The sequence below is a fragment of the Syngnathus typhle genome, linkage group LG8, assembly GCF_033458585.1.
Source record: "Syngnathus typhle isolate RoL2023-S1 ecotype Sweden linkage group LG8, RoL_Styp_1.0, whole genome shotgun sequence".
Lineage (NCBI taxonomy): Eukaryota > Metazoa > Chordata > Actinopteri > Syngnathiformes > Syngnathidae > Syngnathus > Syngnathus typhle.
In genome coordinates, this window is record NC_083745.1 from 1228419 (window position 1) to 1300507 (window position 72089).

The window sequence follows — 72089 nt, forward strand, 5'->3', positions numbered from 1 at the left end:
GATATATAGACCTAAAATAGACGCCTAGATTAGGTTGATTTATAGACCCTTAGTTTGATTTATAGACCTAACGTAGACGTTTAAAATAGGTTTATTTATAGATCTAAAATAGGTTGATTTATAGACCAGAAATAGACGTCTAAAATAGGTTGATTTTTAGATCTAAAATAGGTTGATATATAGACCTAAAATAGACGCCTAAATTAGGTTGATTTATAGACCCTTAGGTTGATTTATAGACCTAAAGTAGACGTTTAAAATAGGTTGATTTTTAGATCTAAAATAGGTTGATATATAGACCTAAAATAGACGCCTAAATTAGGTTGATTTATAGACCCTTAGGTTGATTTATAGACCTAAAGTAGACGTTTAAAATAGGTTTATTTATAGATCTAAAATAGGTTGATTTATAGACCTAAAATAAGTTGATTTATAGACCTAAAATAGTCAAAACTAAACTGTCGAGGTAGGGTCATTCAACAAAGTTTCCCAACCCTTATTAATTTGCAAAATCTTGATCTTGGCTCAATTTACTAGACGTTTAAAATAGGTTTATTTATAGATCTAAAATAGACCAGAAATAGACGTCTAAAATAGGTTGATTGTTAGATCTAAAATAGGTTGATATATAGACCTAAAATAGACACCTAAATTAGGTTGATTTATAGACCCTTAGGTTGATTTATAGACCTAAAGTAGACGTTTAAAATAGGTTTTTTTATAGATCTAAAATAGGTTGATTTATAGACCAGAAATAGACGTCTAAAATAGGTTGATTTTTAGATCTAAAATAGGTTGATATATAGACCTAAAATAGACGCCTAAATTAGGTTGATTTATAGACCCTTAGGTTGATTTATAGACCTAAAGTAGACGTTTAAACTAGATATAAAATAGGTTGATTTATAGACCAGAAATAGACGTCTAAAATACGTTGATTTTTTAGATCTAAAATAGGTTGATATATAGACCTAAAATAGACGCCTAGATTAGGTTGATTTATAGACCCTTAGGTTGATTTATAGACCTAACGTAGACGTTTAAAATAGGTTTATTTATAGATCTAAAATAGGTTGATTTATAGACCAGAAATAGACGTCTAAAATAGGTTGATTTTTAGATCTAAAATAGGTTGATATATAGACCTAAAATAGACGCCTAAATTAGGTTGATTTATAGACCCTTAGGTTGATTTATAGACCTAAAGTAGACGTTTAAAATAGGTTGATTTTTAGATCTAAAATAGGTTGATATATAGACCTAAAATAGACGCCTAAATTAGGTTGATTTATAGACCCTTAGGTTGATTTATAGACCTAAAGTAGACGTTTAAAATAGGTTTATTTATAGATCTAAAATAGGTTGATTTACAGACCTAAAATAAGTTGATTTATAGACCTAAAATAGTCAAAACTAAACTGTCGAGGTAGGGTCATTCAACAAAGTTTCCCAACCCTTATTAATTTGCAAAATCTTGATCTTGGCTCAATTTACTAGACGTTTAAAATAGGTTTATTTATAGATCTAAAATAGACCAGAAATAGACGTCTAAAATAGGTTGATTTTTAGATCTAAAATAGGTTGATATATAGACCTAAAATAGACACCTAAATTAGGTTGATTTATAGACCCTTAGGTTGATTTATAGACCTAAAGTAGACGTTTAAAATAGGTTTATTTATAGATCTAAAATAGGTTGATTTATAGACCAGAAATAGACGTCTAAAATAGGTTGATTTTTTAGATCTAAAATAGGTTGATATATAGACCTAAAATAGACCCCTAGATTAGGTTGATTTATAGACCCTTAGGTTGATTTATAGACCTAACGTAGACGTTTAAAATAGGTTTATTTATAGATCTAAAATAGGTTGATTTATAGACCAGAAATAGACGTCTAAAATAGGTTGATTTTTAGATCTAAAATAGGTTGATATATAGACCTAAAATAGACGCCTAAATTAGGTTGATTTATAGACCCTTAGGTTGATTTATAGACCTAAAGTAGACGTTTAAAATAGGTTGATTTTTAGATCTAAAATAGGTTGATATATAGACCTAAAATAGACGCCTAAATTAGGTTGATTTATAGACCCTTAGGTTGATTTATAGACCTAAAGTAGACGTTTAAAATAGGTTTATTTATAGATCTAAAATAGGTTGATTTATAGACCTAAAATAAGTTGATTTATAGACCTAAAATAGTCAAAACTAAACTGTCGAGGTAGGGTCATTCAACAAAGTTTCCCAACCCTTATTAATTTGCAAAATCTTGATCTTGGCTCAATTTACTAGACGTTTAAAATAGGTTTATTTATAGATCTAAAATAGACCAGAAATAGACGTCTAAAATAGGTTGATTGTTAGATCTAAAATAGGTTGATATATAGACCTAAAATAGACACCTAAATTAGGTTGATTTATAGACCCTTAGGTTGATTTATAGACCTAAAGTAGACGTTTAAAATAGGTTTATTTATAGATCTAAAATAGGTTGATTTATAGACCAGAAATAGACGTCTAAAATAGGTTGATTTTTAGATCTAAAATAGGTTGATATATAGACCTAAAATAGACGCCTAAATTAGGTTGATTTATAGACCTAACGTAGACGTTTAAAATAGGTTTATCTATAGATCTAAAATAGGTTGATTTATAGACCAGAAATAGACGTCTAAAATAGGTTGATTTTTAGATCTAAAATAGGTTGATATATAGACCTAAAATAGACGCCTAAATTAGGTTGATTTATAGACCCTTAGGTTGATTTATAGACCTAAAGTAGACGTTTAAACTAGATCTAAAATAGGTTGATTTATAGACCAGAAATAGACGTCTAAAATAGGTTGATTTTTTAGATCTAAAATAGGTTGATATATAGACCTAAAATAGACGCCTAGATTAGGTTGATTTATAGACCCTTAGGTTGATTTATAGACCTAACGTAGACGTTTAAAATAGGTTTATTTATAGATCTAAAATAGGTTGATTTATAGACCAGAAATAGACGTCTAAAATAGGTTGATTTTTAGATCTAAAATAGGTTGATATATAGACCTAAAATAGACGCCTAAATTAGGTTGATTTATAGACCCTTAGGTTGATTTATAGACCTAAAGTAGACGTTTAAAATAGGTTGATTTTTAGATCTAAAATAGGTTGATATATAGACCTAAAATAGACGCCTAAATTAGGTTGATTTATAGACCCTTAGGTTGATTTATAGACCTAAAGTAGACGTTTAAAATAGGTTTATTTATAGATCTAAAATAGGTTGATTTACAGACCTAAAATAAGTTGATTTATAGACCTAAAATAGTCAAAACTAAACTGTCGAGGTAGGGTCATTCAACAAAGTTTCCCAACCCTTATTAATTTGCAAAATCTTGATCTTGGCTCAATTTACTAGACGTTTAAAATAGGTTTATTTATAGATCTAAAATAGACCAGAAATAGACGTCTAAAATAGGTTGATTTTTAGATCTAAAATAGGTTGATATATAGACCTAAAATAGACACCTAAATTAGGTTGATTTATAGACCCTTAGGTTGATTTATAGACCTAAAGTAGACGTTTAAAATAGGTTTATTTATAGATCTAAAATAGGTTGATTTATAGACCAGAAATAGACGTCTAAAATAGGTTGATTTTTTAGATCTAAAATAGGTTGATATATAGACCTAAAATAGACCCCTAGATTAGGTTGATTTATAGACCCTTAGGTTGATTTATAGACCTAACGTAGACGTTTAAAATAGGTTTATTTATAGATCTAAAATAGGTTGATTTATAGACCAGAAATAGACGTCTAAAATAGGTTGATTTTTAGATCTAAAATAGGTTGATATATAGACCTAAAATAGACGCCTAAATTAGGTTGATTTATAGACCCTTAGGTTGATTTATAGACCTAAAGTAGACGTTTAAAATAGGTTGATTTTTAGATCTAAAATAGGTTGATATATAGACCTAAAATAGACGCCTAAATTAGGTTGATTTATAGACCCTTAGGTTGATTTATAGACCTAAAGTAGACGTTTAAAATAGGTTTATTTATAGATCTAAAATAGGTTGATTTATAGACCTAAAATAAGTTGATTTATAGACCTAAAATAGTCAAAACTAAACTGTCGAGGTAGGGTCATTCAACAAAGTTTCCCAACCCTTATTAATTTGCAAAATCTTGATCTTGGCTCAATTTACTAGACGTTTAAAATAGGTTTATTTATAGATCTAAAATAGACCAGAAATAGACGTCTAAAATAGGTTGATTGTTAGATCTAAAATAGGTTGATATATAGACCTAAAATAGACACCTAAATTAGGTTGATTTATAGACCCTTAGGTTGATTTATAGACCTAAAGTAGACGTTTAAAATAGGTTTATTTATAGATCTAAAATAGGTTGATTTATAGACCAGAAATAGACGTCTAAAATAGGTTGATTTTTTAGATCTAAAATAGGTTGATATATAGACCTAAAATAGACGCCTAGATTAGGTTGATTTATAAACCCTTAGGTTGATTTATAGACCTAACGTAGACGTTTAAAATAGGTTTATCTATAGATCTAAAATAGGTTGATTTATAGACCAGAAATAGACGTCTAAAATAGGTTGATTTTTAGATCTAAAATAGGTTGATATATAGACCTAAAATAGACGCCTAAATTAGGTTGATTTATAGACCCTTAGGTTGATTTATAGACCTAAAGTAGACGTTTAAAATAGGTTGATTTTTAGATCTAAAATAGGTTGATATATAGACCTAAAATAGACGCCTAAATTAGGTTGATTTATAGACCCTTAGGTTGATTTATAGACCTAAAGTAGACGTTTAAAATAGGTTCATTTATAGATCTAAAATAGGTTGATTTATAGACCTAAAATAAGTTGATTTATAGACCTAAAATAGTCAAAACTAAACTGTCGAGGTAGGGTCATTCAAAAAAGTTTCCCAACCCTTATTAATTTGCAAAATCTTGATCTTGGCTCAATTTACTAGACGTTTAAAATAGGTTTATTTATAGATCTAAAATAGACCAGAAATAGACGTCTAAAATAGGTTGATTGTTAGATCTAAAATAGGTTGATATATAGACCTAAAATAGACTCCTAAATTAGGTTGATTTATAGACCCTTAGGTTGATTTATAGACCTAAAGTAGACGTTTAAAATAGGTTTATTTATAGATCTAAAATAGGTTGATTTATAGACCAGAAATAGACGTCTAAAATAGGTTGATTTTTTAGATCTAAAATAGGTTTATATATAGACCTAAAATAGACGGCTAGATTAGGTTGATTTATAGACCCTTAGGTTGATTTATAGACCTAACGTAGACGTTTAAAATAGGTTTATTTATAGATCTAAAATAGGTTGATTTATAGACCAGAAATAGACGTCTAAAATAGGTTGATTTTTAGATCTAAAATAGGTTGATATATAGACCTAAAATAGACGCCTAAATTAGGTTGATTTATAGACCCTTAGGTTGATTTATAGACCTAAAGTAGACGTTTAAAATAGGTTGATTTTTAGATCTAAAATAGGTTGATATATAGACCTAAAATAGACGCCTAAATTAGGTTGATTTATAGACCCTTAGGTTGATTTATAGACCTAAAGTAGACGTTTAAAATAGGTTTATTTATAGATCTAAAATAGGTTGATTTATAGACCTAAAATAAGTCGATTTATAGACCTAAAATAGTCAAAACTAAACTGTCGAAGTAGGGTCATTCAACAAAGTTTCCCAACCCTTATTAATTTGCAAAATCTTGATCTTGGCTCAATTTACTAGACGTTTAAAATAGGTTTATTTATAGATCTAAAATAGACCAGAAATAGACGTCTAAAATAGGTTGATTGTTAGATCTAAAATAGGTTGATATATAGACCTAAAAAAGACACCTAAATTAGGTTGATTTATAGACCCTTAGGTTGATTTATAGACCTAAAGTAGACGTTTAAAATAGGTTTATTTATAGATCTAAAATAGGTTGATTTATAGACCAGAAATAGACGTCTAAAATAGGTTGATTTTTTAGATCTAAAATAGGTTGATATATAGACCTAAAATAGACGCCTAGATTAGGTTGATTTATAGACCCTTAGGTTGATTTATAGACCTAACGTAGACGTTTAAAATAGGTTTATTTATAGATCTAAAATAGGTTGATTTATAGACCAGAAATAGACGTCTAAAATAGGTTGATTTTTAGATCTAAAATAGGTTGATATATAGACCTAAAATAGACGCCTAAATTAGGTTGATTTATAGACCCTTAGGTTGATTTATAGACCTAAAGTAGACGTTTAAAATAGATCTAAAATAGGTTGATTTATAGACCAGAAATAGACGTCTAAAATAGGTTGATTTTTAGATCTAAAATAGGTTGATATATAGACCTAAAATAGACGCCTAAATTAGGTTGATTTATAGACCCTTAGGTTGATTTATAGACCTAAAGTAGACGTTTAAATAGGTTGATTTTTTAGATCTAAAATAGGTTGATATATAGACTTAAAATAGACGCCTAAATTAGGTTGATTTATAGACCCTTAGGTTGATTTATAGACCTAACGTAGACGTCTAAAATAGGTTGATTTTTAAACCAAAAATAGACGTCTAAAATAGGTTGATTTTTAAACCAAATCTAGACGTCTAAAATAGGTTGATTTTTAAACCAGAAATAGACGTCTAAAATAGGTTGATTTTTAGATCTAAAATAGGTTGATATATAGACCTAAAATGGACACCTGAATTAGGTTGATTTATAGACCCTTAGGTTGATTTATAGACCTAAAGTAGACGTTTAAAATAGGTTTATTTATAGATCTAAAATAGGTTGATTTTTTTAGATCTAAAATAGGTTGATATATAGACCTAAAATAGACGCCTAGATTAGGTTGATTTATAGACCCTTAGGTTGATTTATAGACCTAACGTAGACGTTTAAAATAGGTTTATTTATAGATCTAAAATAGGTTGATTTATAGACCAGAAATAGACGTCTAAAATAGGTTGATTTTTAGATCTAAAATAGGTTGATATATAGACCTAAAATAGACGCCTAAATTAGGTTGATTTATAGACCCTTAGGTTGATTTATAGACCTAAAGTAGACGTTTAAAATAGGTTTAAAATAGTTAAACATTAAACATGATCATATTTTGGAATTTTGAAGTCTGAACAAGCCGTAAGTTGTATAAATAATGCACAGAAGTTGTTTGGGTTTAACAAGCATATTGATCCGTACATGTGTATTGGTTATTCCTGTACCACTGATAAAGATAAAATTAAGTTGATTTTCAGACCAAAAATAGACGTTTAAAAAAGGTTGATTGTTAAACCAAAAATTGACTAAACAAGGTTGATTTTTAAACCAAAAATTGACTAAACAAGGTTGATTTTTAAACCAAAAATAGACGTCTGAAAAAGGTTGATTTTTAAACCAAAAATAGACGTCTAAAATAGGTTGATTTTTAAACCAAAAATAGACGTCTAAAATAGGTTGATTTTTAGACCAAAAATAGACGTCTAAAATAGGTTGATTTTTAAACCAAAAATAGACGTGTAAAAAAGGTTGATTTTTAAACCAAAACTAGACGTCTAAAATAGGTTAATTTTTTTAACCAGAAATAGACGTCTAAAATAGGTTAATTTTTTTAACCAGAAATAGACGTCTAAAATAGGTTGATTTTTAGATCTAAAATAGGTTGATATATAGACCTAAAATAGACACCTAAATTAGCTTGATTTATAGACCTTTAGGTTGATTTATAGACCTATAGTAGACGTTTAAAATAGGTTTATTTATAGATCTAAAATAGGTTGATTTATAGACCAGAAATAGACGTCTAAAATAGGTTGATTTTTTAGATCTAAAATAGGTTGATATATAGACCTAAAATAGACGCCTAGATTAGGTTGATTTATAGACCCTTAGGTTGATTTATAGACCTAACGTAGACGTCTAAAATAGGTTGATTTTTAGATCTAAAATAGGTTGATTTATAGACCAGAAATAGACGTCTAAAATAGGTTGATTTTAGATCTAAAATAGGTTGATATATAGACCTAAAATAGACGCCTAAATTAGGTTGATTTATAGACCCTTAGGTTGATTTATAGACCTAAAGTAGACGTTTAAACTAGATATAAAATAGGTTGATTTATAGACCAGAAATAGACGTCTAAAATAGGTTGATTTTTTAGATCTAAAATAGGTTGATATATAGACCTAAAATAGACGCCTAGATTAGGTTGATTTATAGACCCTTAGGTTGATTTATAGACCTAACGTAGACGTTTAAAATAGGTTTATTTATAGATCTAAAATAGGTTGATTTATAGACCAGAAATAGACGTCTAAAATAGGTTGATTTTTAGATCTAAAATAGGTTGATATATAGACCTAAAATAGACGCCTAAATTAGGTTGATTTATAGACCCTTAGGTTGATTTATAGACCTAAAGTAGACGTTTAAAATAGGTTTATTTATAGATCTAAAATAGGTTGATTTATAGACCTAAAATAAGTTGATTTATAGACCTAAAATAGTCAAAACTAAACTGTCGAGGTAGGGTCATTCAACAAAGTTTCCCAACCCTTATTAATTTGCAAAATCTTGATCTTGGCTCAATTTACTAGACGTTTAAAATAGGTTTATTTATAGATCTAAAATAGACCAGAAATAGACGTCTAAAATAGGTTGATTGTTAGATCTAAAATAGGTTGATATATAGACCTAAAATAGACACCTAAATTAGGTTGATTTATAGACCCTTAGGTTGATTTATAGACCTAAAGTAGACGTTTAAAATAGGTTTATTTATAGATCTAAAATAGGTTGATTTATAGACCAGAAATAGACGTCTAAAATAGGTTGATTTTTAGATCTAAAATAGGTTGATATATAGACCTAAATAGACGCCTAAATTAGGTTGATTTATAGACCTAACGTAGACGTTTAAAATAGGTTTATCTATAGATCTAAAATAGGTTGATTTATAGACCAGAAATAGACGTCTAAAATAGGTTGATTTTTAGATCTAAAATAGGTTGATATATAGACCTAAAATAGACGCCTAAATTAGGTTGATTTATAGACCCTTAGGTTGATTTATAGACCTAAAGTAGACGTTTAAACTAGATCTAAAATAGGTTGATTTATAGACCAGAAATAGACGTCTAAAATAGGTTGATTTTTTAGATCTAAAATAGGTTGATATATAGACCTAAAATAGACGCCTAGATTAGGTTGATTTATAGACCCTTAGGTTGATTTATAGACCTAACGTAGACGTTTAAAATAGGTTTATTTATAGATCTAAAATAGGTTGATTTATAGACCAGAAATAGACGTCTAAAATAGGTTGATTTTTAGATCTAAAATAGGTTGATATATAGACCTAAAATAGACGCCTAAATTAGGTTGATTTATAGACCCTTAGGTTGATTTATAGACCTAAAGTAGACGTTTAAAATAGGTTGATTTTTAGATCTAAAATAGGTTGATATATAGACCTAAAATAGACGCCTAAATTAGGTTGATTTATAGACCCTTAGGTTGATTTATAGACCTAAAGTAGACGTTTAAAATAGGTTCATTTATAGATCTAAAATAGGTTGATTTATAGACCTAAAATAAGTTGATTTATAGACCTAAAATAGTCAAAACTAAACTGTCGCGGGTAGGGTCATTGAACAAAGTTTCCCAACCCTTATTAATTTGCAAATCTTGATCTTGGCTCAATTTACCAAACGTTTAAAATAGGTTTATTTATAGATCTAAAATAGACCAGAAATAGACGTCTAAAATAGGTTGATTGTTAGATCTAAAATAGGTTGATATATAGACCTAAAATAGACACCTAAATTAGGTTGATTTATAGACCCTTAGGTTGATTTATAGACCTAAAGTAGACGTTTAAAATAGGTTTATTTATAGATCTAAAATAGGTTGATTTATAGACCAGAAATAGACGTCTAAAATAGGTTGATTTTTTAGATCTAAAATAGGTTGATATACAGACCTAAAATAGACGCCTAGATTAGGTTGATTTATAGACCCTTAGGTTGATTTATAGACCTAACGTAGACGTTTAAAATAGGTTTATTTATAGATCTAAAATAGGTTGATTTATAGACCAGAAATAGACGTCTAAAATAGGTTGATTTTTAGATCTAAAATAGGTTGATATATAGACCTAAAATAGACGCCTAAATTAGGTTGATTTATAGACCCTTAGGTTGATTTATAGACCTAAAGTAGACGTTTAAAATAGGTTGATTTTTAGATCTAAAATAGGTTGATATATAGACCTAAAATAGACGCCTAAATTAGGTTGATTTATAGACCCTTAGGTTGATTTATAGACCTAAAGTAGACGTTTAAAATAGGTTCATTTATAGATCTAAAATAGGTTGATTTATAGACCTAAAATAAGTTGATTTATAGACCTAAAATAGTCAAAACTAAACTGTCGCGGTAGGGTCATTGAACAAAGTTTCCCAACCCTTATTAATTTGCAAAATCTTGATCTTGGCTCAATTTACCAAACGTTTAAAATAGGTTTATTTATAGATCTAAAATAGACCAGAAATAGACGTCTAAAATAGGTTGATTGTTAGATCTAAAATAGGTTGATATATAGACCTAAAATAGACACCTAAATTAGGTTGATTTATAGACCCTTAGGTTGATTTATAGACCTAAAGTAGACGTTTAAAATAGGTTTATTTATAGATCTAAAATAGGTTGATTTATAGACCAGAAATAGACGTCTAAAATAGGTTGATTTTTTAGATCTAAAATAGGTTGATATATAGACCTAAAATAGACGCCTAGATTAGGTTGATTTATAGACCCTTAGGTTGATTTATAGACCTAACGTAGACGTTTAAAATAGGTTTATTTATAGATCTAAAATAGATTGATTTATAGACCAGAAATAGACGTCTAAAATAGGTTGATTTTTAGATCTAAAATAGGTTGATATATAGACCTAAAATAGACGCCTAAATTAGGTTGATTTATAGACCCTTAGGTTGATTTATAGACCTAAAGTAGACGTTTAAAATAGGTTGATTTTTAGATCTAAAATAGGTTGATATATAGACCTAAAATAGACGCCTAAATTAGGTTGATTTATAGACCCTTAGGTTGATTTATAGACCTAAAGTAGACGTTTAAAATAGGTTTATTTATAGATCTAAAATAGGTTGATTTATAGACCTAAAATAAGTTGATTTATAGACCTAAAATAGTCAAAACTAAACTGTCGAGGTAGGGTCATTCAACAAAGTTTCCCAACCCTTATTAATTTGCAAAATCTTGATCTTGGCTCAATTTACTAGACGTTTAAAATAGGTTTATTTATAGATCTAAAATAGACCAGAAATAGACGTCTAAAATAGGTTGATTGTTAGATCTAAAATAGGTTGATATATAGACCTAAAATAGACACCTAAATTAGGTTGATTTATAGACCCTTAGGTTGATTTATAGACCTAAAGTAGACGTTTAAAATAGGTTTATTTATAGATCTAAAATAGGTTGATTTATAGACCAGAAATAGACGTCTAAAATAGGTTGATTTTTTAGATCTAAAATAGGTTGATATATAGACCTAAAATAGACGCCTAGATTAGGTTGATTTATAAACCCTTAGGTTGATTTATAGACCTAACGTAGACGTTTAAAATAGGTTTATCTATAGATCTAAAATAGGTTGATTTATAGACCAGAAATAGACGTCTAAAATAGGTTGATTTTTAGATCTAAAATAGGTTGATATATAGACCTAAAATAGACGCCTAAATTAGGTTGATTTATAGACCCTTAGGTTGATTTATAGACCTAAAGTAGACGTTTAAACTAGATCTAAAATAGGTTGATTTATAGACCAGAAATAGACGTCTAAAATAGGTTGATTTTTTAGATCTAAAATAGGTTGATATATAGACCTAAAATAGACGCCTAGATTAGGTTGATTTATAGACCCTTAGGTTGATTTATAGACCTAACGTAGACGTTTAAAATAGGTTTATTTATAGATCTAAAATAGGTTGATTTATAGACCAGAAATAGACGTCTAAAATAGGTTGATTTTTAGATCTAAAATAGGTTGATATATAGACCTAAAATAGACGCCTAAATTAGGTTGATTTATAGACCCTTAGGTTGATTTATAGACCTAAAGTAGACGTTTAAAATAGGTTGATTTTTAGATCTAAAATAGGTTGATATATAGACCTAAAATAGACGCCTAAATTAGGTTGATTTATAGACCCTTAGGTTGATTTATAGACCTAAAGTAGACGTTTAAAATAGGTTTATTTATAGATCTAAAATAGGTTGATTTATAGACCTAAAATAAGTTGATTTATAGACCTAAAATAGTCAAAACTAAACTGTCGAGGTGGGGTCATTCAACAAAGTTTCCCAACCCTTATTAATTTGCAAAATCTTGATCTTGGCTCAATTTACTAGACGTTTAAAATAGGTTTATTTATAGATCTAAAATAGACCAGAAATAGACGTCTAAAATAGGTTGATTTTTAGATCTAAAATAGGTTGATATATAGACCTAAAATAGACACCTAAATTAGGTTGATTTATAGACCCTTAGGTTGATTTATAGACCTAAAGTAGACGTTTAAAATAGGTTTATTTATAGATCTAAAATAGGTTGATTTATAGACCAGAAATAGACGTCTAAAATAGGTTGATTTTTTAGATCTAAAATAGGTTGATATATAGACCTAAAATAGACCCCTAGATTAGGTTGATTTATAGACCCTTAGGTTGATTTATAGACCTAACGTAGACGTTTAAAATAGGTTTATTTATAGATCTAAAATAGGTTGATTTATAGACCGGAAATAGACGTCTAAAATAGGTTGATTTTTAGATCTAAAATAGGTTGATATATAGACCTAAAATAGACGCCTAAATTAGGTTGATTTATAGACCCTTAGGTTGATTTATAGACCTAAAGTAGACGTTTAAAATAGGTTGATTTTTAGATCTAAAATAGGTTGATATATAGACCTAAAATAGACGCCTAAATTAGGTTGATTTATAGACCCTTAGGTTGATTTATAGACCTAAAGTAGACGTTTAAAATAGGTTTATTTATAGATCTAAAATAGGTTGATTTATAGACCTAAAATAAGTTGATTTATAGACCTAAAATAGTCAAAACTAAACTGTCGAGGTAGGGTCATTCAACAAAGTTTCCCAACCCTTATTAATTTGCAAAATCTTGATCTTGGCTCAATTTACTAGACGTTTAAAATAGGTTTATTTATAGATCTAAAATAGACCAGAAATAGACGTCTAAAATAGGTTGATTGTTAGATCTAAAATAGGTTGATATATAGACCTAAAATAGACACCTAAATTAGGTTGATTTATAGACCCTTAGGTTGATTTATAGACCTAAAGTAGACGTTTAAAATAGGTTTATTTATAGATCTAAAATAGGTTGATTTATAGACCAGAAATAGACGTCTAAAATAGGTTGATTTTTTAGATCTAAAATAGGTTGATATATAGACCTAAAATAGACGCCTAGATTAGGTTGATTTATAAACCCTTAGGTTGATTTATAGACCTAACGTAGACGTTTAAAATAGGTTTATCTATAGATCTAAAATAGGTTGATTTATAGACCAGAAATAGACGTCTAAAATAGGTTGATTTTTAGATCTAAAATAGGTTGATATATAGACCTAAAATAGACGCCTAAATTAGGTTGATTTATAGACCCTTAGGTTGATTTATAGACCTAAAGTAGACGTTTAAACAAGATCTAAAATAGGTTGATTTATAGACCAGAAATAGACGTCTAAAATAGGTTGATTTTTTAGATCTAAAATAGGTTGATATGTAGACCTAAAATAGACGCCTAGATTAGGTTGATTTATAGACCCTTAGGTTGATTTATAGACCTAACGTAGACGTTTAAAATAGGTTTATTTATAGATCTAAAATAGGTTGATTTATAGACCAGAAATAGACGTCTAAAATAGGTTGATTTTTAGATCTAAAATAGGTTGATATATAGACCTAAAATAGACGCCTAAATTAGGTTGATTTATAGACCCTTAGGTTGATTTATAGACCTAAAGTAGACGTTTAAAATAGGTTGATTTTTAGATCTAAAATAGGTTGATATATAGACCTAAAATAGACGCCTAAATTAGGTTGATTTATAGACCCTTAGGTTGATTTATAGACCTAAAGTAGACGTTTAAAATAGGTTTATTTATAGATCTAAAATAGGTTGATTTACAGACCTAAAATAAGTTGATTTATAGACCTAAAACAGTCAAAACTAAACTGTCGAGGTAGGGTCATTCAACAAAGTTTCCCAACCCTTATTAATTTGCAAAATCTTGATCTTGGCTCAATTTACTAGACGTTTAAAATAGGTTTATTTATAGATCTAAAATAGACCAGAAATAGAAGTCTAAAATAGGTTGATTTTTAGATCTAAAATAGGTTGATATATAGACCTAAAATAGACACCTAAATTAGGTTGATTTATAGACCCTTAGGTTGATTTATAGACCTAAAGTAGACGTTTAAAATAGGTTTATTTATAGATCTAAAATAGGTTGATTTATAGACCAGAAATAGACGTCTAAAATAGGTTGATTTTTTAGATCTAAAATAGGTTGATATATAGACCTAAAATAGACCCCTAGATTAGGTTGATTTATAGACCCTTAGGTTGATTTATAGACCTAACGTAGACGTTTAAAATAGGTTTATTTATAGATCTAAAATAGGTTGATTTATAGACCGGAAATAGACGTCTAAAATAGGTTGATTTTTAGATCTAAAATAGGTTGATATATAGACCTAAAATAGACGCCTAAATTAGGTTGATTTATAGACCCTTAGGTTGATTTATAGACCTAAAGTAGACGTTTAAAATAGGTTGATTTTTAGATCTAAAATAGGTTGATATATAGACCTAAAATAGACGCCTAAATTAGGTTGATTTATAGACCCTTAGGTTGATTTATAGACCTAAAGTAGACGTTTAAACTAGATCTAAAATAGGTTGATTTATAGACCAGAAATAGACGTCTAAAATAGGTTGATTTTTTAGATCTAAAATAGGTTGATATATAGACCTAAAATAGACGCCTAGATTAGGTTGATTTATAGACCCTTAGGTTGATTTATAGACCTAACGTAGACGTTTAAAATAGGTTTATTTATAGATCTAAAATAGGTTGATTTATAGACCAGAAATAGACGTCTAAAATAGGTTGATTTTTAGATCTAAAATAGGTTGATATATAGACCTAAAATAGACGCCTAAATTAGGTTGATTTATAGACCCTTAGGTTGATTTATAGACCTAAAGTAGACGTTTAAAATAGGTTGATTTTTAGATCTAAAATAGGTTGATATATAGACCTAAAATAGACGCCTAAATTAGGTTGATTTATAGACCCTTAGGTTGATTTATAGACCTAAAGTAGACGTTTAAAATAGGTTTATTTATAGATCTAAAATAGGTTGATTTACAGACCTAAAATAAGTTGATTTATAGACCTAAAATAGTCAAAACTAAACTGTCGAGGTAGGGTCATTCAACAAAGTTTCCCAACCCTTATTAATTTGCAAAATCTTGATCTTGGCTCAATTTACTAGACGTTTAAAATAGGTTTATTTATAGATCTAAAATAGACCAGAAATAGAAGTCTAAAATAGGTTGATTTTTAGATCTAAAATAGGTTGATATATAGACCTAAAATAGACACCTAAATTAGGTTGATTTATAGACCCTTAGGTTGATTTATAGACCTAAAGTAGACGTTTAAAATAGGTTTATTTATAGATCTAAAATAGGTTGATTTATAGACCAGAAATAGACGTCTAAAATAGGTTGATTTTTTAGATCTAAAATAGGTTGATATATAGACCTAAAATAGACCCCTAGATTAGGTTGATTTATAGACCCTTAGGTTGATTTATAGACCTAACGTAGACGTTTAAAATAGGTTTATTTATAGATCTAAAATAGGTTGATTTATAGACCGGAAATAGACGTCTAAAATAGGTTGATTTTTAGATCTAAAATAGGTTGATATATAGACCTAAAATAGACGCCTAAATTAGGTTGATTTATAGACCCTTAGGTTGATTTATAGACCTAAAGTAGACGTTTAAAATAGGTTGATTTTTAGATCTAAAATAGGTTGATATATAGACCTAAAATAGACGCCTAAATTAGGTTGATTTATAGACCCTTAGGTTGATTTATAGACCTAAAGTAGACGTTTAAAATAGGTTTATTTATAGATCTAAAATAAGTTGATTTATAGACCTAAAATAGTCAAAACTAAACTGTCGAGGTAGGGTCATTCAACAAAGTTTCCCAACCCTTATTAATTTGCAAAATCTTGATCTTGGCTCAATTTACTAGACGTTTAAAATAGGTTTATTTATAGATCTAAAATAGACCAGAAATAGACGTCTAAAATAGGTTGATTGTTAGATCTAAAATAGGTTGATATATAGACCTAAAATAGACACCTAAATTAGGTTGATTTATAGACCCTTAGGTTGATTTATAGACCTAAAGTAGACGTTTAAAATAGGTTTATTTATAGATCTAAAATAGGTTGATTTATAGACCAGAAATAGACGTCTAAAATAGGTTGATTTTTTAGATCTAAAATAGGTTGATATATAGACCTAAAATAGACGCCTAGATTAGGTTGATTTATAAACCCTTAGGTTGATTTATAGACCTAACGTAGACGTTTAAAATAGGTTTATCTATAGATCTAAAATAGGTTGATTTATAGACCAGAAATAGACGTCTAAAATAGGTTGATTTTTAGATCTAAAATAGGTTGATATATAGACCTAAAATAGACGCCTAAATTAGGTTGATTTATAGACCCTTAGGTTGATTTATAGACCTAAAGTAGACGTTTAAACTAGATCTAAAATAGGTTGATTTATAGACCAGAAATAGACGTCTAAAATAGGTTGATTTTTTAGATCTAAAATAGGTTGATATATAGACCTAAAATAGACGCCTAGATTAGGTTGATTTATAGACCCTTAGGTTGATTTATAGACCTAACGTAGACGTTTAAAATAGGTTTATTTATAGATCTAAAATAGGTTGATTTATAGACCAGAAATAGACGTCTAAAATAGGTTGATTTTTAGATCTAAAATAGGTTGATATATAGACCTAAAATAGACGCCTAAATTAGGTTGATTTATAGACCCTTAGGTTGATTTATAGACCTAAAGTAGACGTTTAAAATAGGTTGATTTTTAGATATAAAATAGGTTGATATATAGACCTAAAATAGACGCCTAAATTAGGTTGATTTATAGACCCTTAGGTTGATTTATAGACCTAAAGTAGACGTTTAAAATAGGTTTATTTATAGATCTAAAATAGGTTGATTTACAGACCTAAAATAAGTTGATTTATAGACCTAAAATAGTCAAAACTAAACTGTCGAGGTAGGGTCATTCAACAAAGTTTCCCAACCCTTATTAATTTGCAAAATCTTGATCTTGGCTCAATTTACTAGACGTTTAAAATAGGTTTATTTATAGATCTAAAATAGACCAGAAATAGACGTCTAAAATAGGTTGATTTTTAGATCTAAAATAGGTTGATATATAGACCTAAAATAGACACCTAAATTAGGTTGATTTATAGACCCTTAGGTTGATTTATAGACCTAAAGTAGACGTTTAAAATAGGTTTATTTATAGATCTAAAATAGGTTGATTTATAGACCAGAAATAGACGTCTAAAATAGGTTGATTTTTTAGATCTAAAATAGGTTGATATATAGACCTAAAATAGACCCCTAGATTAGGTTGATTTATAGACCCTTAGGTTGATTTATAGACCTAACGTAGACGTTTAAAATAGGTGTATTTATAGATCTAAAATAGGTTGATTTATAGACCAGAAATAGACGTCTAAAATAGGTTGATTTTTAGATCTAAAATAGGTTGATATATAGACCTAAAATAGACGCCTAAATTAGGTTGATTTATAGACCATTAGGTTGATTTATAGACCTAAAGTAGACGTTTAAAATAGGTTTATTTTTAGATCTAAAATAGGTTGATATATAGACCTAAAATAGACGATTTATAGACCAGAAATAGACGTCTAAAATAGGTTGATTTTTAGATCTAAAATAGGTTGATATATAGACCTAAAATAGACGCCTAAATTAGGTTGATTTATAGACCCTTGGGTTGATTTATAGACCTAAAGTAGACGTTTAAAATAGGTTTATTTATAGATCTAAAATAGACCAGAAATAGACGTCTAAAATAGGTTGATTTTTAGATCTAAAATAGGTTGATATATAGACCTAAAATAGACGCCTAAATTAGGTTGATTTATAGACCCTTAGGTTGATTTATAGACCTAAAGTAGACGTTTAAAATAGATCTAAAATAGGTTGATTTATAGACCAGAAATAGACGTCTAAAATAGGTTGATTTTTTAGATCTAAAATAGGTTGATATATAGACCTAAAATAGACGCCTAGATTAGGTTGATTTATAGACCCTTAGGTTGATTTATAGACCTAACGTAGACGTTTAAAATAGGTTTATTTATAGATCTAAAATAGGTTGATTTATAGACCAGAAATAGACGTCTAAAATAGGTTGATTTTTAGATCTAAAATAGGTTGATATATAGACCTAAAATAGACGCCTAAATTAGGTTGATTTATAGACCCTTAGGTTGATTTATAGACCTAAAGTAGACGTTTAAAATAGGTTGATTTTTAGATCTAAAATAGGTTGATATATAGACCTAAAATAGACGCCTAAATTAGGTTGATTTATAGACCCTTAGGTTGATTTATAGACCTAAAGTAGACGTTTAAAATAGGTTCATTTATAGATCTAAAATAGGTTGATTTATAGACCTAAAATAAGTTGATTTAAAGACCTAAAATAGTCAAAACTAAACTGTCGCGGTAGGGTCATTGAACAAAGTTTCCCAACCCTTATTAATTTGCAAAATCTTGATCTTGGCTCAATTTACCAAACGTTTAAAATAGGTTTATTTATAGATCTAAAATAGACCAGAAATAGACGTCTAAAATAGGTTGATTGTTAGATCTAAAATAGGTTGATATATAGACCTAAAATAGACACCTAAATTAGGTTGATTTATAGACCCTTAGGTTGATTTATAGACCTAAAGTAGACGTTTAAAATAGGTTTATTTATAGATCTAAAATAGGTTGATTTATAGACCAGAAATAGACGTCTAAAATAGGTTGATTTTTTAGATCTAAAATAGGTTGATATATAGACCTAAAATAGACGCCTAGATTAGGTTGATTTATAGACCCTTAGGTTGATTTATAGACCTAACGTAGACGTTTAAAATAGGTTTATTTATAGATCTAAAATAGGTTGATTTATAGACCAGAAATAGACGTCTAAAATAGGTTGATTTTTAGATCTAAAATAGGTTGATATATAGACCTAAAATAGACGCCTAAATTAGGTTGATTTATAGACCCTTAGGTTGATTTATAGACCTAAAGTAGACGTTTAAAATAGGTTGATTTTTAGATCTAAAATAGGTTGATATATAGACCTAAAATAGACGCCTAAATTAGGTTGATTTATAGACCCTTAGGTTGATTTATAGACCTAAAGTAGACGTTTAAAATAGGTTTATTTATAGATCTAAAATAGGTTGATTTACAGACCTAAAATAAGTTGATTTATAGACCTAAAATAGTCAAAACTAAACTGTCGAGGTAGGGTCATTCAACAAAGTTTCCCAACCCTTATTAATTTGCAAAATCTTGATCTTGGCTCAATTTACTAGACGTTTAAAATAGGTTTATTTATAGATCTAAAATAGACCAGAAATAGACGTCTAAAATAGGTTGATTTTTAGATCTAAAATAGGTTGATATATAGACCTAAAATAGACACCTAAATTAGGTTGATTTATAGACCCTTAGGTTGATTTATAGACCTAAAGTAGACGTTTAAAATAGGTTTATTTATAGATCTAAAATAGGTTGATTTATAGACCAGAAATAGACGTCTAAAATAGGTTGATTTTTTAGATCTAAAATAGGTTGATATATAGACCTAAAATAGACCCCTAGATTAGGTTGATTTATAGACCCTTAGGTTGATTTATAGACCTAACGTAGACGTTTAAAATAGGTTTATTTATAGATCTAAAATAGGTTGATTTATAGACCAGAAATAGACGTCTAAAATAGGTTGATTTTTAGATCTAAAATAGGTTGATATATAGACCTAAAATAGACGCCTAAATTAGGTTGATTTATAGACCCTTAGGTTGATTTATAGACCTAAAGTAGACGTTTAAAATAGGTTGATTTTTAGATCTAAAATAGGTTGATATATAGACCTAAAATAGACGCCTAAATTAGGTTGATTTATAGACCCTTAGGTTGATTTATAGACCTAAAGTAGACGTTTAAAATAGGTTTATTTATAGATCTAAAATAGGTTGATTTATAGACCTAAAATAAGTTGATTTATAGACCTAAAATAGTCAAAACTAAACTGTCGAGGTAGGGTCATTCAACAAAGTTTCCCAACCCTTATTAATTTGCAAAATCTTGATCTTGGCTCAATTTACTAGACGTTTAAAATAGGTTTATTTATAGATCTAAAATAGACCAGAAATAGACGTCTAAAATAAGTTGATTGTTAGATCTAAAATAGGTTGATATATAGACCTAAAATAGACACCTAAATTAGGTTGATTTATAGACCCTTAGGTTGATTTATAGACCTAAAGTAGACGTTTAAAATAGGTTTATTTATAGATCTAAAATAGGTTGATTTATAGACCAGAAATAGACGTCTAAAATAGGTTGATTTTTTAGATCTAAAATAGGTTGATATATAGACCTAAAATAGACGCCTAGATTAGGTTGATTTATAAACCCTTAGGTTGATTTATAGACCTAACGTAGACGTTTAAAATAGGTTTATCTATAGATCTAAAATAGGTTGATTTATAGACCAGAAATAGACGTCTAAAATAGGTTGATTTTTAGATCTAAAATAGGTTGATATATAGACCTAAAATAGACGCCTAAATTAGGTTGATTTATAGACCCTTAGGTTGATTTATAGACCTAAAGTAGACGTTTAAACTAGATCTAAAATAGGTTGATTTATAGACCAGAAATAGACGTCTAAAATAGGTTGATTTTTTAGATCTAAAATAGGTTGATATATAGACCTAAAATAGACGCCTAGATTAGGTTGATTTATAGACCCTTAGGTTGATTTATAGACCTAACGTAGACGTTTAAAATAGGTTTATTTATAGATCTAAAATAGGTTGATTTATAGACCAGAAATAGACGTCTAAAATAGGTTGATTTTTAGATCTAAAATAGGTTGATATATAGACCTAAAATAGACGCCTAAATTAGGTTGATTTATAGACCCTTAGGTTGATTTATAGACCTAAAGTAGACGTTTAAAATAGGTTGATTTTTAGATCTAAAATAGGTTGATATATAGACCTAAAATAGACGCCTAAATTAGGTTGATTTATAGACCCTTAGGTTGATTTATAGACCTAAAGTAGACGTTTAAAATAGGTTTATTTATAGATCTAAAATAGGTTGATTTACAGACCTAAAATAAGTTGATTTATAGACCTAAAATAGTCAAAACTAAACTGTCGAGGTAGGGTCATTCAACAAAGTTTCCCAACCCTTATTAATTTGCAAAATCTTGATCTTGGCTCAATTTACTAGACGTTTAAAATAGGTTTATTTATAGATCTAAAATAGACCAGAAATAGACGTCTAAAATAGGTTGATTTTTAGATCTAAAATAGGTTGATATATAGACCTAAAATAGACACCTAAATTAGGTTGATTTATAGACCCTTAGGTTGATTTATAGACCTAAAGTAGACGTTTAAAATAGGTTTATTTATAGATCTAAAATAGGTTGATTTATAGACCAGAAATAGACGTCTAAAATAGGTTGATTTTTTAGATCTAAAATAGGTTGATATATAGACCTAAAATAGACCCCTAGATTAGGTTGATTTATAGACCCTTAGGTTGATTTATAGACCTAACGTAGACGTTTAAAATAGGTTTATTTATAGATCTAAAATAGGTTGATTTATAGACCGGAAATAGACGTCTAAAATAGGTTGATTTTTAGATCTAAAATAGGTTGATATATAGACCTAAAATAGACGCCTAAATTAGGTTGATTTATAGACCCTTAGGTTAATTTATAGACCTAAAGTAGACGTTTAAAATAGGTTGATTTTTAGATCTAAAATAGGTTGATATATAGACCTAGAATAGACGCCTAAATTAGGTTGATTTATAGACCCTTAGGTTGATTTATAGACCTAAAGTAGACGTTTAAAATAGGTTTATTTATAGATCTAAAATAGGTTGATTTATAGACCTAAAATAAGTTGATTTATAGACCTAAAATAGTCAAAACTAAACTGTCGAGGTAGGGTCATTCAACAAAGTTTCCCAACCCTTATTAATTTGCAAAATCTTGATCTTGGCTCAATTTACTAGACGTTTAAAATAGGTTTATTTATAGATCTAAAATAGACCAGAAATAGACGTCTAAAATAGGTTGATTGTTAGATCTAAAATAGGTTGATATATAGACCTAAAATAGACACCTAAATTAGGTTGATTTATAGACCCTTAGGTTGATTTATAGACCTAAAGTAGACGTTTAAAATAGGTTTATTTATAGATCTAAAATAGGTTGATTTATAGACCAGAAATAGACGTCTAAAATAGGTTGATTTTTTAGATCTAAAATAGGTTGATATATAGACCTAAAATAGACGCCTAGATTAGGTTGATTTATAAACCCTTAGGTTGATTTATAGACCTAACGTAGACGTTTAAAATAGGTTTATCTATAGATCTAAAATAGGTTGATTTATAGACCAGAAATAGACGTCTAAAATAGGTTGATTTTTAGATCTAAAATAGGTTGATATATAGACCTAAAATAGACGCCTAAATTAGGTTGATTTATAGACCCTTAGGTTGATTTATAGACCTAAAGTAGACGTTTAAACTAGATCTAAAATAGGTTGATTTATAGACCAGAAATAGACGTCTAAAATAGGTTGATTTTTTAGATCTAAAATAGGTTGATATATAGACCTAAAATAGACGCCTAGATTAGGTTGATTTATAGACCCTTAGGTTGATTTATAGACCTAACGTAGACGTTTAAAATAGGTTTATTTATAGATCTAAAATAGGTTGATTTATAGACCAGAAATAGACGTCTAAAATAGGTTGATTTTTAGATCTAAAATAGGTTGATATATAGACCTAAAATAGACGCCTAAATTAGGTTGATTTATAGACCCTTAGGTTGATTTATAGACCTAAAGTAGACGTTTAAAATAGGTTGATTTTTAGATCTAAAATAGGTTGATATATAGACCTAAAATAGACGCCTAAATTAGGTTGATTTATAGACCCTTAGGTTGATTTATAGACCTAAAGTAGACGTTTAAAATAGGTTTATTTATAGATCTAAAATAGGTTGATTTACAGACCTAAAATAAGTTGATTTATAGACCTAAAATAGTCAAAACTAAACTGTCGAGGTAGGGTCATTCAACAAAGTTTCCCAACCCTTATTAATTTGCAAAATCTTGATCTTGGCTCAATTTACTAGACGTTTAAAATAGGTTTATTTATAGATCTAAAATAGGTTGATATATAGACCTAAAATAGACGCCTAAATTAGGTTGATTTATAGACCCTTAGGTTGATTTATAGACCTAAAGTAGACGTTTAAAATAGGTTTATTTATAGATCTAAAATAGGTTGATTTATAGACCTAAAATAAGTTGATTTATAGACCTAAAATAGTCAAAACTAAACTGTCGAGGTAGGGTCATTCAACAAAGTTTCCCAACCCTTATTAATTTGCAAAATCTTGATCTTGGCTCAATTTACTAGACGTTTAAAATAGGTTTATTTATAGATCTAAAATAGACCAGAAATAGACGTCTAAAATAGGTTGATTGTTAGATCTAAAATAGGTTGATATATAGACCTAAAATAGACACCTAAATTAGGTTGATTTATAGACCCTTAGGTTGATTTATAGACCTAAAGTAGACGTTTAAAATAGGTTTATTTATAGATCTAAAATAGGTTGATTTATAGACCAGAAATAGACGTCTAAAATAGGTTGATTTTTTAGATCTAAAATAGGTTGATATATAGACCTAAAATAGACGCCTAGATTAGGTTGATTTATAAACCCTTAGGTTGATTTATAGACCTAACGTAGACGTTTAAAATAGGTTTATCTATAGATCTAAAATAGGTTGATTTATAGACCAGAAATAGACGTCTAAAATAGGTTGATTTTTAGATCTAAAATAGGTTGATATATAGACCTAAAATAGACGCCTAAATTAGGTTGATTTATAGACCCTTAGGTTGATTTATAGACCTAAAGTAGACGTTTAAACTAGATATAAAATAGGTTGATTTATAGACCAGAAATAGACGTCTAAAATAGGTTGATTTTTTAGATCTAAAATAGGTTGATATATAGACCTAAAATAGACGCCTAGATTAGGTTGATTTATAGACCCTTAGGTTGATTTATAGACCTAACGTAGACGTTTAAAATAGGTTTATTTATAGATCTAAAATAGGTTGATTTATAGACCAGAAATAGACGTCTAAAATAGGTTGATTTTTAGATCTAAAATAGGTTGATATATAGACCTAAAATAGACGCCTAAATTAGGTTGATTTATAGACCCTTAGGTTGATTTATAGACCTAAAGTAGACGTTTAAAATAGGTTGATTTTTAGATCTAAAATAGGTTGATATATAGACCTAAAATAGACGCCTAAATTAGGTTGATTTATAGACCCTTAGGTTGATTTATAGACCTAAAGTAGACGTTTAAAATAGGTTTATTTATAGATCTAAAATAGGTTGATATATAGACCTAAAATAGACACCTAAATTAGGTTGATTTATAGACCCTTAGGTTGATTTATAGACCTAAAGTAGACGTTTAAAATAGGTTTATTTATAGATCTAAAATAGGTTGATTTATAGACCAGAAATAGACGTCTAAAATAGGTTGATTTTTTAGATCTAAAATAGGTTGATATATAGACCTAAAATAGACGCCTAGATTAGGTTGATTTATAAACCCTTAGGTTGATTTATAGACCTAACGTAGACGTTTAAAATAGGTTTATCTATAGATCTAAAATAGGTTGATTTATAGACCAGAAATAGACGTCTAAAATAGGTTGATTTTTAGATCTAAAATAGGTTGATATATAGACCTAAAATAGACGCCTAAATTAGGTTGATTTATAGACCCTTAGGTTGATTTATAGACCTAAAGTAGACGTTTAAACTAGATATAAAATAGGTTGATTTATAGACCAGAAATAGACGTCTAAAATAGGTTGATTTTTTAGATCTAAAATAGGTTGATATATAGACCTAAAATAGACGCCTAGATTAGGTTGATTTATAGACCCTTAGGTTGATTTATAGACCTAACGTAGACGTTTAAAATAGGTTTATTTATAGATCTAAAATAGGTTGATTTATAGACCAGAAATAGACGTCTAAAATAGGTTGATTTTTAGATCTAAAATAGGTTGATATATAGACCTAAAATAGACGCCTAAATTAGGTTGATTTATAGACCCTTAGGTTGATTTATAGACCTAAAGTAGACGTTTAAAATAGGTTGATTTTTAGATCTAAAATAGGTTGATATATAGACCTAAAATAGACGCCTAAATTAGGTTGATTTATAGACCCTTAGGTTGATTTATAGACCTAAAGTAGACGTTTAAAATAGGTTTATTTATAGATCTAAAATAGGTTGATTTACAGACCTAAAATAAGTTGATTTATAGACCTAAAATAGTCAAAACTAAACTGTCGAGGTAGGGTCATTCAACAAAGTTTCCCAACCCTTATTAATTTGCAAAATCTTGATCTTGGCTCAATTTACTAGACGTTTAAAATAGGTTTATTTATAGATCTAAAATAGACCAGAAATAGACGTCTAAAATAGGTTGATTGTTAGATCTAAAATAGGTTGATATATAGACCTAAAATAGACACCTAAATTAGGTTGATTTATAGACCCTTAGGTTGATTTATAGACCTAAAGTAGACGTTTAAAATAGGTTTATTTATAGATCTAAAATAGGTTGATTTATAGACCAGAAATAGACGTCTAAAATAGGTTGATTTTTTAGATCTAAAATAGGTTGATATATAGACCTAAAATAGACGCCTAGATTAGGTTGATTTATAAACCCTTAGGTTGATTTATAGACCTAACGTAGACGTTTAAAATAGGTTTATCTATAGATCTAAAATAGGTTGATTTATAGACCAGAAATAGACGTCTAAAATAGGTTGATTTTTAGATCTAAAATAGGTTGATATATAGACCTAAAATAGACGCCTAAATTAGGTTGATTTATAGACCCTTAGGTTGATTTATAGACCTTAAGTAGACGTTTAAACTAGATATAAAATAGGTTGATTTATAGACCAGAAATAGACGTCTAAAATAGGTTGATTTTTTAGATCTAAAATAGGTTGATATATAGACCTAAAATAGACGCCTAGATTAGGTTGATTTATAGACCCTTAGGTTGATTTATAGACCTAACGTAGACGTTTAAAATAGGTTTATTTATAGATCTAAAATAGGTTGATTTATAGACCAGAAATAGACGTCTAAAATAGGTTGATTTTTAGATCTAAAATAGGTTGATATATAGACCTAAAATAGACGCCTAAATTAGGTTGATTTATAGACCCTTAGGTTGATTTATAGACCTAAAGTAGACGTTTAAAATAGGTTGATTTTTAGATCTAAAATAGGTTGATATATAGACCTAAAATAGACGCCTAAATTAGGTTGATTTATAGACCCTTAGGTTGATTTATAGACCTAAAGTAGACGTTTAAAATAGGTTTATTTATAGATCTAAAATAGGTTGATTTACAGACCTAAAATAAGTTGATTTATAGACCTAAAATAGTCAAAACTAAACTGTCGAGGTAGGGTCATTCAACAAAGTTTCCCAACCCTTATTAATTTGCAAAATCTTGATCTTGGCTCAATTTACTAGACGTTTAAAATAGGTTTATTTATAGATCTAAAATAGACCAGAAATAGACGTCTAAAATAGGTTGATTTTTAGATCTAAAATAGGTTGATATATAGACCTAAAATAGACACCTAAATTAGGTTGATTTATAGACCCTTAGGTTGATTTATAGACCTAAAGTAGACGTTTAAAATAGGTTTATTTATAGATCTAAAATAGGTTGATTTATAGACCAGAAATAGACGTCTAAAATAGGTTGATTTTTTAGATCTAAAATAGGTTGATATATAGACCTAAAATAGACCCCTAGATTAGGTTGATTTATAGACCCTTAGGTTGATTTATAGACCTAACGTAGACGTTTAAAATAGGTTTATTTATAGATCTAAAATAGGTTGATTTATAGACCAGAAATAGACGTCTAAAATAGGTTGATTTTTAGATCTAAAATAGGTTGATATATAGACCTAAAATAGACGCCTAAATTAGGTTGATTTATAGACCCTTAGGTTGATTTATAGACCTAAAGTAGACGTTTAAAATAGGTTGATTTTTAGATCTAAAATAGGTTGATATATAGACCTAAAATAGACGCCTAAATTAGGTTGATTTATAGACCCTTAGGTTGATTTATAGACCTAAAGTAGACGTTTAAAATAGGTTTATTTATAGATCTAAAATAGGTTGATTTATAGACCTAAAATAAGTTGATTTATAGACCTAAAATAGTCAAAACTAAACTGTCGAGGTAGGGTCATTCAACAAAGTTTCCCAACCCTTATTAATTTGCAAAATCTTGATCTTGGCTCAATTTACTAGACGTTTAAAATAGGTTTATTTATAGATCTAAAATAGACCAGAAATAGACGTCTAAAATAGGTTGATTGTTAGATCTAAAATAGGTTGATATATAGACCTAAAATAGACACCTAAATTAGGTTGATTTATAGACCCTTAGGTTGATTTATAGACCTAAAGTAGACGTTTAAAATAGGTTTATTTATAGATCTAAAATAGGTTGATTTATAGACCAGAAATAGACGTCTAAAATAGGTTGATTTTTTAGATCTAAAATAGGTTGATATATAGACCTAAAATAGACGCCTAGATTAGGTTGATTTATAAACCCTTAGGTTGATTTATAGACCTAACGTAGACGTTTAAAATAGGTTTATCTATAGATCTAAAATAGGTTGATTTATAGACCAGAAATAGACGTCTAAAATAGGTTGATTTTTAGATCTAAAATAGGTTGATATATAGACCTAAAATAGACGCCTAAATTAGGTTGATTTATAGACCCTTAGGTTGATTTATAGACCTAAAGTAGACGTTTAAAATAGGTTGATTTTTAGATCTAAAATAGGTTGATATATAGACCTAAAATAGACGCCTAAATTAGGTTGATTTATAGACCCTTAGGTTGATTTATAGACCTAAAGTAGACGTTTAAAATAGGTTTATTTATAGATCTAAAATAGGTTGATTTACAGACCTAAAATAAGTTGATTTATAGACCTAAAATAGTCAAAACTAAACTGTCGAGGTAGGGTCATTCAACAAAGTTTCCCAACCCTTATTAATTTGCAAAATCTTGATCTTGGCTCAATTTACTAGACGTTTAAAATAGGTTTATTTATAGATCTAAAATAGACCAGAAATAGACGTCTAAAATAGGTTGATTTTTAGATCTAAAATAGGTTGATATATAGACCTAAAATAGACACCTAAATTAGGTTGATTTATAGACCCTTAGGTTGATTTATAGACCTAAAGTAGACGTTTAAAATAGGTTTATTTATAGATCTAAAATAGGTTGATTTATAGACCAGAAATAGACGTCTAAAATAGGTTGATTTTTTAGATCTAAAATAGGTTGATATATAGACCTAAAATAGACCCCTAGATTAGGTTGATTTATAGACCCTTAGGTTGATTTATAGACCTAACGTAGACGTTTAAAATAGGTTTATTTATAGATCTAAAATAGGTTGATTTATAGACCAGAAATAGACGTCTAAAATAGGTTGATTTTTAGATCTAAAATAGGTTGATATATAGACCTAAAATAGACGCCTAAATTAGGTTGATTTATAGACCCTTAGGTTGATTTATAGACCTAAAGTAGACGTTTAAAATAGGTTGATTTTTAGATCTAAAATAGGTTGATATATAGACCTAAAATAGACGCCTAAATTAGGTTGATTTATAGACCCTTAGGTTGATTTATAGACCTAAAGTAGACGTTTAAAATAGGTTTATTTATAGATCTAAAATAGGTTGATTTATAGACCTAAAATAAGTTGATTTATAGACCTAAAATAGTCAAAACTAAACTGTCGAGGTAGGGTCATTCAACAAAGTTTCCCAACCCTTATTAATTTGCAAAATCTTGATCTTGGCTCAATTTACTAGACGTTTAAAATAGGTTTATTTATAGATCTAAAATAGACCAGAAATAGACGTCTAAAATAAGTTGATTGTTAGATCTAAAATAGGTTGATATATAGACCTAAAATAGACACCTAAATTAGGTTGATTTATAGACCCTTAGGTTGATTTATAGACCTAAAGTAGACGTTTAAAATAGGTTTATTTATAGATCTAAAATAGGTTGATTTATAGACCAGAAATAGACGTCTAAAATAGGTTGATTTTTTAGATCTAAAATAGGTTGATATATAGACCTAAAATAGACGCCTAGATTAGGTTGATTTATAAACCCTTAGGTTGATTTATAGACCTAACGTAGACGTTTAAAATAGGTTTATCTATAGATCTAAAATAGGTTGATTTATAGACCAGAAATAGACGTCTAAAATAGGTTGATTTTTAGATCTAAAATAGGTTGATATATAGACCTAAAATAGACGCCTAAATTAGGTTGATTTATAGACCCTTAGGTTGATTTATAGACCTAAAGTAGACGTTTAAAATAGGTTTAAAATAGTTAAACATTAAATATGATCATATTTTGGAATTTTGAAGTCTGAACAAGCCGTAAGTTGTATAAATAATGCACAGAAGTTGTTTGGGTTTAACAAGCATATTGATCCGTACATGTGAATTGGTTATTCCTGTACCACTGATAAAGATAAAATTAAGTTGATTTTCAGACCAATAATAGACGTTTAAAAAAGGTTGATTTTTAAACCAAAAATTGACTAAACAAGGTTGATTTTTAAACCAAAAATAGACGTCTAAAATATGTTGATTTTTAAACCAAAAATAGACGTCTAAAATGGGTTGATTTTTAAACCAAAAATAGACGTCTAAAAAAGGTTGATTTTTAAACCAAATCTAGACGTCTAAAATAGGTTGATTTTTAAACCAGAAATAGACGTCTAAAATAGGTTGTCTTTTAGATCTAAAATAGGTTGCTATATAGACCTAAAATGGACACCTGAATTAGGTTGATTTATAGAACCTTAGGTTGATTTATAGACCTAAAGTAGACGTTTAAAATAGGTTTATTTATAGATCTAAAATAGGTTGATTTATAGACCAGAAATAGACGTCTAAAATAGGTTGATTTTTTTAGATCTAAAATAGGTTGATATATAGACCTAAAATAGACGCCTAGATTAGGTTGATTTATAGACCTAACGTAGATGTTTAAAATAGGTTTATTTATAGATCTAAAATAGGTTGATTTATAGACCAGAAATAGACGTCTAAAATAGGATGATTTTTAGATCTAAAATAGGTTGATATATAGACCTAAAATAGACGCCTAAATTAGGTTGATTTATAGACCCTTAGGTTGATTTATAGACCTAAAGTAGACGTTTAAAATAGATCTAAAATAGGTTGATTTATAGACCAGAAATAGACGTCTAAAATAGGTTGATTTTTTACATCTAAAATAGGTTGATATATAGACCTAAAATAGACGCCTAGATTAGGTTGATTTATAGACCCTTAGGTTGATTTATAGACCTAACGTAGACGTTTAAAATAGGTTTATTTATAGATCTAAAATAGGTTGATTTATAGACCAGAAATAGACGTCTAAAATAGGTTGATTTTTAGATCTAAAATAGGTTGATATATAGACCTAAAATAGACGCCTAAATTAGGTTGATTTATAGACCCTTAGGTTGATTTATAGACCTAAAGTAGACGTTTAAAATAGGTTGATTTTTAGATCTAAAATAGGTTGATATATAGACCTAAAATAGACGCCTAAATTAGGTTGATTTATAGACCCTTAGGTTGATTTATAGACCTAAAGTAGACGTTTAAAATAGATCTAAAATAGGTTGATTTATAGACCAGAAATAGACGTCTAAAATAGGTTGATTTTTAGATCTAAAATAGGTTGATATATAGACCTAAAATAGACGCCTAAATTAGGTTGATTTATAGACCCTTAGGTTGATTTATAGACCTAAAGTAGACGTTTAAAATAGGTTGATTTTTTAGATCTAAAATAGGTTGATATATAGACTTAAAATAGACGCCTAAATTAGGTTGATTTATAGACCCTTAGGTTGATTTATAGACCTAACGTAGACGTCTAAAATAGGTTGATTTTTAAACCAAAAATAGACGTCTAAAATAGGTTGATTTTTAAACCAAATCTAGACGTCTAAAATAGGTTGATTTTTAAACCAGAAATAGACGTCTAAAATAGGTTGATTTTTAGATCTAAAATAGGTTGATATATAGACCTAAAATGGACACCTGAATTAGGTTGATTTATAGACCCTTAGGTTGATTTATAGACCTAAAGTAGACGTTTAAAATAGGTTTATTTATAGATCTAAAATAGGTTGATTTTTTTAGATCTAAAATAGGTTGATATATAGACCTAAAATAGACGCCTAGATTAGGTTGATTTATAGACCCTTAGGTTGATTTATAGACCTAACGTAGACGTTTAAAATAGGTTTATTTATAGATCTAAAATAGGTTGATTTATAGACCAGAAATAGACGTCTAAAATAGGTTGATTTTTAGATCTAAAATAGGTTGATATATAGACCTAAAATAGACGCCTAAATTAGGTTGATTTATAGACCCTTAGGTTGATTTATAGACCTAAAGTAGACGTTTAAAATAGGTTTAAAATAGTTAAACATTAAACATGATCATATTTTGGAATTTTGAAGTCTGAACAAGCCGTAAGTTGTATAAATAATGCACAGAAGTTGTTTGGGTTTAACAAGCATATTGATCCGTACATGTGTATTGGTTATTCCTGTACCACTGATAAAGATAAAATTAAGTTGATTTTCAGACCAAAAATAGACGTTTAAAAAAGGTTGATTGTTAAACCAAAAATTGACTAAACAAGGTTGATTTTTAAACCAAAAATTGACTAAACAAGGTTGATTTTTAAACCAAAAATAGACGTCTGAAAAAGGTTGATTTTTAAACCAAAAATAGACGTCTAAAATAGGTTGATTTTTAAACCAAAAATAGACGTCTAAAATAGGTTGATTTTTAGACCAAAAATAGACGTCTAAAATAGGTTGATTTTTAAACCAAAAATAGACGTGTAAAAAAGGTTGATTTTTAAACCAAAACTAGACGTCTAAAATAGGTTAATTTTTTTAACCAGAAATAGACGTCTAAAATAGGTTAATTTTTTTAACCAGAAATAGACGTCTAAAATAGGTTGATTTTTAGATCTAAAATAGGTTGATATATAGACCTAAAATAGACACCTAAATTAGCTTGATTTATAGACCTTTAGGTTGATTTATAGACCTATAGTAGACGTTTAAAATAGGTTTATTTATAGATCTAAAATAGGTTGATTTATAGACCAGAAATAGACGTCTAAAATAGGTTGATTTTTTAGATCTAAAATAGGTTGATATATAGACCTAAAATAGACGCCTAGATTAGGTTGATTTATAGACCCTTAGGTTGATTTATAGACCTAACGTAGACGTCTAAAATAGGTTGATTTTTAGATCTAAAATAGGTTGATTTATAGACCAGAAATAGACGTCTAAAATAGGTTGATTTTTAGATCTAAAATAGGTTGATATATAGACCTAAAATAGACGCCTAAATTAGGTTGATTTATAGACCCTTAGGTTGATTTATAGACCTAAAGTAGACGTTTAAACTAGATATAAAATAGGTTGATTTATAGACCAGAAATAGACGTCTAAAATAGGTTGATTTTTTAGATCTAAAATAGGTTGATATATAGACCTAAAATAGACGCCTAGATTAGGTTGATTTATAGACCCTTAGGTTGATTTATAGACCTAACGTAGACGTTTAAAATAGGTTTATTTATAGATCTAAAATAGGTTGATTTATAGACCAGAAATAGACGTCTAAAATAGGTTTATTTTTAGATCTAAAATAGGTTGATATATAGACCTAAAATAGACGCCTAAATTAGGTTAATTTATAGACCCTTAGGTTGATTTATAGACCTAAAGTAGACGTTTAAAATAGGTTGATTTTTAGATCTAAAATAGGTTGATATATAGACCTAAAATAGACGCCTAAATAAGGTTGATTTATAGACCCTTAGGTTGATTTATAGACCTAAAGTAGACGTTTAAAATAGGTTTATTTATAGATCTAAAATAGGTTTATTTACAGACCTAAAATAAGTTGATTTATAGACCTAAAATAGTCAAAACTAAACTGTCGAGGTAGGGTCATTCAACAAAGTTTCCCAACCCTTATTAATTTGCAAAATCTTGATCTTGGCTCAATTTACTAGACGTTTAAAATAGGTTTATTTATAGATCTAAAATAGACCAGAAATAGACGTCTAAAATAGGTTGATTTTTAGATCTAAAATAGGTTGATATATAGACCTAAAATAGACACCTAAATTAGGTTGATTTATAGACCCTTAGGTTGATTTATAGACCTAAAGTAGACGTTTAAAATAGGTTTATTTATAGATCTAAAATAGGTTGATTTATAGACCAGAAATAGACGTCTAAAATAGGTTGATTTTTTAGATCTAAAATAGGTTGATATATAGACCTAAAATAGACCCCTAGATTAGGTTGATTTATAGACCCTTAGGTTGATTTATAGACCTAACGTAGACGTTTAAAATAGGTTTATTTATAGATCTAAAATAGGTTGATTTATAGACCAGAAATAGACGTCTAAAATAGGTTGATTTTTAGATCTAAAATAGGTTGATATATAGACCTAAAATAGACGCCTAAATTAGGTTGATTTATAGACCCTTAGGTTGATTTATAGACCTAAAGTAGACGTTTAAAATAGGTTGATTTTTAGATCTAAAATAGGTTGATATATAGACCTAAAATAGACGCCTAAATTAGGTTGATTTATAGACCCTTAGGTTGATTTATAGACCTAAAGTAGACGTTTAAAATAGGTTCATTTATAGATCTAAAATAGGTTGATTTATAGACCTAAAATAAGTTGATTTATAGACCTAAAATAGTCAAAACTAAACTGTCGCGGTAGGGTCATTGAACAAAGTTTCCCAACCCTTATTAATTTGCAAAATCTTGATCTTGGCTCAATTTACCAAACGTTTAAAATAGGTTTATTTATAGATCTAAAATAGACCAGAAATAGACGTCTAAAATAGGTTGATTGTTAGATCTAAAATAGGTTGATATATAGACCTAAAATAGACACCTAAATTAGGTTGATTTATAGACCCTTAGGTTGATTTATAGACCTAAAGTAGACGTTTAAAATAGGTTTATTTATAGATCTAAAATAGGTTGATTTATAGACCAGAAATAGACGTCTAAAATAGGTTGATTTTTTAGATCTAAAATAGGTTGATATATAGACCTAAAATAGACGCCTAGATTAGGTTGATTTATAGACCCTTAGGTTGATTTATAGACCTAACGTAGACGTTTAAAATAGGTTTATTTATAGATCTAAAATAGATTGATTTATAGACCAGAAATAGACGTCTAAAATAGGTTGATTTTTAGATCTAAAATAGGTTGATATATAGACCTAAAATAGACGCCTAAATTAGGTTGATTTATAGACCCTTAGGTTGATTTATAGACCTAAAGTAGACGTTTAAAATAGGTTGATTTTTAGATCTAAAATAGGTTGATATATAGACCTAAAATAGACGCCTAAATTAGGTTGATTTATAGACCCTTAGGTTGATTTATAGACCTAAAGTAGACGTTTAAAATAGGTTTATTTATAGATCTAAAATAGGTTGATTTATAGACCTAAAATAAGTTGATTTATAGACCTAAAATAGTCAAAACTAAACTGTCGAGGTAGGGTCATTCAACAAAGTTTCCCAACCCTTATTAATTTGCAAAATCTTGATCTTGGCTCAATTTACTAGACGTTTAAAATAGGTTTATTTATAGATCTAAAATAGACCAGAAATAGACGTCTAAAATAGGTTGATTGTTAGATCTAAAATAGGTTGATATATAGACCTAAAATAGACACCTAAATTAGGTTGATTTATAGACCCTTAGGTTGATTTATAGACCTAAAGTAGACGTTTAAAATAGGTTTATTTATAGATCTAAAATAGGTTGATTTATAGACCAGAAATAGACGTCTAAAATAGGTTGATTTTTTAGATCTAAAATAGGTTGATATATAGACCTAAAATAGACGCCTAGATTAGGTTGATTTATAAACCCTTAGGTTGATTTATAGACCTAACGTAGACGTTTAAAATAGGTTTATCTATAGATCTAAAATAGGTTGATTTATAGACCAGAAATAGACGTCTAAAATAGGTTGATTTTTAGATCTAAAATAGGTTGATATATAGACCTAAAATAGACGCCTAAATTAGGTTGATTTATAGACCCTTAGGTTGATTTATAGACCTAAAGTAGACGTTTAAACTAGATCTAAAATAGGTTGATTTATAGACCAGAAATAGACGTCTAAAATAGGTTGATTTTTTAGATCTAAAATAGGTTGATATATAGACCTAAAATAGACGCCTAGATTAGGTTGATTTATAGACCCTTAGGTTGATTTATAGACCTAACGTAGACGTTTAAAATAGGTTTATTTATAGATCTAAAATAGGTTGATTTATAGACCAGAAATAGACGTCTAAAATAGGTTGATTTTTAGATCTAAAATAGGTTGATATATAGACCTAAAATAGACGCCTAAATTAGGTTGATTTATAGACCCTTAGGTTGATTTATAGACCTAAAGTAGACGTTTAAAATAGGTTGATTTTTAGATCTAAAATAGGTTGATATATAGACCTAAAATAGACGCCTAAATTAGGTTGATTTATAGACCCTTAGGTTGATTTATAGACCTAAAGTAGACGTTTAAAATAGGTTTATTTATAGATCTAAAATAGGTTGATTTACAGACCTAAAATAAGTTGATTTATAGACCTAAAATAGTCAAAACTAAACTGTCGAGGTAGGGTCATTCAACAAAGTTTCCCAACCCTTATTAATTTGCAAAATCTTGATCTTGGCTCAATTTACTAGACGTTTAAAATAGGTTTATTTATAGATCTAAAATAGACCAGAAATAGACGTCTAAAATAGGTTGATTTTTAGATCTAAAATAGGTTGATATATAGACCTAAAATAGACACCTAAATTAGGTTGATTTATAGACCCTTAGGTTGATTTATAGACCTAAAGTAGACGTTTAAAATAGGTTTATTTATAGATCTAAAATAGGTTGATTTATAGACCAGAAATAGACGTCTAAAATAGGTTGATTTTTTAGATCTAAAATAGGTTGATATATAGACCTAAAATAGACCCCTAGATTAGGTTGATTTATAGACCCTTAGGTTGATTTATAGACCTAACGTAGACGTTTAAAATAGGTTTATTTATAGATCTAAAATAGGTTGATTTATAGACCGGAAATAGACGTCTAAAATAGGTTGATTTTTAGATCTAAAATAGGTTGATATATAGCCCTAAAATAGACGCCTAAATTAGGTTGATTTATAGACCCTTAGGTTGATTTATAGACCTAAAGTAGACGTTTAAAATAGGTTGATTTTTAGATCTAAAATAGGTTGATATATAGACCTAAAATAGACGCCTAAATTAGGTTGATTTATAGACCCTTAGGTTGATTTATAGACCTAAAGTAGACGTTTAAAATAGGTTTATTTATAGATCTAAAATAGGTTGATTTATAGACCTAAAATAAGTTGATTTATAGACCTAAAATAGTCAAAACTAAACTGTCGAGGTAGGGTCATTCAACAAAGTTTCCCAACCCTTATTAATTTGCAAAATCTTGATCTTGGCTCAATTTACTAGACGTTTAAAATAGGTTTATTTATAGATCTAAAATAGACCAGAAATAGACGTCTAAAATAGGTTGATTGTTAGATCTAAAATAGGTTGATATATAGACCTAAAATAGACACCTAAATTAGGTTGATTTATAGACCCTTAGGTTGATTTATAGACCTAAAGTAGACGTTTAAAATAGGTTTATTTATAGATCTAAAATAGGTTGATTTATAGACCAGAAATACACGTCTAAAATAGGTTGATTTTTTAGATCTAAAATAGGTTGATATATAGACCTAAAATAGACGCCTAGATTAGGTTGATTTATAAACCCTTAGGTTGATTTATAGACCTAACGTAGACGTTTAAAATAGGTTTATCTATAGATCTAAAATAGGTTGATTTATAGACCAGAAATAGACGTCTAAAATAGGTTGATTTTTAGATCTAAAATAGGTTGATATATAGACCTAAAATAGACGCCTAAATTAGGTTGATTTATAGACCCTTAGGTTGATTTATAGACCTAAAGTAGACGTTTAAACTAGATCTAAAATAGGTTGATTTATAGACCAGAAATAGACGTCTAAAATAGGTTGATTTTTTAGATCTAAAATAGGTTGATATATAGACCTAAAATAGACGCCTAGATTAGGTTGATTTATAGACCCTTAGGTTGATTTATAGACCTAACGTAGACGTTTAAAATAGGTTTATTTATAGATCTAAAATAGGTTGATTTATAGACCAGAAATAGACGTCTAAAATAGGTTGATTTTTAGATCTAAAATAGGTTGATATATAGACCTAAAATAGACGCCTAAATTAGGTTGATTTATAGACCCTTAGGTTGATTTATAGACCTAAAGTAGACGTTTAAAATAGGTTGATTTTTAGATCTAAAATAGGTTGATATATAGACCTAAAATAGACGCCTAAATAAAGTTGATTTATAGACCCTTAGGTTGATTTATAGACCTAAAGTAGACGTTTAAAATAGGTTTATTTATAGATCTAAAATAGGTTGATTTACAGACCTAAAATAAGTTGATTTATAGACCTAAAATAGTCAAAACTAAACTGTCGAGGTAGGGTCATTCAACAAAGTTTCCCAACCCTTATTAATTTGCAAAATCTTGATCTTGGCTCAATTTACTAGACGTTTAAAATAGGTTTATTTATAGATCTAAAATAGACCAGAAATAGACGTCTAAAATAGGTTGATTTTTAGATCTAAAATAGGTTGATATATAGACCTAAAATAGACACCTAAATTAGGTTGATTTATAGACCCTTAGGTTGATTTATAGACCTAAAGTAGACGTTTAAAATAGGTTTATTTATAGATCTAAAATAGGTTGATTTATAGACCAGAAATAGACGTCTAAAATAGGTTGATTTTTTAGATCTAAAATAGGTTGATATATAGACCTAAAATAGACCCCTAGATTAGGTTGATTTATAGACCCTTAGGTTGATTTATAGACCTAACGTAGACGTTTAAAATAGGTTTATTTATAGATCTAAAATAGGTTGATTTATAGACCAGAAATAGACGTCTAAAATAGGTTGATTTTTAGATCTAAAATAGGTTGATATATAGACCTAAAATAGACGCCTAAATTAGGTTGATTTATAGACCCTTAGGTTGATTTATAGACCTAAAGTAGACGTTTAAAATAGGTTGATTTTTAGATCTAAAATAGGTTGATATATAGACCTAAAATAGACGCCTAAATTAGGTTGATTTATAGACCCTTAGGTTGATTTATAGACCTAAAGTAGACGTTTAAAATAGGTTCATTTATAGATCTAAAATAGGTTGATTTATAGACCTAAAATAAGTTGATTTATAGACCTAAAATAGTCAAAACTAAACTGTCGCGGTAGGGTCATTGAACAAAGTTTCCCAACCCTTATTAATTTGCAAAATCTTGATCTTGGCTCAATTTACCAAACGTTTAAAATAGGTTTATTTATAGATCTAAAATAGACCAGAAATAGACGTCTAAAATAGGTTGATTGTTAGATCTAAAATAGGTTGATATATAGACCTAAAATAGACACCTAAATTAGGTTGATTTATAGACCCTTAGGTTGATTTATAGACCTAAAGTAGACGTTTAAAATAGGTTTATTTATAGATCTAAAATAGGTTGATTTATAGACCAGAAATAGACGTCTAAAATAGGTTGATTTTTTAGATCTAAAATAGGTTGATATATAGACCTAAAATAGACGCCTAGATTAGGTTGATTTATAGACCCTTAGGTTGATTTATAGACCTAACGTAGACGTTTAAAATAGGTTTATTTATAGATCTAAAATAGATTGATTTATAGACCAGAAATAGACGTCTAAAATAGGTTGATTTTTAGATCTAAAATAGGTTGATATATAGACCTAAAATAGACGCCTAAATTAGGTTGATTTATAGACCCTTAGGTTGATTTATAGACCTAAAGTAGACGTTTAAAATAGGTTGATTTTTAGATCTAAAATAGGTTGATATATAGACCTAAAATAGACGCCTAAATTAGGTTGATTTATAGACCCTTAGGTTGATTTATAGACCTAAAGTAGACGTTTAAAATAGGTTTATTTATAGATCTAAAATAGGTTGATTTATAGACCTAAAATAAGTTGATTTATAGACCTAAAATAGTCAAAACTAAACTGTCGAGGTAGGGTCATTCAACAAAGTTTCCCAACCCTTATTAATTTGCAAAATCTTGATCTTGGCTCAATTTACTAGACGTTTAAAATAGGTTTATTTATAGATCTAAAATAGACCAGAAATAGACGTCTAAAATAGGTTGATTGTTAGATCTAAAATAGGTTGATATATAGACCTAAAATAGACACCTAAATTAGGTTGATTTATAGACCCTTAGGTTGATTTATAGACCTAAAGTAGACGTTTAAAATAGGTTTATTTATAGATCTAAAATAGGTTGATTTATAGACCAGAAATAGACGTCTAAAATAGGTTGATTTTTTAGATCTAAAATAGGTTGATATATAGACCTAAAATAGACGCCTAGATTAGGTTGATTTATAAACCCTTAGGTTGATTTATAGACCTAACGTAGACGTTTAAAATAGGTTTATCTATAGATCTAAAATAGGTTGATTTATAGACCAGAAATAGACGTCTAAAATAGGTTGATTTTTAGATCTAAAATAGGTTGATATATAGACCTAAAATAGACGCCTAAATTAGGTTGATTTATAGACCCTTAGGTTGATTTATAGACCTAAAGTAGACGTTTAAACTAGATCTAAAATAGGTTGATTTATAGACCAGAAATAGACGTCTAAAATAGGTTGATTTTTTAGATCTAAAATAGGTTGATATATAGACCTAAAATAGACGCCTAGATTAGGTTGATTTATAGACCCTTAGGTTGATTTATAGACCTAACGTAGACGTTTAAAATAGGTTTATTTATAGATCTAAAATAGGTTGATTTATAGACCAGAAATAGACGTCTAAAATAGGTTGATTTTTAGATCTAAAATAGGTTGATATATAGACCTAAAATAGACGCCTAAATTAGGTTGATTTATAGACCCTTAGGTTGATTTATACACCTAAAGTAGACGTTTAAAATAGGTTGATTTTTAGATCTAAAATAGGTTGATATATAGACCTAAAATAGACGCCTAAATTAGGTTGATTTATAGACCCTTAGGTTGATTTATAGACCTAAAGTAGACGTTTAAAATAGGTTTATTTATAGATCTAAAATAGGTTGATTTACAGACCTAAAATAAGTTGATTTATAGACCTAAAATAGTCAAAACTAAACTGTCGAGGTAGGGTCATTCAACAAAGTTTCCCAACCCTTATTAATTTGCAAAATCTTGATCTTGGCTCAATTTACTAGACGTTTAAAATAGGTTTATTTATAGATCTAAAATAGACCAGAAATAGACGTCTAAAATAGGTTGATTTTTAGATCTAAAATAGGTTGATATATAGACCTAAAATAGACACCTAAATTAGGTTGATTTATAGACCCTTAGGTTGATTTATAGACCTAAAGTAGACGTTTAAAATAGGTTTATTTATAGATCTAAAATAGGTTGATTTATAGACCAGAAATAGACGTCTAAAATAGGTTGATTTTTTAGATCTAAAATAGGTTGATATATAGACCTAAAATAGACCCCTAGATTAGGTTGATTTATAGACCCTTAGGTTGATTTATAGACCTAACGTAGACGTTTAAAATAGGTTTATTTATAGATCTAAAATAGGTTGATTTATAGACCGGAAATAGACGTCTAAAATAGGTTGATTTTTAGATCTAAAATAGGTTGATATATAGCCCTAAAATAGACGCCTAAATTAGGTTGATTTATAGACCCTTAGGTTGATTTATAGACCTAAAGTAGACGTTTAAAATAGGTTGATTTTTAGATCTAAAATAGGTTGATATATAGACCTAAAATAGACGCCTAAATTAGGTTGATTTATAGACCCTTAGGTTGATTTATAGACCTAAAGTAGACGTTTAAAATAGGTTTATTTATAGATCTAAAATAGGTTGATTTATAGACCTAAAATAAGTTGATTTATAGACCTAAAATAGTCAAAACTAAACTGTCGAGGTAGGGTCATTCAACAAAGTTTCCCAACCCTTATTAATTTGCAAAATCTTGATCTTGGCTCAATTTACTAGACGTTTAAAATAGGTTTATTTATAGATCTAAAATAGACCAGAAATAGACGTCTAAAATAGGTTGATTGTTAGATCTAAAATAGGTTGATATATAGACCTAAAATAGACACCTAAATTAGGTTGATTTATAGACCCTTAGGTTGATTTATAGACCTAAAGTAGACGTTTAAAATAGGTTTATTTATAGATCTAAAATAGGTTGATTTATAGACCAGAAATAGACGTCTAAAATAGGTTGATTTTTTAGATCTAAAATAGGTTGATATATAGACCTAAAATAGACGCCTAGATTAGGTTGATTTATAAACCCTTAGGTTGATTTATAGACCTAACGTAGACGTTTAAAATAGGTTTATCTATAGATCTAAAATAGGTTGATTTATAGACCAGAAATAGACGTCTAAAATAGGTTGATTTTTAGATCTAAAATAGGTTGATATATAGACCTAAAATAGACGCCTAAATTAGGTTGATTTATAGACCCTTAGGTTGATTTATAGACCTAAAGTAGACGTTTAAACTAGATCTAAAATAGGTTGATTTATAGACCAGAAATAGACGTCTAAAATAGGTTGATTTTTTAGATCTAAAATAGGTTGATATATAGACCTAAAATAGACGCCTAGATTAGGTTGATTTATAGACCCTTAGGTTGATTTATAGACCTAACGTAGACGTTTAAAATAGGTTTATTTATAGATCTAAAATAGGTTGATTTATAGACCAGAAATAGACGTCTAAAATAGGTTGATTTTTAGATCTAAAATAGGTTGATATATAGACCTAAAATAGACGCCTAAATTAGGTTGATTTATAGACCCTTAGGTTGATTTATAGACCTAAAGTAGACGTTTAAAATAGGTTGATTTTTAGATCTAAAATAGGTTGATATATAGACCTAAAATAGACGCCTAAATTAGGTTGATTTATAGACCCTTAGGTTGATTTATAGACCTAAAGTAGACGTTTAAAATAGGTTTATTTATAGATCTAAAATAGGTTGATTTACAGACCTAAAATAAGTTGATTTATAGACCTAAAATAGTCGAAACTAAACTGTCGAGGTAGGGTCATTCAACAAAGTTTCCCAACCCTTATTAATTTGCAAAATCTTGATCTTGGCTCAATTTACTAGACGTTTAAAATAGGTTTATTTATAGATCTAAAATAGACCAGAAATAGACGTCTAAAATAGGTTGATTTTTAGATCTAAAATAGGTTGATATATAGACCTAAAATAGACACCTAAATTAGGTTGATTTATAGACCCTTAGGTTGATTTATAGACCTAAAGTAGACGTTTAAAATAGGTTTATTTATAGATCTAAAATAGGTTGATTTATAGACCAGAAATAGACGTCTAAAATAGGTTGATTTTTTAGATCTAAAATAGGTTGATATATAGACCTAAAATAGACCCCTAGATTAGGTTGATTTATAGACCCTTAGGTTGATTTATAGACCTAACGTAGACGTTTAAAATAGGTGTATTTATAGATCTAAAATAGGTTGATTTATAGACCAGAAATAGACGTCTAAAATAGGTTGATTTTTAGATCTAAAATAGGTTGATATATAGACCTAAAATAGACGCCTAAATTAGGTTGATTTATAGACCATTAGGTTGATTTATAGACCTAAAGTAGACGTTTAAAATAGGTTTATTTTTAGATCTAAAATAGGTTGATATATAGACCTAAAATAGACGATTTATAGACCAGAAATAGACGTCTAAAATAGGTTGATTTTTAGATCTAAAATAGGTTGATATATAGACCTAAAATAGACGCCTAAATTAGGTTGATTTATAGACCCTTGGGTTGATTTATAGACCTAAAGTAGACGTTTAAAATAGGTTTATTTATAGATCTAAAATAGACCAGAAATAGACGTCTAAAATAGGTTGATTTTTAGATCTAAAATAGGTTGATATATAGACCTAAAATAGACGCCTAAATTAGGTTGATTTATAGACCCTTAGGTTGATTTATAGACCTAAAGTAGACGTTTAAAATAGATCTAAAATAGGTTGATTTATAGACCAGAAATAGACGTCTAAAATAGGTTGATTTTTTAGATCTAAAATAGGTTGATATATAGACCTAAAATAGACGCCTAGATTAGGTTGATTTATAGACCCTTAGGTTGATTTATAGACCTAACGTAGACGTTTAAAATAGGTTTATTTATAGATCTAAAATAGGTTGATTTATAGACCAGAAATAGACGTCTAAAATAGGTTGATTTTTAGATCTAAAATAGGTTGATATATAGACCTAAAATAGACGCCTAAATTAGGTTGATTTATAGACCCTTAGGTTGATTTATAGACCTAAAGTAGACGTTTAAAATAGGTTGATTTTTAGATCTAAAATAGGTTGATATATAGACCTAAAATAGACGCCTAAATTAGGTTGATTTATAGACCCTTAGGTTGATTTATAGACCTAAAGTAGACGTTTAAAATAGGTTCATTTATAGATCTAAAATAGGTTGATTTATAGACCTAAAATAAGTTGATTTATAGACCTAAAATAGTCAAAACTAAACTGTCGCGGTAGGGTCATTGAACAAAGTTTCCCAACCCTTATTAATTTGCAAAATCTTGATCTTGGCTCAATTTACCAAACGTTTAAAATAGGTTTATTTATAGATCTAAAATAGACCAGAAATAGACGTCTAAAATAGGTTGATTGTTAGATCTAAAATAGGTTGATATATAGACCTAAAATAGACACCTAAATTAGGTTGATTTATAGACCCTTAGGTTGATTTATAGACCTAAAGTAGACGTTTAAAATAGTTTTATTTATAGATCTAAAATAGGTTGATTTATAGACCAGAAATAGACGTCTAAAATAGGTTGATTTTTTAGATCTAAAATAGGTTGATATATAGACCTAAAATAGACGCCTAGATTAGGTTGATTTATAGACCCTTAGGTTGATTTATAGACCTAACGTAGACGTTTAAAATAGGTTTATTTATAGATCTAAAATAGGTTGATTTATAGACCAGAAATAGACGTCTAAAATAGGTTGATTTTTAGATCTAAAATAGGTTGATATATAGACCTAAAATAGACGCCTAAATTAGGTTGATTTATAGACCCTTAGGTTGATTTATAGACCTAAAGTAGACGTTTAAAATAGGTTGATTTTTAGATCTAAAATAGGTTGATATATAGACCTAAAATAGACGCCTAAATTAGGTTGATTTATAGACCCTTAGGTTGATTTATAGACCTAAAGTAGACGTTTAAAATAGGTTTATTTATAGATCTAAAATAGGTTGATTTATAGACCTAAAATAAGTTGATTTATAGACCTAAAATAGTCAAAACTAAACTGTCGAGGTAGGGTCATTCAACAAAGTTTCCCAACCCTTATTAATTTGCAAAATCTTGATCTTGGCTCAATTTACTAGACGTTTAAAATAGGTTTATTTATAGATCTAAAATAGACCAGAAATAGACGTCTAAAATAGGTTGATTGTTAGATCTAAAATAGGTTGATATATAGACCTAAAATAGACACCTAAATTAGGTTGATTTATAGACCCTTAGGTTGATTTATAGACCTAAAGTAGACGTTTAAAATAGGTTTTTTTATAGATCTAAAATAGGTTGATTTATAGACCAGAAATAGACGTCTAAAATAGGTTGATTTTTTAGATCTAAAATAGGTTGATATATAGACCTAAAATAGACGCCTAGATTAGGTTGATTTATAAACCCTTAGGTTGATTTATAGACCTAACGTAGACGTTTAAAATAGGTTTATCTATATATCTAAAATAGGTTGATTTATAGACCAGAAATAGACGTCTAAAATAGGTTGATTTTTAGATCTAAAATAGGTTGATATATAGACCTAAAATAGACGCCTAGATTAGGTTGATTTATAGACCCTTAGGTTGATTTATAGACCTAACGTAGACGTTTAAAATAGGTTTATTTATAGATCTAAAATAGGTTGATTTATAGACCAGAAATAGACGTCTAAAATAGGTTGATTTTTAGATCTAAAATAGGTTGATATATAGACCTAAAATAGACGCCTAAATTAGGTTGATTTATAGACCCTTAGGTTGATTTATAGACCTAACGTAGACGTCTAAAATAGGTTGATTTTTAGATCTAAAATAGGTTGATTTATAGACCGGAAATAGACGTCTAAAATAGGTTGATTTTTAGATCTAAAATAGGTTGATATATAGACCTAAAATAGACGCCTAAATTAGGTTGATTTATAGACCCTTAGGTTGATTTATAGACCTAAAGTAGACGTTTAAAATAGGTTGATTTTTAGATCTAAAATAGGTTGATATATAGACCTAAAATAGACGCCTAAATTAGGTTGATTTATAGACCCTTAGGTTGATTTATAGACCTAAAGTAGACGTTTAAAATAGGTTTATTTATAGATCTAAAATAAGTTGATTTATAGACCTAAAATAGTCAAAACTAAACTGTCGAGGTAGGGTCATTCAACAAAGTTTCCCAACCCTTATTAATTTGCAAAATCTTGATCTTGGCTCAATTTACTAGACGTTTAAAATAGGTTTATTTATAGATCTAAAATAGACCAGAAATAGACGTCTAAAATAGGTTGATTGTTAGATCTAAAATAGGTTGATATATAGACCTAAAATAGACACCTAAATTAGGTTGATTTATAGACCCTTAGGTTGATTTATAGACCTAAAGTAGACGTTTAAAATAGGTTTATTTATAGATCTAAAATAGGTTGATTTATAGACCAGAAATAGACGTCTAAAATAGGTTGATTTTTTAGATCTAAAATAGGTTGATATATAGACCTAAAATAGACGCCTAGATTAGGTTGATTTATAAACCCTTAGGTTGATTTATAGACCTAACGTAGACGTTTAAAATAGGTTTATCTATAGATCTAAAATAGGTTGATTTATAGACCAGAAATAGACGTCTAAAATAGGTTGATTTTTAGATCTAAAATAGGTTGATATATAGACCTAAAATAGACGCCTAAATTAGGTTGATTTATAGACCCTTAGGTTGATTTATAGACCTAAAGTAGACGTTTAAAGTAGATCTAAAATAGGTTGATTTATAGACCAGAAATAGACGTCTAAAATAGGTTGATTTTTTAGATCTAAAATAGGTTGATATATAGACCTAAAATAGACGCCTAGATTAGGTTGATTTATAGACCCTTAGGTTGATTTATAGACCTAACGTAGACGTTTAAAATAGGTTTATTTATAGATCTAAAATAGGTTGATTTATAGACCAGAAATAGACGTCTAAAATAGGTTGATTTTTAGATCTAAAATAGGTTGATATATAGACCTAAAATAGACGCCTAAATTAGGTTGATTTATAGACCCTTAGGTTGATTTATAGACCTAAAGTAGACGTTTAAAATAGGTTGATTTTTAGATCTAAAATAGGTTGATATATAGACCTAAAATAGACGCCTAAATTAGGTTGATTTATAGACCCTTAGGTTGATTTATAGACCTAAAGTAGACGTTTAAAATAGGTTTATTTATAGATCTAAAATAGGTTGATTTACAGACCTAAAATAAGTTGATTTATAGACCTAAAATAGTCAAAACTAAACTGTCGAGGTAGGGTCATTCAACAAAGTTTCCCAACCCTTATTAATTTGCAAAATCTTGATCTTGGCTCAATTTACTAGACGTTTAAAATAGGTTTATTTATAGATCTAAAATAGACCAGAAATAGACGTCTAAAATAGGTTGATTTTTAGATCTAAAATAGGTTGATATATAGACCTAAAATAGACACCTAAATTAGGTTGATTTATAGACCCTTAGGTTGATTTATAGACCTAAAGTAGACGTTTAAAATAGGTTTATTTATAGATCTAAAATAGGTTGATTTATAGACCAGAAATAGACGTCTAAAATAGGTTGATTTTTTAGATCTAAAATAGGTTGATATATAGACCTAAAATAGACCCCTAGATTAGGTTGATTTATAGACCCTTAGGTTGATTTATAGACCTAACGTAGACGTTTAAAATAGGTGTATTTATAGATCTAAAATAGGTTGATTTATAGACCAGAAATAGACGTCTAAAATAGGTTGATTTTTAGATCTAAAATAGGTTGATATATAGACCTAAAATAGACGCCTAAATTAGGTTGATTTATAGACCATTAGGTTGATTTATAGACCTAAAGTAGACGTTTAAAATAGGTTTATTTTTAGATCTAAAATAGGTTGATATATAGACCTAAAATAGACGATTTATAGACCAGAAATAGACGTCTAAAATAGGTTGATTTTTAGATCTAAAATAGGTTGATATATAGACCTAAAATAGACGCCTAAATTAGGTTGATTTATAGACCCTTGGGTTGATTTATAGACCTAAAGTAGACGTTTAAAATAGGTTTATTTATAGATCTAAAATAGACCAGAAATAGACGTCTAAAATAGGTTGATTTTTAGATCTAAAATAGGTTGATATATAGACCTAAAATAGACGCCTAAATTAGGTTGATTTATAGACCCTTAGGTTGATTTATAGACCTAAAGTAGACGTTTAAAATAGATCTAAAATAGGTTGATTTATAGACCAGAAATAGACGTCTAAAATAGGTTGATTTTTTAGATCTAAAATAGGTTGATATATAGACCTAAAATAGACGCCTAGATTAGGTTGATTTATAGACCCTTAGGTTGATTTATAGACCTAACGTAGACGTTTAAAATAGGTTTATTTATAGATCTAAAATAGGTTGATTTATAGACCAGAAATAGACGTCTAAAATAGGTTGATTTTTAGATCTAAAATAGGTTGATATATAGACCTAAAATAGACGCCTAAATTAGGTTGATTTATAGACCCTTAGGTTGATTTATAGACCTAAAGTAGACGTTTAAAATAGGTTGATTTTTAGATCTAAAATAGGTTGATATATAGACCTAAAATAGACGCCTAAATTAGGTTGATTTATAGACCCTTAGGTTGATTTATAGACCTAAAGTAGACGTTTAAAATAGGTTCATTTATAGATCTAAAATAGGTTGATTTATAGACCTAAAATAAGTTGATTTATAGACCTAAAATAGTCAAAACTAAACTGTCGCGGTAGGGTCATTGAACAAAGTTTCCCAACCCTTATTAATTTGCAAAATCTTGATCTTGGCTCAATTTACCAAACGTTTAAAATAGGTTTATTTATAGATCTAAAATAGACCAGAAATAGACGTCTAAAATAGGTTGATTGTTAGATCTAAAATAGGTTGATATATAGACCTAAAATAGACACCTAAATTAGGTTGATTTATAGACCCTTAGGTTGATTTATAGACCTAAAGTAGACGTTTAAAATAGGTTTATTTATAGATCTAAAATAGGTTGATTTATAGACCAGAAATAGACGTCTAAAATAGGTTGATTTTTTAGATCTAAAATAGGTTGATATATAGACCTAAAATAGACGCCTAGATTAGGTTGATTTATAGACCCTTAGGTTGATTTATAGACCTAACGTAGACGTTTAAAATAGGTTTATTTATAGATCTAAAATAGGTTGATTTATAGACCAGAAATAGACGTCTAAAATAGGTTGATTTTTAGATCTAAAATAGGTTGATATATAGACCTAAAATAGACGCCTAAATTAGGTTGATTTATAGACCCTTAGGTTGATTTATAGACCTAAAGTAGACGTTTAAAATAGGTTGATTTTTAGATCTAAAATAGGTTGATATATAGACCTAAAATAGACGCCTAAATTAGGTTGATTTATAGACCCTTAGGTTGATTTATAGACCTAAAGTAGACGTTTAAAATAGGTTTATTTATAGATCTAAAATAGGTTGATTTATAGACCTAAAATAAGTTGATTTATAGACCTAAAATAGTCAAAACTAAACTGTCGAGGTAGGGTCATTCAACAAAGTTTCCCAACCCTTATTAATTTGCAAAATCTTGATCTTGGCTCAATTTACTAGACGTTTAAAATAGGTTTATTTATAGATCTAAAATAGACCAGAAATAGACGTCTAAAATAGGTTGATTGTTAGATCTAAAATAGGTTGATATATAGACCTAAAATAGACACCTAAATTAGGTTGATTTATAGACCCTTAGGTTGATTTATAGACCTAAAGTAGACGTTTAAAATAGGTTTTTTTATAGATCTAAAATAGGTTGATTTATAGACCAGAAATAGACGTCTAAAATAGGTTGATTTTTTAGATCTAAAATAGGTTGATATATAGACCTAAAATAGACGCCTAGATTAGGTTGATTTATAAACCCTTAGGTTGATTTATAGACCTAACGTAGACGTTTAAAATAGGTTTATCTATATATCTAAAATAGGTTGATTTATAGACCAGAAATAGACGTCTAAAATAGGTTGATTTTTAGATCTAAAATAGGTTGATATATAGACCTAAAATAGACGCCTAAATTAGGTTGATTTATAGACCCTTAGGTTGATTTATAGACCTAAAGTAGACGTTTAAACTAGATATAAAATAGGTTGATTTATAGACCAGAAATAGACGTCTAAAATACGTTGATTTTTTAGATCTAAAATAGGTTGATATATAGACCTAAAATAGACGCCTAGATTAGGTTGATTTATAGACCCTTAGGTTGATTTATAGACCTAACGTAGACGTTTAAAATAGGTTTATTTATAGATCTAAAATAGGTTGATTTATAGACCAGAAATAGACGTCTAAAATAGGTTGATTTTTAGATCTAAAATAGGTTGATATATAGACCTAAAATAGACGCCTAAATTAGGTTGATTTATAGACCCTTAGGTTGATTTATAGACCTAAAGTAGACGTTTAAAATAGGTTGATTTTTAGATCTAAAATAGGTTGATATATAGACCTAAAATAGACGCCTAAATTAGGTTGATTTATAGACCCTTAGGTTGATTTATAGACCTAAAGTAGACGTTTAAAATAGGTTTATTTATAGATCTAAAATAGGTTGATTTACAGACCTAAAATAAGTTGATTTATAGACCTAAAATAGTCAAAACTAAACTGTCGAGGTAGGGTCATTCAACAAAGTTTCCCAACCCTAATTAATTTGCAAAATCTTGATCTTGGCTCAATTTACTAGACGTTTAAAATAGGTTTATTTATAGATCTAAAATAGACCAGAAATAGACGTCTAAAATAGGTTGATTTTTAGATCTAAAATAGGTTGATATATAGACCTAAAATAGACACCTAAATTAGGTTGATTTATAGACCCTTAGGTTGATTTATAGACCTAAAGTAGACGTTTAAAATAGGTTTATTTATAGATCTAAAATAGGTTGATTTATAGACCAGAAATAGACGTCTAAAATAGGTTGATTTTTTAGATCTAAAATAGGTTGATATATAGACCTAAAATAGACCCCTAGATTAGGTTGATTTATAGACCCTTAGGTTGATTTATAGACCTAACGTAGACGTTTAAAATAGGTTTATTTATAGATCTAAAATAGGTTGATTTATAGACCAGAAATAGACGTCTAAAATAGGTTGATTTTTAGATCTAAAATAGGTTGATATATAGACCTAAAATAGACGCCTAAATTAGGTTGATTTATAGACCCTTAGGTTGATTTATAGACCTAAAGTAGACGTTTAAAATAGGTTGATTTTTAGATCTAAAATAGGTTGATATATAGACCTAAAATAGACGCCTAAATTAGGTTGATTTATAGACCCTTAGGTTGATTTATAGACCTAAAGTAGACGTTTAAAATAGGTTTATTTATAGATCTAAAATAGGTTGATTTATAGACCTAAAATAAGTTGATTTATAGACCTAAAATAGTCAAAACTAAACTGTCGAGGTAGGGTCATTCAACAAAGTTTCCCAACCCTTATTAATTTGCAAAATCTTGATCTTGGCTCAATTTACTAGACGTTTAAAATAGGTTTATTTATAGATCTAAAATAGACCAGAAATAGACGTCTAAAATAGGTTGATTGTTAGATCTAAAATAGGTTGATATATAGACCTAAAATAGACACCTAAATTAGGTTGATTTATAGACCCTTAGGTTGATTTATAGACCTAAAGTAGACGTTTAAAATAGGTTTATTTATAGATCTAAAATAGGTTGATTTATAGACCAGAAATAGACGTCTAAAATAGGTTGATTTTTTAGATCTAAAATAGGTTGATATATAGACCTAAAATAGACGCCTAGATTAGGTTGATTTATAAACCCTTAGGTTGATTTATAGACCTAACGTAGACGTTTAAAATAGGTTTATCTATAGATCTAAAATAGGTTGATTTATAGACCAGAAATAGACGTCTAAAATAGGTTGATTTTTAGATCTAAAATAGGTTGATATATAGACCTAAAATAGACGCCTAAATTAGGTTGATTTATAGACCCTTAGGTTGATTTATAGACCTAAAGTAGACGTTTAAACTAGATCTAAAATAGGTTGATTTATAGACCAGAAATAGACGTCTAAAATAGGTTGATTTTTTAGATCTAAAATAGGTTGATATATAGACCTAAAATAGACGCCTAGATTAGGTTGATTTATAGACCCTTAGGTTGATTTATAGACCTAACGTAGACGTTTAAAATAGGTTTATTTATAGATCTAAAATAGGTTGATTTATAGACCAGAAATAGACGTCTAAAATAGGTTGATTTTTAGATCTAAAATAGGTTGATATATAGACCTAAAATAGACGCCTAAATTAGGTTGATTTATAGACCCTTAGGTTGATTTATAGACCTAAAGTAGACGTTTAAAATAGGTTGATTTTTAGATCTAAAATAGGTTGATATATAGACCTAAAATAGACGCCTAAATTAGGTTGATTTATAGACCCTTAGGTTGATTTATAGACCTAAAGTAGACGTTTAAAATAGGTTTATTTATAGATCTAAAATAGGTTGATTTACAGACCTAAAATAAGTTGATTTATAGACCTAAAATAGTCAAAACTAAACTGTCGAGGTAGGGTCATTCAACAAAGTTTCCCAACCCTTATTAATTTGCAAAATCTTGATCTTGGCTCAATTTACTAGACGTTTAAAATAGGTTTATTTATAGATCTAAAATAGACCAGAAATAGACGTCTAAAATAGGTTGATTTTTAGATCTAAAATAGGTTGATATATAGACCTAAAATAGACACCTAAATTAGGTTGATTTATAGACCCTTAGGTTGATTTATAGACCTAAAGTAGACGTTTAAAATAGGTTTATTTATAGATCTAAAATAGGTTGATTTATAGACCAGAAATAGACGTCTAAAATAGGTTGATTTTTTAGATCTAAAATAGGTTGATATATAGACCTAAAATAGACCCCTAGATTAGGTTGATTTATAGACCCTTAGGTTGATTTATAGACCTAACGTAGACGTTTAAAATAGGTTTATTTATAGATCTAAAATAGGTTGATTTATAGACCGGAAATAGACGTCTAAAATAGGTTGATTTTTAGATCTAAAATAGGTTGATATATAGACCTAAAATAGACGCCTAAATTAGGTTGATTTATAGACCCTTAGGTTGATTTATAGACCTAAAGTAGACGTTTAAAATAGGTTGATTTTTAGATCTAAAATAGGTTGATATATAGACCTAAAATAGACGCCTAAATTAGGTTGATTTATAGACCCTTAGGTTGATTTATAGACCTAAAGTAGACGTTTAAAATAGGTTTATTTATAGATCTAAAATAGGTTGATTTATAGACCTAAAATAAGTTGATTTATAGACCTAAAATAGTCAAAACTAAACTGTCGAGGTAGGGTCATTCAACAAAGTTTCCCAACCCTTATTAATTTGCAAAATCTTGATCTTGGCTCAATTTACTAGACGTTTAAAATAGGTTTATTTATAGATCTAAAATAGACCAGAAATAGACGTCTAAAATAGGTTGATTGTTAGATCTAAAATAGGTTGATATATAGACCTAAAATAGACACCTAAATTAGGTTGATTTATAGACCCTTAGGTTGATTTATAGACCTAAAGTAGACGTTTAAAATAGGTTTATTTATAGATCTAAAATAGGTTGATTTATAGACCAGAAATAGACGTCTAAAATAGGTTGATTTTTTAGATCTAAAATAGGTTGATATATAGACCTAAAATAGACGCCTAGATTAGGTTGATTTATTAACCCTTAGGTTGATTTATAGACCTAACGTAGACGTTTAAAATAGGTTTATCTATAGATCTAAAATAGGTTGATTTATAGACCAGAAATAGACGTCTAAAATAGGTTGATTTTTAGATCTAAAATAGGTTGATATATAGACCTAAAATAGACGCCTAAATTAGGTTGATTTATAGACCCTTAGGTTGATTTATAGACCTAAAGTAGACGTTTAAACTAGATCTAAAATAGGTTGATTTATAGACCAGAAATAGACGTCTAAAATAGGTTGATTTTTTAGATCTAAAATAGGTTGATATATAGACCTAAAATAGACGCCTAGATTAGGTTGATTTATAGACCCTTAGGTTGATTTATAGACCTAACGTAGACGTTTAAAATAGGTTTATTTATAGATCTAAAATAGGTTGATTTATAGACCAGAAATAGACGTCTAAAATAGGTTGATTTTTAGATCTAAAATAGGTTGATATATAGACCTAAAATAGACGCCTAAATTAGGTTGATTTATAGACCCTTAGGTTGATTTATAGACCTAAAGTAGACGTTTAAAATAGGTTGATTTTTAGATCTAAAATAGGTTGATATATAGACCTAAAATAGACGCCTAAATTAGGTTGATTTATAGACCCTTAGGTTGATTTATAGACCTAAAGTAGACGTTTAAAATAGGTTTATTTATAGATCTAAAATAGGTTGATTTACAGACCTAAAATAAGTTGATTTATAGACCTAAAATAGTCAAAACTAAACTGTCGAGGTAGGGTCATTCAACAAAGTTTCCCAACCCTTATTAATTTGCAAAATCTTGATCTTGGCTCAATTTACTAGACGTTTAAAATAGGTTTATTTATAGATCTAAAATAGACCAGAAATAGACGTCTAAAATAGGTTGATTTTTAGATCTAAAATAGGTTGATATATAGACCTAAAATAGACACCTAAATTAGGTTGATTTATAGACCCTTAGGTTGATTTATAGACCTAAAGTAGACGTTTAAAATAGGTTTATTTATAGATCTAAAATAGGTTGATTTATAGACCAGAAATAGACGTCTAAAATAGGTTGATTTTTTAGATCTAAAATAGGTTGATATATAGACCTAAAATAGACCCCTAGATTAGGTTGATTTATAGACCCTTAGGTTGATTTATAGACCTAACGTAGACGTTTAAAATAGGTTTATTTATAGATCTAAAATAGGTTGATTTATAGACCGGAAATAGACGTCTAAAATAGGTTGATTTTTAGATCTAAAATAGGTTGATATATAGACCTAAAATAGACGCCTAAATTAGGCTGATTTATAGACCCTTAGGTTGATTTATAGACCTAAAGTAGACGTTTAAAATAGGTTGATTTTTAGATCTAAAATAGGTTGATATATAGACCTAAAATAGACGCCTAAATTAGGTTGATTTATAGACCCTTAGGTTGATTTATAGACCTAAAGTAGACGTTTAAAATAGGTTTATTTATAGATCTAAAATAGGTTGATTTATAGACCTAAAATAAGTTGATTTATAGACCTAAAATAGTCAAAACTAAACTGTCGAGGTAGGGTCATTCAACAAAGTTTCCCAACCCTTATTAATTTGCAAAATCTTGATCTTGGCTCAATTTACTAGACGTTTAAAATAGGTTTATTTATAGATCTAAAATAGACCAGAAATAGACGTCTAAAATAGGTTGATTGTTAGATCTAAAATAGGTTGATATATAGACCTAAAATAGACACCTAAATTAGGTTGATTTATAGACCCTTAGGTTGATTTATAGACCTAAAGTAGACGTTTAAAATAGGTTTATTTATAGATCTAAAATAGGTTGATTTATAGACCAGAAATAGACGTCTAAAATAGGTTGATTTTTTAGATCTAAAATAGGTTGATATATAGACCTAAAATAGACGCCTAGATTAGGTTGATTTATTAACCCTTAGGTTGATTTATAGACCTAACGTAGACGTTTAAAATAGGTTTATCTATAGATCTAAAATAGGTTGATTTATAGACCAGAAATAGACGTCTAAAATAGGTTGATTTTTAGATCTAAAATAGGTTGATATATAGACCTAAAATAGACGCCTAAATTAGGTTGATTTATAGACCCTTAGGTTGATTTATAGACCTAAAGTAGACGTTTAAACTAGATCTAAAATAGGTTGATTTATAGACCAGAAATAGACGTCTAAAATAGGTTGATTTTTTAGATCTAAAATAGGTTGATATATAGACCTAAAATAGACGCCTAGATTAGGTTGATTTATAGACCCTTAGGTTGATTTATAGACCTAACGTAGACGTTTAAAATAGGTTTATTTATAGATCTAAAATAGGTTGATTTATAGACCAGAAATAGACGTCTAAAATAGGTTGATTTTTAGATCTAAAATAGGTTGATATATAGACCTAAAATAGACGCCTAAATTAGGTTGATTTATAGACCCTTAGGTTGATTTATAGACCTAAAGTAGACGTTTAAAATAGGTTGATTTTTAGATCTAAAATAGGTTGATATATAGACCTAAAATAGACGCCTAAATTAGGTTGATTTATAGACCCTTAGGTTGATTTATAGACCTAAAGTAGACGTTTAAAATAGGTTTATTTATAGATCTAAAATAGGTTGATTTACAGACCTAAAATAAGTTGATTTATAGACCTAAAATAGTCAAAACTAAACTGTCGAGGTAGGGTCATTCAACAAAGTTTCCCAACCCTTATTAATTTGCAAAATCTTGATCTTGGCTCAATTTACTAGACGTTTAAAATAGGTTTATTTATAGATCTAAAATAGACCAGAAATAGACGTCTAAAATAGGTTGATTTTTAGATCTAAAATAGGTTGATATATAGACCTAAAATAGACACCTAAATTAGGTTGATTTATAGACCCTTAGGTTGATTTATAGACCTAAAGTAGACGTTTAAAATAGGTTTATTTATAGATCTAAAATAGGTTGATTTATAGACCAGAAATAGACGTCTAAAATAGGTTGATTTTTTAGATCTAAAATAGGTTGATATATAGACCTAAAATAGACCCCTAGATTAGGTTGATTTATAGACCCTTAGGTTGATTTATAGACCTAACGTAGACGTTTAAAATAGGTTTATTTATAGATCTAAAATAGGTTGATTTATAGACCGGAAATAGACGTCTAAAATAGGTTGATTTTTAGATCTAAAATAGGTTGATATATAGACCTAAAATAGACGCCTAAATTAGGCTGATTTATAGACCCTTAGGTTGATTTATAGACCTAAAGTAGACGTTTAAAATAGGTTGATTTTTAGATCTAAAATAGGTTGATATATAGACCTAAAATAGACGCCTAAATTAGGTTGATTTATAGACCCTTAGGTTGATTTATAGACCTAAAGTAGACGTTTAAAATAGGTTTATTTATAGATCTAAAATAGGTTGATTTATAGACCTAAAATAAGTTGATTTATAGACCTAAAATAGTCAAAACTAAACTGTCGAGGTAGGGTCATTCAACAAAGTTTCCCAACCCTTATTAATTTGCAAAATCTTGATCTTGGCTCAATTTACTAGACGTTTAAAATAGGTTTATTTATAGATCTAAAATAGACCAGAAATAGACGTCTAAAATAGGTTGATTGTTAGATCTAAAATAGGTTGATATATAGACCTAAAATAGACACCTAAATTAGGTTGATTTATAGACCCTTAGGTTGATTTATAGACCTAAAGTAGACGTTTAAAATAGGTTTATTTATAGATCTAAAATAGGTTGATTTATAGACCAGAAATAGACGTCTAAAATAGGTTGATTTTTTAGATCTAAAATAGGTTGATATATAGACCTAAAATAGACGCCTAGATTAGGTTGATTTATAAACCCTTAGGTTGATTTATAGACCTAACGTAGACGTTTAAAATAGGTTTATCTATAGATCTAAAATAGGTTGATTTATAGACCAGAAATAGACGTCTAAAATAGGTTGATTTTTAGATCTAAAATAGGTTGATATATAGACCTAAAATAGACGCCTAAATTAGGTTGATTTATAGACCCTTAGGTTGATTTATAGACCTAAAGTAGACGTTTAAACTAGATCTAAAATAGGTTGATTTATAGACCAGAAATAGACGTCTAAAATAGGTTGATTTTTTAGATCTAAAATAGGTTGATATATAGACCTAAAATAGACGCCTAGATTAGGTTGATTTATAGACCCTTAGGTTGATTTATAGACCTAACGTAGACGTTTAAAATAGGTTTATTTATAGATCTAAAATAGGTTGATTTATAGACCAGAAATAGACGTCTAAAATAGGTTGATTTTTAGATCTAAAATAGGTTGATATATAGACCTAAAATAGACGCCTAAATTAGGTTGATTTATAGACCCTTAGGTTGATTTATAGACCTAAAGTAGACGTTTAAAATAGGTTGATTTTTAGATCTAAAATAGGTTGATATATAGACCTAAAATAGACGCCTAAATTAGGTTGATTTATAGACCCTTAGGTTGATTTATAGACCTAAAGTAGACGTTTAAAATAGGTTTATTTATAGATCTAAAATAGGTTGATTTACAGACCTAAAATAAGTTGATTTATAGACCTAAAATAGTAAAAACTAAACTGTCGAGGTAGGGTCATTCAACAAAGTTTCCCAACCCTTATTAATTTGCAAAATCTTGATCTTGGCTCAATTTACTAGACGTTTAAAATAGGTTTATTTATAGATCTAAAATAGACCAGAAATAGACGTCTAAAATAGGTTTATTGTTAGATCTAAAATAGGTTGATATATAGACCTAAAATAGACACCTAAATTAGGTTGATTTATAGACCCTTAGGTTGATTTATAGACCTAAAGTAGACGTTTAAAATAGGTTTATTTATAGATCTAAAATAGGTTGATTTATAGACCAGAAATAGACGTCTAAAATAGGTTGATTTTTTAGATCTAAAATAGGTTGATATATAGACCTAAAATAGACCCCTAGATTAGGTTGATTTATAGACCCTTAGGTTGATTTATAGACCTAACGTAGACGTTTAAAATAGGTTTATTTATAGATCTAAAATAGGTTGATTTATAGACCAGAAATAGACGTCTAAAATAGGTTGATTTTTAGATCTAAAATAGGTTGATATATAGACCTAAAATAGACGCCTAAATTAGGTTGATTTATAGACCCTTAGGTTGATTTATAGACCTAAAGTAGACGTTTAAAATAGGTTGATTTTTAGATCTAAAATAGGTTGATATATAGACCTAAAATAGACGCCTAAATTAGGTTGATTTATAGACCCTTAGGTTGATTTATAGACCTAAAGTAGACGTTTAAAATAGGTTTATTTATAGATCTAAAATAGGTTGATTTATAGACCTAAAATAAGTTGATTTATAGACCTAAAATAGTCAAAACTAAACTGTCGAGGTAGGGTCATTCAACAAAGTTTCCCAACCCTTATTAATTTGCAAAATCTTGATCTTGGCTCAATTTACTAGACGTTTAAAATAGGTTTATTTATAGATCTAAAATAGACCAGAAATAGACGTCTAAAATAGGTTGATTGTTAGATCTAAAATAGGTTGATATATAGACCTAAAATAGACACCTAAATTAGGTTGATTTATAGACCCTTAGGTTGATTTATAGACCTAAAGTAGACGTTTAAAATAGGTTTATTTATAGATCTAAAATAGGTTGATTTATAGACCAGAAATAGACGTCTAAAATAGGTTGATTTTTTAGATCTAAAATAGGTTGATATATAGACCTAAAATAGACGCCTAGATTAGGTTGATTTATAAACCCTTAGGTTGATTTATAGACCTAACGTAGACGTTTAAAATAGGTTTATCTATAGATCTAAAATAGGTTGATTTATAGACCAGAAATAGACGTCTAAAATAGGTTGATTTTTAGATCTAAAATAGGTTGATATATAGACCTAAAATAGACGCCTAAATTAGGTTGATTTATAGACCCTTAGGTTGATTTATAGACCTAAAGTAGACGTTTAAAATAGGTTGATTTTTAGATCTAATTAATTTGCAAAATCTTGATCTTGGCTCAATTTACTAGACGTTTAAAATAGGTTTATTTATAGATCTAAAATAGACCAGAAATAGACGTCTAAAATAGGTTGATTGTTAGATCTAAAATAGGTTGATATATAGACCTAAAATAGACTCCTAAATTAGGTTGATTTATAGACCCTTAGGTTGATTTATAGACCTAAAGTAGACGTTTAAAATAGGTTTATTTATAGATCTAAAATAGGTTGATTTATAGACCAGAAATAGACGTCTAAAATAGGTTGATTTTTTAGATCTAAAATAGGTTTATATATAGACCTAAAATAGACGGCTAGATTAGGTTGATTTATAGACCCTTAGGTTGATTTATAGACCTAACGTAGACGTTTAAAATAGGTTTATTTATAGATCTAAAATAGGTTGATTTATAGACCAGAAATAGACGTCTAAAATAGGTTGATTTTTAGATCTAAAATAGGTTGATATATAGACCTAAAATAGACGCCTAAATTAGGTTGATTTATAGACCCTTAGGTTGATTTATAGACCTAAAGTAGACGTTTAAAATAGGTTGATTTTTAGATCTAAAATAGGTTGATATATAGACCTAAAATAGACGCCTAAATTAGGTTGATTTATAGACCCTTAGGTTGATTTATAGACCTAAAGTAGACGTTTAAAATAGGTTTATTTATAGATCTAAAATAGGTTGATTTATAGACCTAAAATAAGTCGATTTATAGACCTAAAATAGTCAAAACTAAACTGTCGAAGTAGGGTCATTCAACAAAGTTTCCCAACCCTTATTAATTTGCAAAATCTTGATCTTGGCTCAATTTACTAGACGTTTAAAATAGGTTTATTTATAGATCTAAAATAGACCAGAAATAGACGTCTAAAATAGGTTGATTGTTAGATCTAAAATAGGTTGATATATAGACCTAAAATAGACACCTAAATTAGGTTGATTTATAGACCCTTAGGTTGATTTATAGACCTAAAGTAGACGTTTAAAATAGGTTTATTTATAGATCTAAAATAGGTTGATTTATAGACCAGAAATAGACGTCTAAAATAGGTTGATTTTTTAGATCTAAAATAGGTTGATATATAGACCTAAAATAGACGCCTAGATTAGGTTGATTTATAGACCCTTAGGTTGATTTATAGACCTAACGTAGACGTTTAAAATAGGTTTATTTATAGATCTAAAATAGGTTGATTTATAGACCAGAAATAGACGTCTAAAATAGGTTGAGTTTTAGATCTAAAATAGGTTGATATATAGACCTAAAATAGACGCCTAAATTAGGTTGATTTATAGACCCTTAGGTTGATTTATAGACCTAAAGTAGACGTTTAAAATAGATCTAAAATAGGTTGATTTATAGACCAGAAATAGACGTCTAAAATAGGTTGATTTTTAGATCTAAAATAGGTTGATATATAGACCTAAAATAGACGCCTAAATTAGGTTGATTTATAGACCCTTAGGTTGATTTATAGACCCAAAGTAGACGTTTAAAATAGGTTGATTTTTTAGATCTAAAATAGGTTGATATATAGACTTAAAATAGACGCCTAAATTAGGTTGATTTATAGACCCTTAGGTTGATTTATAGACCTAACGTAGACGTCTAAAATAGGTTGATTTTTAAACCAAAAATAGACGTCTAAAATAGGTTGATTTTTAAACCAAATCTAGACGTCTAAAATAGGTTGATTTTTAAACCAGAAATAGACGTCTAAAATAGGTTGATTTTTAGATCTAAAATAGGTTGATATATAGACCTAAAATGGACACCTGAATTAGGTTGATTTATAGACCCTTAGGTTGATTTATAGACCTAAAGTAGACGTTTAAAATAGGTTTATTTATAGATCTAAAATAGGTTGATTTTTTTAGATCTAAAATAGGTTGATATATAGACCTAAAATAGACGCTTAGATTAGGTTGATTTATAGACCCTTAGGTTGATTTATAGACCTAACGTAGACGTTTAAAATAGGTTTATTTATAGATCTAAAATAGGTTGATTTATAGACCAGAAATAGACGTCTAAAATAGGTTGATTTTTAGATCTAAAATAGGTTGATATATAGACCTAAAATAGACGCCTAAATTAGGTTGATTTATAGACCCTTAGGTTGATTTATAGACCTAAAGTAGACGTTTAAAATAGGTTGATTTTTAGATCTAAAATAGGTTGATATATAGACCTAAAATAGACGCCTAAATTAGGTTGATTTATAGACCCTTAGGTTGATTTATAGACCTAAAGTAGACGTTTAAAATAGGTTTATTTATAGATCTAAAATAGGTTGATTTATAGACCTAAAATAAGTTGATTTATAGACCTAAAATAGTCAAAACTAAACTGTCGAGGTAGGGTCATTCAACAAAGTTTCCCAACCCTTATTAATTTGCAAAATCTTGATCTTGGCTCAATTTACTAGACGTTTAAAATAGGTTTATTTATAGATCTAAAATAGACCAGAAATAGACGTCTAAAATAGGTTGATTGTTAGATCTAAAATAGGTTGATATATAGACCTAAAATAGACACCTAAATTAGGTTGATTTATAGACCCTTAGGTTGATTTATAGACCTAAAGTAGACGTTTAAAATAGGTTTATTTATAGATCTAAAATAGGTTGATTTATAGACCAGAAATAGACGTCTAAAATAGGTTGATTTTTTAGATCTAAAATAGGTTGATATATAGACCTAAAATAGACGCCTAGATTAGGTTGATTTATAAACCCTTAGGTTGATTTATAGACCTAACGTAGACGTTTAAAATAGGTTTATCTATAGATCTAAAATAGGTTGATTTATAGACCAGAAATAGACGTCTAAAATAGGTTGATTTTTAGATCTAAAATAGGTTGATATATAGACCTAAAATAGACGCCTAAATTAGGTTGATTTATAGACCCTTAGGTTGATTTATAGACCTAAAGTAGACGTTTAAACTAGATATAAAATAGGTTGATTTATAGACCAGAAATAGACGTCTAAAATAGGTTGATTTTTTAGATCTAAAATAGGTTGATATATAGACCTAAAATAGACGCCTAGATTAGGTTGATTTATAGACCCTTAGGTTGATTTATAGACCTAACGTAGACGTTTAAAATAGGTTTATTTATAGATCTAAAATAGGTTGATTTATAGACCAGAAATAGACGTCTAAAATAGGTTGATTTTTAGATCTAAAATAGGTTGATATATAGACCTAAAATAGACGCCTAAATTAGGTTGATTTATAGACCCTTAGGTTGATTTATAGACCTAAAGTAGACGTTTAAAATAGGTTGATTTTTAGATCTAAAATAGGTTGATATATAGACCTAAAATAGACGCCTAAATTAGGTTGATTTATAGACCCTTAGGTTGATTTATAGACCTAAAGTAGACGTTTAAAATAGGTTTATTTATAGATCTAAAATAGGTTGATTTACAGACCTAAAATAAGTTGATTTATAGACCTAAAATAGTCAAAACTAAACTGTCGAGGTAGGGTCATTCAACAAAGTTTCCCAACCCTTATTAATTTGCAAAATCTTGATCTTGGCTCAATTTACTAGACGTTTAAAATAGGTTTATTTATAGATCTAAAATAGACCAGAAATAGACGTCTAAAATAGGTTGATTTTTAGATCTAAAATAGGTTGATATATAGACCTAAAATAGACACCTAAATTAGGTTGATTTATAGACCCTTAGGTTGATTTATAGACCTAAAGTAGACGTTTAAAATAGGTTTATTTATAGATCTAAAATAGGTTGATTTATAGACCAGAAATAGACGTCTAAAATAGGTTGATTTTTTAGATCTAAAATAGGTTGATATATAGACCTAAAATAGACCCCTAGATTAGGTTGATTTATAGACCCTTAGGTTGATTTATAGACCTAACGTAGACGTTTAAAATAGGTTTATTTATAGATCTAAAATAGGTTGATTTATAGACCGGAAATAGACGTCTAAAATAGGTTGATTTTTAGATCTAAAATAGGTTGATATATAGACCTAAAATAGACGCCTAAATTAGGTTGATTTATAGACCCTTAGGTTAATTTATAGACCTAAAGTAGACGTTTAAAATAGGTTGATTTTTAGATCTAAAATAGGTTGATATATAGACCTAGAATAGACGCCTAAATTAGGTTGATTTATAGACCCTTAGGTTGATTTATAGACCTAAAGTAGACGTTTAAAATAGGTTTATTTATAGATCTAAAATAGGTTGATTTATAGACCTAAAATAAGTTGATTTATAGACCTAAAATAGTCAAAACTAAACTGTCGAGGTAGGGTCATTCAACAAAGTTTCCCAACCCTTATTAATTTGCAAAATCTTGATCTTGGCTCAATTTACTAGACGTTTAAAATAGGTTTATTTGTAGATCTAAAATAGACCAGAAATAGACGTCTAAAATAGGTTGATTGTTAGATCTAAAATAGGTTGATATATAGACCTAAAATAGACACCTAAATTAGGTTGATTTATAGACCATTAGGTTGATTTATAGACCTAAAGTAGACGTTTAAAATAGGTTTATTTATAGATCTAAAATAGGTTGATTTATAGACCAGAAATAGACGTCTAAAATAGGTTGATTTTTTAGATCTAAAATAGGTTGATATATAGACCTAAAATAGACGCCTAGATTAGGTTGATTTATAAACCCTTAGGTTGATTTATAGACCTAACGTAGACGTTTAAAATAGGTTTATCTATAGATCTAAAATAGGTTGATTTATAGACCAGAAATAGACGTCTAAAATAGGTTGATTTTTAGATCTAAAATAGGTTGATATATAGACCTAAAATAGACGCCTAAATTAGGTTGATTTATAGACCCTTAGGTTGATTTATAGACCTAAAGTAGACGTTTAAACTAGATATAAAATAGGTTGATTTATAGACCAGAAATAGACGTCTAAAATAGGTTGATTTTTTAGATCTAAAATAGGTTGATATATAGACCTAAAATAGACGCCTAGATTAGGTTGATTTATAGACCCTTAGGTTGATTTATAGACCTAACGTAGACGTTTAAAATAGGTTTATTTATAGATCTAAAATAGGTTGATTTATAGACCAGAAATAGACGTCTAAAATAGGTTGATTTTTAGATCTAAAATAGGTTGATATATAGACCTAAAATAGACGCCTAAATTAGGTTGATTTATAGACCCTTAGGTTGATTTATAGACCTAAAGTAGACGTTTAAAATAGGTTGATTTTTAGATCTAAAATAGGTTGATATATAGACCTAAAATAGACGCCTAAATTAGGTTGATTTATAGACCCTTAGGTTGATTTATAGACCTAAAGTAGACGTTTAAAATAGGTTTATTTATAGATCTAAAATAGGTTGATTTACAGACCTAAAATAAGTTGATTTATAGACCTAAAATAGTCAAAACTAAACTGTCGAGGTAGGGTCATTCAACAAAGTTTCCCAACCCTTATTAATTTGCAAAATCTTGATCTTGGCTCAATTTACTAGACGTTTAAAATAGGTTTATTTATAGATCTAAAATAGGTTGATATATAGACCTAAAATAGACGCCTAAATTAGGTTGATTTATAGACCCTTAGGTTGATTTATAGACCTAAAGTAGACGTTTAAAATAGGTTTATTTATAGATCTAAAATAGGTTGATTTATAGACCTAAAATAAGTTGATTTATAGACCTAAAATAGTCAAAACTAAACTGTCGAGGTAGGGTCATTCAACAAAGTTTCCCAACCCTTATTAATTTGCAAAATCTTGATCTTGGCTCAATTTACTAGACGTTTAAAATAGGTTTATTTATAGATCTAAAATAGACCAGAAATAGACGTCTAAAATAGGTTGATTGTTAGATCTAAAATAGGTTGATATATAGACCTAAAATAGACACCTAAATTAGGTTGATTTATAGACCCTTAGGTTGATTTATAGACCTAAAGTAGACGTTTAAAATAGGTTTATTTATAGATCTAAAATAGGTTGATTTATAGACCAGAAATAGACGTCTAAAATAGGTTGATTTTTTAGATCTAAAATAGGTTGATATATAGACCTAAAATAGACGCCTAGATTAGGTTGATTTATAAACCCTTAGGTTGATTTATAGACCTAACGTAGACGTTTAAAATAGGTTTATCTATAGATCTAAAATAGGTTGATTTATAGACCAGAAATAGACGTCTAAAATAGGTTGATTTTTAGATCTAAAATAGGTTGATATATAGACCTAAAATAGACGCCTAAATTAGGTTGATTTATAGACCCTTAGGTTGATTTATAGACCTAAAGTAGACGTTTAAACTAGATATAAAATAGGTTGATTTATAGACCAGAAATAGACGTCTAAAATAGGTTGATTTTTTAGATCTAAAATAGGTTGATATATAGACCTAAAATAGACGCCTAGATTAGGTTGATTTATAGACCCTTAGGTTGATTTATAGACCTAACGTAGACGTTTAAAATAGGTTTATTTATAGATCTAAAATAGGTTGATTTATAGACCAGAAATAGACGTCTAAAATAGGTTGATTTTTAGATCTAAAATAGGTTGATATATAGACCTAAAATAGACGCCTAAATTAGGTTGATTTATAGACCCTTAGGTTGATTTATAGACCTAAAGTAGACGTTTAAAATAGGTTGATTTTTAGATCTAAAATAGGTTGATATATAGACCTAAAATAGACGCCTAAATTAGGTTGATTTATAGACCCTTAGGTTGATTTATAGACCTAAAGTAGACGTTTAAAATAGGTTTATTTATAGATCTAAAATAGGTTGATTTATAGACCTAAAATAAGTTGATTTATAGACCTAAAATAGTCAAAACTAAACTGTCGAGGTAGGGTCATTCAACAAAGTTTCCCAACCCTTATTAATTTGCAAAATCTTGATCTTGGCTCAATTTACTAGACGTTTAAAATAGGTTTATTTATAGATCTAAAATAGACCAGAAATAGACGTCTAAAATAGGTTGATTGTTAGATCTAAAATAGGTTGATATATAGACCTAAAATAGACACCTAAATTAGGTTGATTTATAGACCCTTAGGTTGATTTATAGACCTAAAGTAGACGTTTAAAATAGGTTTATTTATAGATCTAAAATAGGTTGATTTATAGACCAGAAATAGACGTCTAAAATAGGTTGATTTTTTAGATCTAAAATAGGTTGATATATAGACCTAAAATAGACGCCTAGATTAGGTTGATTTATAAACCCTTAGGTTGATTTATAGACCTAACGTAGACGTTTAAAATAGGTTTATCTATAGATCTAAAATAGGTTGATTTATAGACCAGAAATAGACGTCTAAAATAGGTTGATTTTTAGATCTAAAATAGGTTGATATATAGACCTAAAATAGACGCCTAAATTAGGTTGATTTATAGACCCTTAGGTTGATTTATAGACCTAAAGTAGACGTTTAAACTAGATATAAAATAGGTTGATTTATAGACCAGAAATAGACGTCTAAAATAGGTTGATTTTTTAGATCTAAAATAGGTTGATATATAGACCTAAAATAGACGCCTAGATTAGGTTGATTTATAGACCCTTAGGTTGATTTATAGACCTAACGTAGACGTTTAAAATAGGTTTATTTATAGATCTAAAATAGGTTGATTTATAGACCAGAAATAGACGTCTAAAATAGGTTGATTTTTAGATCTAAAATAGGTTGATATATAGACCTAAAATAGACGCCTAAATTAGGTTGATTTATAGACCCTTAGGTTAATTTATAGACCTAAAGTAGACGTTTAAAATAGGTTGATTTTTAGATCTAAAATAGGTTGATATATAGACCTAGAATAGACGCCTAAATTAGGTTGATTTATAGACCCTTAGGTTGATTTATAGACCTAAAGTAGACGTTTAAAATAGGTTTATTTATAGATCTAAAATAGGTTGATTTATAGACCTAAAATAAGTTGATTTATAGACCTAAAATAGTCAAAACTAAACTGTCGAGGTAGGGTCATTCAACAAAGTTTCCCAACCCTTATTAATTTGCAAAATCTTGATCTTGGCTCAATTTACTAGACGTTTAAAATAGGTTTATTTATAGATCTAAAATAGACCAGAAATAGACGTCTAAAATAGGTTGATTGTTAGATCTAAAATAGGTTGATATATAGACCTAAAATAGACACCTAAATTAGGTTGATTTATAGACCCTTAGGTTGATTTATAGACCTAAAGTAGACGTTTAAAATAGGTTTATTTATAGATCTAAAATAGGTTGATTTATAGACCAGAAATAGACGTCTAAAATAGGTTGATTTTTTAGATCTAAAATAGGTTGATATATAGACCTAAAATAGACGCCTAGATTAGGTTGATTTATAAACCCTTAGGTTGATTTATAGACCTAACGTAGACGTTTAAAATAGGTTTATCTATAGATCTAAAATAGGTTGATTTATAGACCAGAAATAGACGTCTAAAATAGGTTGATTTTTAGATCTAAAATAGGTTGATATATAGACCTAAAATAGACGCCTAAATTAGGTTGATTTATAGACCCTTAGGTTGATTTATAGACCTAAAGTAGACGTTTAAACTAGATCTAAAATAGGTTGATTTATAGACCAGAAATAGACGTCTAAAATAGGTTGATTTTTTAGATCTAAAATAGGTTGATATATAGACCTAAAATAGACGCCTAGATTAGGTTGATTTATAGACCCTTAGGTTGATTTATAGACCTAACGTAGACGTTTAAAATAGGTTTATTTATAGATCTAAAATAGGTTGATTTATAGACCAGAAATAGACGTCTAAAATAGGTTGATTTTTAGATCTAAAATAGGTTGATATATAGACCTAAAATAGACGCCTAAATTAGGTTGATTTATAGACCCTTAGGTTGATTTATAGACCTAAAGTAGACGTTTAAAATAGGTTGATTTTTAGATCTAAAATAGGTTGATATATAGACCTAAAATAGACGCCTAAATTAGGTTGATTTATAGACCCTTAGGTTGATTTATAGACCTAAAGTAGACGTTTAAAATAGGTTTATTTATAGATCTAAAATAGGTTGATTTACAGACCTAAAATAAGTTGATTTATAGACCTAAAATAGTCAAAACTAAACTGTCGAGGTAGGGTCATTCAACAAAGTTTCCCAACCCTTATTAATTTGCAAAATCTTGATCTTGGCTCAATTTACTAGACGTTTAAAATAGGTTTATTTATAGATCTAAAATAGACCAGAAATAGACGTCTAAAATAGGTTGATTGTTAGATCTAAAATAGGTTGATATATAGACCTAAAATAGACACCTAAATTAGGTTGATTTATAGACCCTTAGGTTGATTTATAGACCTAAAGTAGACGTTTAAAATAGGTTTATTTATAGATCTAAAATAGGTTGATTTATAGACCAGAAATAGACGTCTAAAATAGGTTGATTTTTTAGATCTAAAATAGGTTGATATATAGACCTAAAATAGACCCCTAGATTAGGTTGATTTATAGACCCTTAGGTTGATTTATAGACCTAACGTAGACGTTTAAAATAGGTTTATTTATAGATCTAAAATAGGTTGATTTATAGACCAGAAATAGACGTCTAAAATAGGTTGATTTTTAGATCTAAAATAGGTTGATATATAGACCTAAAATAGACGCCTAAATTAGGTTGATTTATAGACCCTTAGGTTGATTTATAGACCTAAAGTAGACGTTTAAAATAGGTTGATTTTTAGATCTAAAATAGGTTGATATATAGACCTAAAATAGACGCCTAAATTAGGTTGATTTATAGACCCTTAGGTTGATTTATAGACCTAAAGTAGACGTTTAAAATAGGTTTATTTATAGATCTAAAATAGGTTGATTTATAGACCTAAAATAAGTTGATTTATAGACCTAAAATAGTCAAAACTAAACTGTCGAGGTAGGGTCATTCAACAAAGTTTCCCAACCCTTATTAATTTGCAAAATCTTGATCTTGGCTCAATTTACTAGACGTTTAAAATAGGTTTATTTATAGATCTAAAATAGACCAGAAATAGACGTCTAAAATAGGTTGATTGTTAGATCTAAAATAGGTTGATATATAGACCTAAAATAGACACCTAAATTAGGTTGATTTATAGACCCTTAGGTTGATTTATAGACCTAAAGTAGACGTTTAAAATAGGTTTATTTATAGATCTAAAATAGGTTGATTTATAGACCAGAAATAGACGTCTAAAATAGGTTGATTTTTTAGATCTAAAATAGGTTGATATATAGACCTAAAATAGACGCCTAGATTAGGTTGATTTATAAACCCTTAGGTTGATTTATAGACCTAACGTAGACGTTTAAAATAGGTTTATCTATAGATCTAAAATAGGTTGATTTATAGACCAGAAATAGACGTCTAAAATAGGTTGATTTTTAGATCTAAAATAGGTTGATATATAGACCTAAAATAGACGCCTAAATTAGGTTGATTTATAGACCCTTAGGTTGATTTATAGACCTAAAGTAGACGTTTAAAATAGGTTGATTTTTAGATCTAAAATAGGTTGATATATAGACCTAAAATAGACGCCTAAATTAGGTTGATTTATAGACCCTTAGGTTGATTTATAGACCTAAAGTAGACGTTTAAAATAGGTTCATTTATAGATCTAAAATAGGTTGATTTATAGACCTAAAATAAGTTGATTTATAGACCTAAAATAGTCAAAACTAAACTGTCGAGGTAGGGTCATTCAAAAAAGTTTCCCAACCCTTATTAATTTGCAAAATCTTGATCTTGGCTCAATTTACTAGACGTTTAAAATAGGTTTATTTATAGATCTAAAATAGACCAGAAATAGACGTCTAAAATAGGTTGATTGTTAGATCTAAAATAGGTTGATATATAGACCTAAAATAGACTCCTAAATTAGGTTGATTTATAGACCCTTAGGTTGATTTATAGACCTAAAGTAGACGTTTAAAATAGGTTTATTTATAGATCTAAAATAGGTTGATTTATAGACCAGAAATAGACGTCTAAAATAGGTTGATTTTTTAGATCTAAAATAGGTTTATATATAGACCTAAAATAGACGGCTAGATTAGGTTGATTTATAGACCCTTAGGTTGATTTATAGACCTAACGTAGACGTTTAAAATAGGTTTATTTATAGATCTAAAATAGGTTGATTTATAGACCAGAAATAGACGTCTAAATAGGTTGATTTTTAGATCTAAAATAGGTTGATATATAGACCTAAAATAGACGCCTAAATTAGGTTGATTTATAGACCCTTAGGTTGATTTATAGACCTAAAGTAGACGTTTAAAATAGGTTGATTTTTAGATCTAAAATAGGTTGATATATAGACCTAAAATAGACGCCTAAATTAGGTTGATTTATAGACCCTTAGGTTGATTTATAGACCTAAAGTAGACGTTTAAAATAGGTTTATTTATAGATCTAAAATAGGTTGATTTACAGACCTAAAATAAGTTGATTTATAGACCTAAAATAGTCAAAACTAAACTGTCGAGGTAGGGTCATTCAACAAAGTTTCCCAACCCTTATTAATTTGCAAAATCTTGATCTTGGCTCAATTTACTAGACGTTTAAAATAGGTTTATTTATAGATCTAAAATAGACCAGAAATAGACGTCTAAAATAGGTTGATTTTTAGATCTAAAATAGGTTGATATATAGACCTAAAATAGACACCTAAATTAGGTTGATTTATAGACCCTTAGGTTGATTTATAGACCTAAAGTAGACGTTTAAAATAGGTTTATTTATAGATCTAAAATAGGTTGATTTATAGAC